This window comes from Erpetoichthys calabaricus, chromosome 2, assembly GCF_900747795.2.
Source record: "Erpetoichthys calabaricus chromosome 2, fErpCal1.3, whole genome shotgun sequence".
NCBI classification, from domain to species: Eukaryota; Metazoa; Chordata; class Cladistia; order Polypteriformes; family Polypteridae; genus Erpetoichthys; species Erpetoichthys calabaricus.
In genome coordinates this window covers 87,587,884-87,648,831 of record NC_041395.2, presented here as the reverse complement: position 1 = coordinate 87,648,831, position 60,948 = coordinate 87,587,884, and the positions used below count along the sequence as shown (strand labels likewise).

At 38.9% G+C, this 60,948-nt stretch overlaps 2 protein-coding genes and 1 long non-coding RNA gene across 3 annotated transcripts in view; all 3 read left to right on the top strand.

The window, feature by feature from the left end:
- Positions 1-928: 928 nt before the first annotated feature.
- LOC114646071 (uncharacterized) lies at positions 929-5,199 on the top strand. The gene is made up of 2 exons (XR_003715259.2): positions 929-1,071; positions 4,604-5,199. It is a non-coding gene; the product is annotated as an uncharacterized LOC114646071 (long non-coding RNA).
- Positions 5,200-36,786: 31,587 nt separating this feature from the next.
- Positions 36,787-40,394, top strand: s100a11 (S100 calcium binding protein A11). Its single transcript, XM_028794052.2, has 3 exons — positions 36,787-36,891; positions 38,061-38,210; positions 40,185-40,394. The coding sequence occupies exons 2-3, from the start codon at positions 38,082-38,084 to the stop codon at positions 40,305-40,307; spliced, it is 252 nt and encodes an 83-aa protein (XP_028649885.1). The 5' UTR covers positions 36,787-36,891; positions 38,061-38,081; the 3' UTR covers positions 40,308-40,394.
- Positions 40,395-53,958: 13,564 nt separating this feature from the next.
- LOC114646069 (protein S100-A16-like) overlaps positions 53,959-60,948 on the top strand; it is a 7,478-nt gene continuing 488 nt past the window's right edge. Inside the window, 2 exon segments of the mRNA XM_028794051.2 lie at positions 53,959-54,203; positions 60,303-60,429. Of these exon segments, the coding sequence (XP_028649884.2) occupies positions 60,352-60,429 (78 nt within the window). The 5' untranslated portion in view covers positions 53,959-54,203; positions 60,303-60,351.

Sequence of the window (60,948 nt, the reverse complement as noted above, 5' to 3'; positions counted from 1 at the left end):
CAGATGAGCAATTCTCTGTTGTTCCCATTTTTTCTTCAGATTCCTTCCAAATATTTTATTAAACCAGAGAGTCAAGATGAACACAAACAAGTGCAAATGTGACCATGACTTATGGAGAACTGTTAGTTCCTTTGCATCTTATTTCTAATAAGGGGCTGCTAAACACAGTGAAATCAGCTCTTTAAGACTAAAGTAAGCAAGTGAATCTTGGCATACTAAAATGAAGCCTAAAAATGTTGCTTAAGAAATAAGTATTTTAACAACAATAATTGACTTCTCATTAAGAAAGTAGAACAAAAACCTACAGCCATTACAGCCCTCCAGGACTACCATTGCAGACCCCTGGTCTGAAGCCTTGTGCATTTTCAGTAACTCAATGAGCCTCACTGCTGGAGCTCTTTCCAAGAACATGAGACACTGGCTGTGTCAACTCACCAGCCACCCATTCATTCATTTCTTCTAAACCTGCATGTGTTTCATTGTTTAAATTTCATATCATTAACACTACGTATGTTATTGCAAAGAACTGGAATTAATGAAGTTTATCTAATCTAATACAGCCTAAAAATGTTGTCGGTTAGTCCAGAAGCGAACTAATAAGTTACCTTATTGTATCATCCAGAAAATAACTCTTTTACAAACAAGAGAATACACTTGAACTCGTCTAGACAACTTAAAATTTGAATCTTGACTTCCACATTGTAGGTTGCAAACCCCTACATTCTGATTTTGTGGAAAGAAAAATTAGAAAAAGAAAATAAAATTTAAGTCAGCAGATTTCTAAATGAACCGTGTCTCTTTGGCTTCAATTCAGTATATAAATCTTTCAATCCACTAGAAAACTTCACTTCCTTGAGATATTTGAACTATGGAAAATAAAATTGTGATCCTGTCCTTTTAAGCCCTTGTTTTTTTTTCGTGTAGCAGAGCTCACAACCAGTCAGAATGGAAGATGCCATTGACACTCTGGTGAAAATGTTCAAGAAATATGCCAAATCCGATTCAAATACTGACACACTAAACAGAGACGAGCTCGAGGAGATGGTGAATAAAGAACTTCCTTTTATCAAGGTACCACTGTTGTTTTGTCTTTTATTTAGGAGAGGTGTTGTCCAAAAAGGGCATCAGGCCCTGCTCCCTTTTGTGACACCAACATGATTTTTATGTTGAATTGTCTTATTGTCATTATAATACATTATAAAGCATCGCAGCCCTGAATGGCATATACTGGCCGTTCCACCTTGGAATTATCTACCAAGTATTTTGACGTTTGGAGAAAGTCCTTTCATTTGTGTGGTGGCACCAAGTTTAGGTGAGGCCTCACATCCTGAACACTGACGCCACTAGGCCTTTCTTTATTTTGTCTCATCCCAAGATGCTCTACAAGGACACAGCCATACTACAACAGTTGATGTCACTTGTTTACATTCACTGCAAGGGCAGGCTAACTGAATCAGCATGTCACAGGCGTTAGACATGTTGTTCTGAGTCCAGTGTCTTAGCCAGTAGACCACACATCATCTAAGAGCACCAAAATGCACACAACCATAACAGATAATGAAAAACTGACAATAAAGGAGCCTGCAGTAGCTGCATTCAGTTCTTGGATCCCTGGTAGATGCCACTCTTGTCTAATGTTAGAAGACATCTTCAAATGTCTGTGGCAACAACAAGGCATTAGGCCTTTATGTTTTACTGTGACAGCTCTCTTATCTTTAGCCAACTCAGAAGCTTTCATATTTTTCATAATTCTTGTGTAGATTTGAGGGGGGATCTTGTTGTTTGTTATATTTCTCGAGCTTCTGTTAAAGCAAGTAAAGTACCATCTACCTAACAAGGCAGTAACACCTTGTGATGGTCCTTGAAAACACTCTGAACCTCACATTCAGTAAGGGTCCATTCTGTATTTTAGGCCCCAGCTACTTATAATGGTTTTACTGCTTCCTAGAGGTCAAACATTATAATGGTACTGTTTCCTAATGTTTAAGTTCTCACCATCGTGTGCCCCTGACAGTACTCCCTTTTGGTGGACCTGATATTGGTGGGTTTCTGTTGTTCCTAAAACAGAGTCAAAGTTATTGTTCCAGGTCCATTATTCAACTTCTGACAATCAGTTTTAAAAGTATCCTCACACACCATTAAGGACGGACTTGATATTCGATGGAACATAATCTTATATTTTTAAGTGACACAGTAAAAAAAGACTTCTCACCTTAGGAATTTAGAAGATGACAGACTGTTTAATTTATTTTTATTTGTTCAGACTAACTATGCACATGTTTTTGAGTGAACTCCTGGGTTATAATAAACCCTGCTCTTCTAGGGTGTGGTCCAAGGCACTATAGTTTCAGTAAATGACACCTTACAGGTTTTTCTGCTTGTAACATGAAACATAAATTTTGCGGTTGCAAGTCGGTACCAAAGACCTCTCTCCTCAAGTGGCATTTTATACCAAGATCTGCTTATGACTGTGCAAGAAGGATTAATAAAATAAATCTGAATCCCTCAGGAGAGAATCAATGCAGATGGTCAGTGCTGAGTGACTGGACATTATTTTAGTGCGCCCATGCAGCAGTAACCTGGAATATTGCTGTGAGCTGAAGAGACATATAGGGGTATGACACTAAAAACGCACAGCAGGATGCTGTTGTTTGTGCTCTCTTAAACCCCGTCACTCTCTTCAAATGCATGAGTATTAATGTCAGTAATGAAATCACCCTTAGCAGACCTAATACTCATGGCTAACACATACCACAAGATCCAAAATTCCCAGTGAAAGGGTGAATTAACCTTATATTGCTTTTCTTATTCACATATTTTTTATAATTTCAAATTAGATTCTAAATTTAAGGCTGATGTAATGTTTAGTTATTTTCACTTCACTGCTGTCCTGCAGATTCTCTATGTTAAACTGAAATTGCCACATATTGTAAAGATTCTTAACCTCCTTGGCATTCACCCAGACACTAAATGTTATGTTAAAAATGGCTAACCCAGAGTTTACCTCGAGGAAAGCTGTTATGATCCTCTTTACTGCGTTATGCCTGAATAACGCTCAGGACAGTATTTTGGTGTCATGCAGTGAATAAAATAAAAACATGCTGTAAAAAAAAAATCTTGAATATTACCATGCATTCTGCTGCTCTAGGCTAACTCATCAATACTTATGAGTGGGGCAGAGCATTCTAACAAAAAACACAATGGTATGCAAATGAAAAGTTGTAAAGCCAGTTTTAGAACAAACTGAAAAGGAAACATTAGTTGAATCAAGTGATAGTAACGTCAAGGTGAATTGTACAACCAAACCGCTATGATATGCCAGGTAAATTTCACTGCATAAAGCTTCACTGTGGTGGAAGTAGCTGTGTGGCAAAAAGATAAAATGACTGTGTATCCAGCAGGGGGCACTAGTTCCCTTGTTGGAATAAGTTCTTTTATAATTGTGACGTGTTACATAACCCAAAACTATATACATATAATATAAAAAGGCGATACCCCTCCCTTAGTGATACGGCAGTAAGAAATTACATAGGGATAATAACTTGGCTTTCTTTAATGACGGTTTACGCTGCATAACAGACAAAGGAAGCCATGACAAGAACCTAGTTCGGGAGTGGGGGCCTGATGTGTTTTCGTCATTGCGTTGGAACGATTTTCCGGATCGGATGACAGTATCTCCCATCTGTCCGTCGGCTTCAAAGGTGTGCCGGGCAATGTTCCAAAGCTTTATACTCTTTCTCCATGTGCAGACCCCCACTTAGGTGAATAATACAATTCCAAACAAGGCAAAGAGGATACAATGTCATGCTGACTCTGACACATAGAAATAGTGCACGTTGCCCATTTCGCAGTTGTCCTTAACTTGTCTTGTCTTAAAATGCTTGCCTAGCAGTTCTTATATGGTGAACTCCTGTGTGCTAAATCTGGCTTTGTGTTAGCTGTACATGCAAGTAGACAGAAAAATAGATTTACAAAATATTTTTGTACAGAGCACAGTGACATATTAAACATATAAACTTATTACAGATTGTGATCAAGTACACAGGAAGTTAGCCCCCTAAGCGCAGTCATTCGTGTCAGAGAAAATGTGGAAGTCACTAAGCCACGCGTTGTGGTAGCTACAATAACACAAGGGGCACGTCAGTTGTGCAGATCAGGCACCCTCTCTTGCTCAAAGAACAGAATAAAATATAAGAATAGTTCATAAAGAAACACACTTCTTCTGTCCCTCTTGCAATGTCAAGGCTACGTGTTCATGACATGTCTCAAAACATATTACACTAAGCATTTATACAGAGTCTGCGTCAGTTTAGGAGTAGACACTAGACATACTGCTGACATTTTAGTATTTACATGTTTCTGTTACAGATAATAACATTCTTTCTGACTGAACAAAATTCAGTGTTTTTGGCTCATTGCTTCAGTGGTAACCATAATGCTAAGGAGGTTAAAAAGTGTCATCAGAAACATAATATGCTCATTAGTTTTAATTCATTGTTTATCTAAGAATGTGAATTGCATCATGCCCTCTACTTTGTTTTCTGTTTTGGTACAGTGACAAATCATTGAATAGAAAGAAACTCTGTTTCATTTGATTTCACAGAAAGAACTAGGCCATGGAGGAATAGATGCACTGCTCAGGTCAGCTGATGAGAATGACGATGAGGAGCTGAATTTTGAAGAGTTCTGGATCATGGTTGGCAAGCAAATCATCATGCACAAATTGTAAGGGAAATAGGCAACTTTATTAAAAATCTACAGGAAGATGTATCTTTGTTTTATTATATGTGTCTCTTCTGCATATTTCTGTGGTATACAATGAGATAGGACCCATCTTGTAATCTAGAGCTCATTTAGAGATGATCAAGAAATGGCCGGGTTTGGGCATGCCCTCTGATGACGGTACTCTTCTGGGGCTTCTATTTACTTCTACTATTAGACTTGTTTTTTGTATTTCTGGGGTTCAAATCAGACTTCAGTCAAACTTTGAGAAACTCTGTACTATGTTTTATTTGACATTACTTAGGTGATGTAATTGCTTTCATAGCCTTATAAAGGTTTTTCGGGTTTATTTTATGTCAGTGTTGTTTAAAACAAAATGTGCTGGATAAATATGGAGCTTGCAAAGGATCTTATGCGTTAAACATTGATGACAGTGTGCTAGAGGAATACAATAAATCACATTTTATTACAAAATAAGTTGTCTTCTACCTATTTAGACTTAGTCACCACAGTTCAATTGAATTTACATTTACATGAGAGTGGCACAGTGGCCACTCATACTGCCTCACAGATCACGAGTCCCGATTTTAAATCAAGAGTTCTCTATGAATATTTCCACATTCTCTCTCTCTCTGTGTTTTCCTCTGGGTAATCCTTTTTTTTTTTTTTTTACTCTCCCAGTAACATGATGAATGGACATAAAAATCTAACACAGGACAAATAAATGTTTAAAACTCACAATACTGAGCTTTGAATCAAACAATACAGTATGTAAAATAAGAATTTGGGCTGCAAGAAAGCCAAATCGGAACTGCATGACCTCAAGACTCACTCGAGACCACCTAAACTTTAACCTCTTGGCATTACAACAGTCTTGGTGAAATGCTTGGCATTTATTTTAACTCTTGAATCTCAAAAAAGCCATTATTCCTTCTGTTGAAATCTTTGATATTTTGTATCTTTTAACTAATATTAGTGTAGACTGCTAGATGTTAACCTAAACTTTGAATCTTTTATTGATGTGAATCTTTATTGTTTACTTAATTTCTTTGGAATGTTCAAAGCTAACTTTATTTATTAGCCAGGATAATTAGGATCAGAAAAGACAAACAGCCTGAGAAAGACAAACACGTATTGATTATTCTTGAAATCATTATTAATTTGGACGTGAAGTGAGGCCTATAAGTTTGGGATGTGTGCTGAGCACAGTAGGAAAGCTCAGCGCATGGAGAGCAGAGAAGGGAACAGCAAAAGAAAGAAAAAGCCCAACGAAATTGGCAAGACCTCTGAGGACTGAACAACAATCTGAAGCAGCTCTGTACCTAGAACTGAAAAGACTCATCATCCATCACCTCTATTTTCTACATGAGCATTTTAATAAAACTCTTTTCCTATTTTTGATACCATTGGTTTTACTGTGCTTTTGATAATTTTGCTTTATAGTAAAATTGATTTTAAACTGTTTGATTGGGTCAAGGGATTTTGCTAAAAGCACCCGAGGTAAGGGATTTTCATAATCCCACAGGGGTCAGCAGATGAGAAGAGATGTTTTCAGTAGAAAGTAACGCCGTGAACGGGCACCCGCTTTGGTAGTTGGCACAGGTGTAACTATGTCTGAAGACACCTGCTTGGTCTGCTTGTGCAGAGCTAGTAAGTCTCTTTGCTTGAGGCAGCAGTTCCCCACATGCAGGTAAGGCTGTACACATGGGGTGCTATAAAGTAGAAACATATCACTCATATAAACAATATATATATAGTTAACAGTATATATATATATACAGTATAGTTATATAATATATATAGTTAACAGTAACTATAGCATAGGCAAACCAAAATAACGAACATAGGAATCTCCAGGGTAATCTATTCAAGATATATTGTTAAGAGCACCTGGTTAGGGGGATTGCCATATTCCCACAGGAGGTAGTAGCTGAGGGGTAATGTCTTCAAAAGAAAAGCAGAGCGGAGAGCAGACACCGGTTTTGATAAATGACTCAGATGAAGCTCTGGTCTGCTTATGAAACTGTCCATGTGCAGGTAAGGTTGCATAGGGGTGGTACGAGGGGGACGGCTGTAATAAAAAGTGGGCACCTGTTTTGTTGATTGGCACAGATGTAGCCTAACCTTTTGGTCTGCTTGTCTTAGCTGTCCATGTGGGGCGCTGTAAAGCAGCTACTGTACAGGATATTAAGGGAAATTTCCACAATACACATGCTGGTGGCGATTTAAAATGTCAAAGTAAACACAGATTTGTGCAAAGTGGTCTAAATTAATCACAAATATAAAACACATAACAGTTGATCACATGAGTACCCCCCCACCCCCTTTATATGACACACCTAAAGTGTCACTGGTTCATCCAGTTGGCTTTAGAAATCCCTAGCTGAGGTTTCAGACTTGCATATTAAAGGTATGGATCTGGAAGGTCCAACTTGTCCCATAATTTACACAATGCCGACAAAAGAACACTCCAAGCAGCTCAATGAAAAGGTGATTAAAATGGACAAGCATCAGAAAAGCTAAATTAAATCAACTGTAATTCAATGTTGTACAACCAAAATTCCAAAAAAAAAGGTGAGACAGCTGGAGAATAGTAATAAAAACAAAAGGGAGTGATTTGTAAATTCTATTTATGCTGTACTATGTTGGAAACTCTGCACCACATTATTTGATGTTTTACCTTGTAAATGTAACTGTGTTTTTGAAAATATACTCTAATGTCAAGTCTGATGACTACAACGTACTCCAAAGAAGTTGGGACAATTGAATTTTTACTACTGTGTAACCTCACAAGTTCTTTTAATAACATATTAAGCATTTGGGCACTAAAGACAAAAGTGGGTTATATTTAGCAAGCAGAATTTACCTCCGTTCATCCATTGTGCAGGTCTTTGGCTGCGCAATTGTATTGGGCCTTCATTGCCGTATTTTGTGTTTCATAATCCACCACACATTCCCATTTGGAGACACATGAGGACTGCAGGCAGGCTAGTCTAGTGCACACACTCTCTGCTTATGCAGCCATTTACCAGTAATCCAGTAAGAATGTGGTTTGGCATTGTCCTGCTGGAAAATGCACAGATGACCCTGGAAAAGAACTGACACATCCCATCCCACTGACACAGATACTGGCTTTTGGACCAGACGTTTGCCCAGAGAATATGATGGCTGTTTTATTTTTTTTTTCAAAAAACTATTTGTAATGTTGACTCGTTGGACCACAAAACCCGATTCCACTGTGCTACTTTTCTTCTTAGATGAGATGGATCCAAGAGAGGTTGGTAGTGTTTCTGGACAGTGTTGATGTAAAGCTTTTGCTTTACATAGTACATAGCAACATATTCATTACAGATGCATGTCAGCTTTAAAGATTGTTAATTTGGTGGAATGGGTGGAGAAGAGTGTCAGGAGTAATTTGCCACAGACAGGTACCAGCAAGAGTGAAAGGGAAGATCTACAGGATGGTAGTGAGACCGGCTATGTTATATGTGTTGGAGACAGTAACACTGACCAGAAAGAAGGAGACAGAGCTAAAGGTAGCAGAGTTAAAGATGCTAAGATTTGCACTGGGTGTGACAAGGATGGACAGGATTAGGAACGAGTACATTAGAAGGTCAGCACAGGTTGGACAGTTTGGAGACAAAGTCAGAGAGGCAAGATTGCGTTGGTTTGGACATGTGCAGAGGAGAGATGCTGGGTAAACTGGGAGAATGATGGTAAGGATAGAGCTGCCAGGTAAGAGGAAAAGAGAAAGGCCTAAGAGAAGGTTTATGGATGTGGTGAGAGAGGATATGCAGGTGGTGAGTGTAACAGAACAAGATGCAGAGGACAGAAAGATATGGAAATGGATGATCCACTGTAGAGTCCCCTAAAGGGAGCAGCTGAAAGGAGAAGACAAAGACTTTTGAAGGATTGGAGATCACACATATGCAGAAGTGGGTTTTGACCTTGCTCTTTACTCACTAAGTTTTGACCAGATTCCTTGAATCTTTTAATTATATTGTGCACTGTAGAAGCTGAGTTCCTAAAATCTTACTGATTTGTCTTTATTATTCTCAAAGTCTGGCTGCATCTTTGCTCTTGAAGGACTAGACATTTTGTGAAGGTTCTTTAAATACTATCACATGATTGCCTGACCAGTTTCACATCACCTTGTTATTTCAAACTTATTAGTCTTAAATGTTCTTGGAACCTGTTGCAGGCATTCATTTTAGAATAAATGTCTATCTTCAAAACACAATGCAGTTGATTAGGTAAAACATGAAGTACCTTGTTTTTATACTGCTTTGTTTGAAGACAAGTCCAAGTAAATTTACAAATAAGTCCTTTTTGTTTTATTAGCACTTTCCATACTGTCCCAACTTTTTTGGAATTAATTAAATAGAATAGAATATTTTTAGGCACTGTACATTCGTAAAAAAGTTTAGAAATATTTGCATTTTTGACATAGCTTTAAGTGATTTACTCCCATTTGTCATTTTCCTATTAATCCACATCTTTCTGTGAATTGTGTTCCCTTAATTGTACTGTATTCTAATAATGACAATTAATGAAAGTGGAGTAGACATTTTGGCAAAAGACACAAAATGATCAAATCCTGACACTTATGTTTCAGGCCCACTACGTTAATTATTAGGAAATAATGGCTTAAATAATGGAAACATCTACAAAAGCAAAAAAAATGTAAACTATAATGTTGATGATGAACTTCTTAAGATAAAAAAACACAAAATGATCTCCATATTACCCAAGTAAATGCTTGGTACTGTCCAATAAAATTAAACAAACACAGTTTTGAAATTTGTGCTGTCAAGACTTTTATTATTTTGTGTTGTTTTCACTGTCTACTTTTTAATTGCTATTGTTAGGATAGTCAAGGGAGCAAACTCCAGGAAAAAAAACCTGACTCAATAGGGAAAAGAGTTGAATTAGAGGTAAAATGACAAAATCCAGCAACCGCAGGAATCTCTAAGACTGAGATTGGACACTACTGCCCTAGTCTCATGGTGATCCCAAGTTGGATTAAGCAGGTTTGACCATGTTAAATTATCTTTATATAGCATGCTGGAAAAGTGCAATGAAGCACAGCAAAAACTGAAGAAAATTTGAAAGAAAACATAATATAGCATACAAAACTACAGTACATGCTCCAGTCTCTGTCCTTCTCGCTCCATTTTACGAGTTCACCCGGTTTGGCTGGTTGCCTCCCTTAAAGTAGGTATTCAGCAGACATTTTAACCTCCAGATGCCGCCCTCCTTCTGTCGGCTTTTATGACAAGCAAGAGTGACAGTGACCTTATTCAAACCCATGGTCACTGGAGTGTACTTCACTCATGCTTAAACTTTTAAATCAAATAAAAATATCTCCTAATAAAGAAGCCTAAAGAACCAGGAAAATGGGAAATATAAGAATTTGTAGGAAAGATGAGAGACCATTGGGCTCATGCCTAATGTATTTTTACTGGATTTTTTTACTGCTAGGATTTAAGAATACATGGATGGTAGGGACACTTTTAAAAATATAGGTTCTGTAACAGCACTTTGCTGGGTTATGTGGTTCCTTCCAGAACTTTTGCTTAACAGAGAACCACTTCATTCTGGGATGTGTTCCCAGCCTATGAAATTGTTCCTTGGTGTTTTGTCTTGGTAGAGTATTATATTACTCTACTTTCCCCTTTTGTATTATTAATAAGTAGTCTTTGTCAGTATGCCGCAAATCTCACAGACTTACCACTGTTTATAAGGTATTGTACTATATAACTTCTCCCCACCTTCCCTCCTACATCTATAACCTCAGGCAATTAGGTGTAGTAAAAGACAAGAAGGAGTTAAGTTACAATTTAAACAATGTATTATTGGTAATATTCATAAATAATAATAATATGCAAAGTACATTTGAATATTGGCAACCATACAACCTGATAAATGGTGATGTGTAGATCAGGCGGCACACAGACTTGTTAGTTACTTAAAATGTCTCTAAGGCATCATTTTGTGGTCAGCTTTCTTCAGAACAGGCCGCATGCCTGTCTCAATGTGGCTGTCATGTTGTGTTCTTCATTGTGTTGTCCTTTTCAGTTCATGCATCAGTTTGGCAAGAGAGAGAGAGTGAGAGAGTGAGCGAATTTATAGATTTTCTGTCCAACCCTTAGAGCCAATAGGGCGTCATAGTAATAATAATAATAATAATTCATTACATTTATATAGTACTTAAAGGCTTCTGATACAAGCCAGTTCCAAACAGCCATACTTCAGACCAATGGGGGGATAGAACATCTTCACACCTGCCATCCCCCAAACCATATGTTAAGGTAAAGCTTGGCAGTTAGGCAGCCTGGCTTTGTGGGGGGGTTGAGAGACTTCAGAGAAACAATTACCAAACTTGTTTGAGGCACTTCTCCCCCAACCCTATCATAAAATTCAAAGAGACCCATTCCTAAACATTAATGCTTCTCACTAATGTAACACTAATATTATATTGCTTTGCCTAACTTACAAATAAAGACATACAAAATATTTATCAACTTCTATGCAAAATCTCACATCACAACACTTGGATTCTGAAAAAGTTCCTAAGGTGTGGACAAAATGGAAATATTTAAATCAGAGGAGACTACCTAGCAGGATACTAACAGTTCAAGAAAACACATATTTCAATAATCTGTTATCATCTATTCATGGTTATTTATGGAGACAGTTCTAAATAAACAAGCACTGTTTCTGGAACATTCATGTGGATGAAATGGTTTCCTTATGGTATTGTTCTGAAGGACCACTTTGGCACTATTGAATTAAAATTGGACTGGTAATCTTGTAGATTACAATTCAGCACTTTAGGGCACTAGACCAAACCCTGCCCATAGTAAAGAAAGGTCAAAAATGACATCTCCTTAATACCTTTTTGGTTTCTCCTAGACAACAATAAAATCAGAAAGAAATAAAAATAATTTTCTTTTGACTCATGCTTCTTAGGTGTTTCTCCTGAGAAAAAAAATACATTGGTCATCTCACAAGTTTCTCCTGAGGTAGACCAGTTCTCAATGTATTCTAAGGATGCTCCATTAATCCGGGTGATTGACAGTTCCAAAAGAATTCTATTAAAAAAGTAAGATCGATAATGATCACAAGAAAGAAGCTTGGGAGATCTCCAAGAACAAGCAAGATGTAATTTAGCTGCTATGGTGCCAAGACAAAGCAGTTCACACTAATGAAAGGTGAGGAAAAATTTGAAAGGTGCAAAAGAAATGGAGTTTGAGGAAAACTGGTTTAACTGTAACCAGAATGAGAAAACTAGTGTAATGCCAGAACATATGAATGAAGATGCCAGGTAAACCAAGAGATCATAAACAACAATGTGAATGAAGAGAAAGACCCATGAGAAAATGTTTATGGGGAGTAGGATAAAGTGTATGGATTATTTTGAGTTGGGTGAATTAGCACTAGAACAAAATCTTACATTCCTAAAAATATTTTGACAAGAGAAAGGAGAAGCCAGTGGAGCAAGAACAAAAGACCATTGTATGATTAAAGGAACAGATTTGTGGGTTGATTTACAGTGTAAAGAATAAAGAGTTGAGGCAGGCTTCTTTAAGAGAGAACAAAGAAAAAAGTTTGAAGGAATCAGGTCAGATAAAGAGATGCTACATGCCTTGAACACTGTTGCAAGATACAAATAAATGAAAAACGATGAGCATGGAAGATAAAAACAAGACTAAAGAGACTAGAATGTCATGAAGGATAAACTGGTATAGCCAGAGAAGAACACTGCACACTTTTGTGTGCACTTCTTCATTTTGAACTCTCGTTTGAGCTGTGCCTTCTACTGCCTAGTGGGGCCTTTCTTCAAGCATTGACATGTCTTCTTACATTTGCTCTGCCAATCCAGGTTTTCCTTTCACTCCCTTTTATGGCTCTATGGGGCCCTGTGCACATCATGTAAGACACTGTCCTTCCTACAATACTATATTCACTGAGAAACATATTTCAGGTTAAAAACAAACAAATATGTGGTCTGGAGAACATAGAAACTAATCCGAGTCTTAGTAAGGTCAATAAATGCCAGTTTAATTTTTGTTGTCTATAACATAGTGTTCAATAACCTTCTTCTTCTTCCTTTTCTTTCGGCTGCTCCCGTTAGGAGTTGCCACAGCAGATCATCTTCTTCCATATCTTTCTGTCTTCAGCATCTTGTTCTGTTACACCCATCACCTGCATGTCCTCTCTCACCACATCCATAATAAACCTTCACTTAGGCTTTCCTCTTTTCCTCTTGCCTGGCAGCTCTAACCTTAACATTCTGCTCCCAATGTAGTCAGCATCTCTCCTCTGCACATGTCCAAACCAACGCAATCTCGCCTCTCTGACTTTGTCTCCCAACTGTCCAACTTGAGCTCACCCTCTAATGTACTCACTTCTAATCCTTTCCATCCTCGTCACACCCAGTGCAAATCTTAGCATCTTTAACTCATAGTGTTCAATGACCTGTTATGTTTTAAATCAGTAGAAAGCACAGCTGTCTCAGAAAAAAACAGTACAAATCTGCAATAGTAACCCACTTTTTTTGGTGGGACTAGATTTGTGTAGCAAAATTCTGTGACTTGACTCGCCAGTGCCCAACAACATATATTAAGTATTTAGACTTATTGAAATCAAAGCAACATGTTTGGAATTAATGTGAAGGCCAGTTTCTTTTAAAGTCTGTAAAACTGCCAGCAGGTGGAGTAAGTATTCCTCCCAGATGCTGGAATAGGCAATAATATTGTTGAGGCAGGCACTAAAGGCATTGTGATGCCGTACCAGTCTGTTCACCAAAGGCTGAAAGGTTGTTGGAGCCCTGTGTAGTCCAAAGGGAAGGACACAGTATTTCCAAAACTAACTGGGTTTGCTAAAGTCATTTTATTTTCTTTGAAGATGGTGTCAAAGGGATCTGCCACTAACCCTTTGTCATGCCAATGTTTAAGAATCTAGCTTTACTAGATTATCACTAGATTATAGGGTAGGCATCAAATTGAGAAAACTAATTAAGTCATCTGATGTTATAACAAAAATGCCACAATACATCTGGTTTTGGACCAAGCACAATTGGACTAGTACTTTCTGCAACTCCCCCTAATTTAGCATTTTTCTAATTTCCAGTTTGACTTCAGCTCCTTAATAAGGATGTTCTTACACTATTACCCCAGTTAGTAAGAGCTTTACAAGATTGCATTTTACATTTCCTCATTTTATTGGCCACAGCAAAGGAATGATTACATATTGGGCCATACATAATGGGCATGCCACTTGTCCAAGTTGTAAAAGTCTCTCCTGTAAAGTCATGCTTGCACTTAAACAAAACTAGGCAGGCTTCCAATTTTTCCTGAGCTAGATCCAATTTACAATTTACTGGCTCCTCCATAGCCACATGAGTTTCAACAATCATTGTGTTTTGGTTACCAACCTAGAGCTTTAGCTGATGCATCTGTTCCCATTGTTATTTTAGCATCTCCGTCATTAGTTTTAGATTTTGATGGTCACTCCTTTTTGCCAGGAATTCTGCCTACTATGCCACTGTAAGATAAGTGGAAGGGCAGCATAGAAGTTACCTTTTGTAAAGAAAGAAAATGAAAATAGGATACATTTTCAAAAGGTGTAGATCACTTTGTATAGGCATAGTTGCATCTTTAAGTGTTGATCTAATAAATAACAGAGATGTAATTTTTAATGACAATTTAATGTCAATTTTTAAGGTTGCTTAAAGGGGTGGAGCCAGAGTTGGTCCAGAAGTGATTTATTGAGTCTCCTTCCTAGTTTTCCTTCTTCACTCTAAGGGAAGCAATGGCAATTGAGTCAAAGATTGTGCAACACTCTCCATCTTCTCTGTGTGCTCTTAAAACAGTACCGTAAGATACTCTCTAATGTGCCTGACATTATAAAAATATATATTGTCACAAATGGAAGCATGATGTGTTGATGTTGAACAGTTGGTTACTCAGCCTCTATTTCCCTTCTCTCTAGACTGGTAGAACACCATCCTGTACTGCCAGTGAAACTAAACAGTGAGAAAGAGGAAGAATACAAGGGATCAAGAAATAAAAAATATTCATAGGAAAGAAATGAGTCAAAACTGAAAGACAATCCTAAGCTGGAATGCCAGAACCAGAATGCAAACTGAAAATCATAGTCAAAAGGAGCAGTGAAAATTCAAGATCAGGGATAAATACAAGAGAGAGAATTGCAATGAGCATTTTAGTTTGTAATAGACAGTAATGAGACAAGCTGATATTTAACCAGCCTCAGAGATGATGTTCATAATTGTGATGAACATAACCATGTCCTCTGGCAGTCTTGAACGGCATCTAGGCAACAGAGCTCACAAGATGAAGAGTATGGAGTATAACGATAAATAAAAACAAATTACTCTAACTCACTAGTGCGTTGAAAAAAATAGTAAACTAAGCAGGAAACATTCTATAAACCCTAAACCCAATATTTGAAACTCAAAACCTGGGTAAGATTATTTAATATTGCACAACAAATTTATCTCACTTGACACTTATAACCCATTCAGATGAGAAATGGCATCACTTCCGCTCTGATCCTGACCAGGAAGGACAAAATCTCTTTTACTCCTTAGTCCAATGAATTTCTAGTTGGGATGATGTTTGTGGTGCTACAGCATTATCAATAACATTTTCCTACATTATTTGCACATTTAAATATCAAATTAAATTAAATTAAATTAGTCATCTTATGACTCAGGTGCCGCCGTGAGTGGCAGCCTTTTCAGCAGCTCCGTGTACGACTTCATTTTTCTACCTTTTATTTTTCTCTTTTTTATTATTTTTTTATTGATCACTCCTATCACTTTCTTTTATGTGGATTCATTCCCTGGACACTCTTACTTTTACAATGTGGACATAAATTTTTACACGCCGAGACTCGCCTATTCAAGTACTCAACTTCGAGCGCTGAGAGCAAATGCCAGTGCCGGTGTGGTTCCCTATTTACCCGACGAGGTAAGAAGTCGATATCATGGCAGCAGAGCCGGCACTGAGCTAAAAATGAAGCGGCTTGTGAGAAAGTGGCGTTTTAAGCCTTCAGTGTTTCTGTGATCCTGGGAAATGTGAACTCAATATCAAATAAGATCGATGAACTGGCTGCGCTGGTGAAAAATGTCAGAACCTACAGAGAATGCAGTTTGTTGTGTTTCTGCGAAACGTGGCTAACTAACACCATCCCAGATGCTAACGTGGAGCTACCCGGGTTTAGCACAGTTAGAGCGGACAGAGATGCAAGTACCTGTGGGAAGCACAAAGGAGGAGGACTCACTCTCTATGTTAATACACGGTGGTGTAACTCTGGACATGTTAACGTCAAAGTCTCCACTTGCTGCAGAGACATCGAACTTTTGGCCGTAAGTTTGTGTCCCTATTACTTGCCCAGAGAGTTTGGACACGTCATTGTTGTTATTGTTTACATCCCTCCTCGGGCGGACGTGGAGTCAGCGAGTAACATCATCCATTCTGCTGTTGCTAAGTTACAAATGCAGCACCCTGAGGCACTTGTGCTAATCGCTGGAGATTTTAACCATGTGACGCTGGACAAAACATTACCTGCCTTCTCCCAGTATGTGGACTGTAACACCCGGGGAAATAAGACTGTTGACTTACTGTAAGCAAACATTAAAGACGCATACAGCGCCACCCCGCTGCCTGTGCTTGGGAAAGCAGATCATAACCTGGTTCTGCTTCAGCCTCACTACAAACCAAAAGTGAGGGTCCTACCTACAACCACACGCTCATTCAGGAAGTGGTCCCCTGAGGCAGAGCAGGCACTGAGAGAATGCTTTGGAACTACAGACTGGGATATCCTGCAGGGATCACATAGTGAGAACATTGAGGAGGTTGTTGGATGCACCACTGACTACATCAACTTCTGTATGGACATTGTAGTTCCAGTAAGAAATGTATGCTGCTATGCTAACAACAAGCCATGGATTACAAGTGACATCAAGGGCCTTTTGAACCAGAAGAAAAGGGCTTTTAAAGGCGGTGATCAGCATGAGCTCAAGCGCGTGCAGAAGGAACTCAGAGTCCAGCTCAGGGTGGTGAAGGAGCAGTACAGGAGAAAGCTGGAGCAGAAGTTGCAGAATAACAGCATGAAGGAAGTGTGGGATGGGATGAAGATCATCACTGGCTGCAGCTCAAAGCGGGGTGCCACCTTCGAGAGAGACATGAAGAGAGCAAACCAAATGAACAAATTCTTTAACAAGTTTGACCACCCTAACCCACTCTCACTCTCACCTCGGAGTACAGCACCCTCCACACATCCTTCTGCTGATACCAGCATAGGAGAGACATCCCCACCCATAATTACAGCAGTGCAGGTGAGCAGATAGCTGAAGAGACTTCGTGCCATCAAAGCAGCGGGTCCTGATGGAGTATCGCCACGACTGCTGTGTCGTAGCTGGGAAGTCCTCTACAGCGCATCTTCCACCTGAGCCTGGGACAGGGGAGAGTCCCGAGGCTTTGGAAAACATCTTGCATCACCCCAGTCCCAAAGGTATCACATCCTAGTGAGCTGAACGACTTCCGGCCTGTCGATCTGACGTCACATGTGATGAAGACCATGGAGAGGCTGCTGCTTCACCACCTGTTGCCACAGGTCCAACATGCCCTCAACCCTCTGCATTTCGCATACCAGAAGAAGGTGGGAGCGGAGGATGCCATCATCTATATGCTACACCGATCACTCTCCCACTTGGACAGAGGCAGTGGTGCTGTAAGAATTATGTTTCTAGACTTCTCTAGCACCTTCAACACCAATCAACCTCTGCTCCTTAGGGACAAGCTGACAGAGATGGGAGTAGATTCATACCTAGTGGCATGGATCGTGGACTATCTTACAAACAGACCTCAGTATGTGCGTCTCGGGAACTGCAGGTCTGACATTGTGGTCAGCAACACAGGAGCGCTGCAGGGGACTGTACTTTCTCCAGTCCTGTTCAGCCTATATACATCGGTCTTCCAATACAACTTGGAGTCCTGCCACGTGCAAAAGTTCGCTGACGACACTACTATCGTGGGCTGCATCAGGAGTGGGCAGGAGGAGGAGTATAGGAACCTCATCAAGGACTTTGTTAAATGGTGCGACTCAAACCACCTACACCTGAACACCAGCAAAACCAAGGAGCTGGTGGTGGATTTTAGGAGGCCCAGGCCCCTCATGGACCCCGTGATCGTCAGAGGTGACTGTGTGCAGAGGGTGCAAACCTATAAATACCTGGGAGTGCAGCTGGATGATAAATTGGACTGGACTACCAATACTGATTCTCTGTGCAAGAGAGGACAGAGCCGGCTATACTTCCTTAGAAGACTGGCGTCCTTCAACATCTGCAATAAGATGCTGCAGATGTTCTATCAGACGGTTGTGGCGAGCGCCCTCTTCTACGCAGTGGTGTGCTGGGGAGGCAGCATTAAGAAGGACGCCTCACGCCTGGACAAACTGGTGAGGAAGGCAGGCTCTATTGTAGGCATGGAGCTGGACAGTTTGACATCCGTGGCAGAGCGACAGGCGCTCAGCAGGCTCCTATCAATTATGGAGAATCCACTGCATCCACTGAACAGTATCATCTCCAGACAGAGGAGCAGCTTCAGCGACAGACTGCTGTCACTGTCCTGCTCCACTGACAGACTGAGGAGATCGTTCCTCCCCCACACTATGCGACTCTGCAATTCCACCCGGGGGGGAGGGGAGGGAGTAAACGTTAACTAACATTATTCAAAGTTATTGTCTGCTTTTACCTGCATTTTTATAATATTGTTTTTTTGTATCAGTATGCTGCTGCTGGATTATGTGAATTTCCCCTTCGGATTAATAAAGTATCTATCTATCTATCTATCTAAATGGTGTCTCCTGGTTGAAGCCAAACTCCAAATGGCTCTAAAGGTGATTATTATTATTAACAAAAATAATAAATACAGCAGTGAGATGACTACCTGGAGAAGAAATAAACAAGAGAACAACAAATCTATTGGATCTCTTAGGTCTTAATAATTCTCAGAGCAATAAGTGATTATTTGCTTGTGAAAACACTATATAACACTAAACACACATGACACAAACTGTATTAAGGAGGATTGATAATTAGTGGACAGATGTTATGCTAACACAATATAATATTCATTTATTCATCCATGAGTTTTTAAAAAAATCACTTTATAGAAGAGGGCCACAAAGTCAGTTCACATTCATACGGACTGAAAAAAGAGAAGTAAAATACTGAAAAATGGAAACAAAACTGTATTAAGTTTTAAAATGGATATACTGTATCCCCCTGGTGATTGATGCTTTCAATCCACTTGTGACAAGTCTTCTTTAAAGGCACAGCCAGGTTGTGCAAAAGTGCCATTGTCTGCTCTTCCAAACAACATAGTAACACATCCACCAATTTATGAGTAAATTCAGAGGTAGTCGGTGCCAATACATTACTTTAAAAAAATAATAAAATTCTGCTAGGCTGCTGATAAAGATTTTTTTAAATTCTGACCCCATGTGGCTCACAGACACATTTAAGAAAGCCAGGTAACAGGCTTGCTTTGGAAAGTGAGGGGACAATTCAGGTATTTAGGAGCCTGTAATTTTAAATAAATTTGTATTAACCGTAACTTACACAGATGATTATGCTTACTGATTGTAAAGCTTTCTAAAGCTCATGTTTTCTGTATCATGACTTGCCATACAGAATGTCTGCAGTTTTTCACATATGCATCTTTTAGATTTGGTCAGAGTTCTGCTATGAGATCATTAAATTATTATTCCCAAATTATACAATGCAGTATTAGAAATTGTTTCAGACGGGAGTTTTATTAAAAGAAACAATGAAATGAAAAGTCCTTCAGGGATCAGCTGAAAAGAGGTAGCTGATATTATGAATTTCAAAGAACACTCCTAGTCCAAAGTAATTAGAAATAGAAATATGAGTGTGGGTGTGCCTATTGACATTGTTTCATTTATTTATGGAAACACAGTCATCAATCAAAAAATAATCATCTTATGTACACAGAAAAGAAAAAAAATTCAGGATGACTGTCGTATAGAAGATAAATTAATAGTCTGCCTTCTGCTTATAAAATCAGGAAGAGTGGAACCTGGTGACACTGGAGTATACAATGCTAAAAATGACTTAGGCCACTCAAAGAAATATATAAGCTAGTTATCATGTGGAAATACTAACATCAGAAAAAATAAAAAGAAATAGTAATTCTATAAAAATTATGACCCTTTTCTTCCAGACAAAATGAGGAAGAAGGAATCTGAGCTTAGACCAGTATTTGCTAGGGCAGAAGATGGCAGGAACCTGGCAATGACAAAATGAAAACTAGTCAGTAAGGAATGGAAAGGATGGCTAAAAGAAGTAGGAGCTGGAGGCAGCAATGCCCTGTACTAATGCCAAGGTATCTGAATGAACTTGCCACTAGGATAGATGACAAAAAGGTCAGGTCAAGTTGGGGAGTGTTGCCGCACCCCCCACACGAAGAAACAGCTTGAGATCCTGGTTGGCAACCCCCAGGCAGACAAGAGGTCCTGTCCCATCTTCCATAAAAGACCCTCAATCTGCCGCAGCCAGGTGTTACGTGGGTGTCCCCTTGGCCTTGTCCAGCCACTCAGTCCTCAACAAAGAGGATCCTGCGAGCCAGATCACCCTTGGGGGAATTGTGCCCCATGGCCGTAGTGCCGTAACTGATGCTCCCTCACAATGCAGGTAATGTGCCTCATTCGGTACTCCATGAGCAACGGCTCATTTGACACAAAGTCAAACCAGCGGTACCCAAGGAATCGCCAAAGAGACACAGTACCAAAGGAGTCCAGTCTTTATCTCAGGTCACTGGATAGCATCCATGTCTCTCAACCATATAGCAAGACTGGAAGCACCAGGTCTCTAAAGACTTGGACCTTCATGTTTTTGTATAGATATCGGGAGCACCACACACACCCCTTTCCAGCTACCTCATGACCTCCCATGCTCTCCCAATGCGTCTACTGACTTCATAGGAAGAGTCACCAGAGACATGAATGTAAGTAAATCTCTCGACAAGGTCGACACTCTCTCCGCAGACAGACACACTGCTGACAGCTGTGCCTAAGAGGTCATTAAAGGCCTGGATCTTGGATTTTACCCAGGACAATCACAAGCCCATACCCTCAGACTCATTGTTCAGTCTCTCGAGAGCCCCGATCAGAGCCTCCATTGACTCCGCGAAGATCACAGCATCATTGGCAAAGTCAAGATCAGTGACTCTTTCTTTGCCAAAAGATGCTCCACAGCCACTGGACCCCAAAACCTTGCCCAACACCAAGTCCATGAAAGCATTGAATAGAGTAGGAGCAGCAAATGCAGAGGTTCTACCTCCACTCAGCACAGCACTCACACTACTAATGTACAGGCCAACCATGATATCCAGCAACCTTGAGGGGATAGCACAAAGTCTCAGGATGTCCCACAGGGCAGCTTGATCAATTGAGTCGAATGCTTTACGAAAATCAACAAAGGATGCGAAGAGACTCTGCTGGTTTTCACATTTGAGCTCCATGAGAACCCACAGTGGCAGGACTGCTCCGTTTGCTGGTAGGTGAGCAAGTGATCACGGATCTTATTGCAGATGACCCTAGCAAGGACCTTACTGGCACCGTGAGCAGTGTTATCCCCCTGTAGTTGCCACAATAAAGGCGATCACCCTTCCCTTTCCAGATAGAGACAAGTCCCGTTTTCCAGTCATTTGGGATACCGACCATATTCCAAATGCAAGCAAAGATTGTTTGCAATGCCATGAAGACAGCCTTACCACCAGTCTGGAGATTGGGTGGTTCACAGCTAATTGGAGGATCAGCCTCAGGAACCATGAAACCACAGTTCATGACAAAAAGAATTTTTATATTACAGTAATCCCTCGCTATATCGCGCTTCGCCTTTCGCGGCTTCACTTCACATGTTCTGGTGTTATATTTGTACTCAAAGGTGTACAGAGTGAAGAGAAGAGGAGAGAGGACTGTTCCTTGTGGTGCTCCAGTGTTGCTCACATCCATATCAAAAATACAGTCCTTGTGTCCGCATATCCCTGAGTTTACCCCTTAACTGGGTCAGCTGGATGGTAATGAAGGCCCTGGATAAATCAAAAAACATAATCCTCACTGTGCTGCCAGTTTTGTCCAGGTGAGAATAAGCCTTGAGAGCAGATAATTGCATCCTCCTCCTCCAGTCTTTGTTTGATGGGCAAACTGCAGTGGGTCCAGGTGTTCCACCACAAGATGACCCATTTAATCAAGGACCAGTATTTCAAAGGTCTTCATGATGTGACACGTAAGTGCCACTGGTCTGTAGTCATTAGGTGAAGACTTACCTGCCTTCTTTGGAACAGGAACAATGCAGGATGTTTTCCACAGCAGTGGCACTTTCTGAAGCCTTAGGGATAGACTGTACAAGTGACAGAAGACACCACAAAGTTGGTCAGCGCAGGCCTTAAGAATTCAAGGACTGATCCCATCTTGTCTCGCAGCTTTTACTGTGTATGTATAATATCCTTATTTTTCTCCTTACTTGGTCTTCAGTTATGGACAGGCCACACTGATGGTTAGAGGTGGACTTGTCACTGGCTATTCCAGTTGATGTGGTAGGAGTTGTTGATGTAGTAGGAATGGTGTGGAGAGCCCTGGATTGCTTCAGTCCAGTTGTTATACCCAGTCCTTTTCAGACATCCTTCATGTTATTCTTAGTGAGTTTGTTTTCTATTATAGCTTTGTAAGTTTCCTTTCCTTTATTCATTTTTTTCTTTACCACATGCCATACATCCTTCAGAGCCTCTTTGCCATCAGATTTGAATGCCATCTCATTCAGGTGACCTTTTAAATCCTTAGTAATCCAGGGCTTGTTGTTTGGAAAGCAATGCACAGTCTTTGTGGGTATTGTGTCTGTGATGCAGTGACAGAATCCCTCAATATTGTTAGGAACGTGTGTTGCACAACTTCAGGGAGGATTCATTCTGAAGTGTAAAATATTTCAGTTTTATCCCACACCATTTTGTGCAGTGCTTCATACTGTACTGCAGGATACCTAGTAGACTTTCAAAAAATAATAGGAATGCAAAATCTACTATGATTGGCTAGTGTCGCAGATTAAGGTCGCTGTCGTCCTCTGGAACCCTTCGACCACTCCAGACACCAGGTAAAAGTCCAATAGTAATATTTATTTGGACAATGTACAGTGCACAAAGCACCCTCCACTCCACAATACTCATATAACTAACCAATAAACAATACAATAATCAATCCTCCACACTCCCAGACACTTAGCCACCCTTCCTCCCAGCTCAGCTCAGCGTACTGGTTTCCCAGAGTCCTTTATATAGTCCCTGACCCGGAAGTGTTTCTCCCTTCTGTCCATGTGATCATGAACACTTCCGGGTCGGATAAAAAGCTCCTTTCTTCAACCCGGAAGCACATCGTTGCCTCTTGTCATGTGATCATGACGCACCTCCGGGTTATAGGGCAAGTAAGAGTCCGGCAGCCTCCCCACAGCGACTCCTGGTGGTCCCCAAGGTATCCAGCAGGGCTGTGCATATAAACTACATAGTCCATGAGGCCCTGCTGGAATTCGGGGAACGTCCACACTGTTGAGAGAGCTCCACCTAGCGGCCTGGGGGTGAGGGCCGGAATATTTAGCCGGCCACACACCACACTAGCTGATACCCTATGCATTTTATTTTGTCTTGTTTGCTATGAGTTATAAGGAGACATATTCCTGTCAGTTAACAAAAAATGCATTGCATTATTTTGCAAAAGGTACTGTGTTATTCTACAAAGATACTACCTGGTCCTGTTGGTAACATTGTGCATGCACGTGCTTCGAATACTTCTCTATTAACAAAATACGTTTAGTCCTTCATATGTTGTCAAGTAAATAAAATCCATCCTTTTTTCCTTCCCCAACCCATGCCCCTGAAGATTCAAAATATCTATAGCAATTAAAAGAGTTAAATCTGAACAGAAGCTGTACGAGTTTAAACGTTTCTGTTACTGGATTGCATGCAGCATAATCTTTTCTGGTTGACTACGCTATTGAGCTCTGCAAAGGACTGGCTTACATCCACCATGAAGGCTTCTTGCTTTACACCAGTCCGGCTGCAATAATCACTGGCTCACTGTGACCCTAAACTGGTCAGAATAAATTTCCCCTAAGCACATTCAGTATTAAATGTATACCTAAAATATCTGTTCAGTTCTTGTCACTTGATTACCTGCTTCACAAGCACTTAACCTTTCCTTCTTCACTAGTTGTCATTGTATGGCTGGAACGCATGCATGCACAGTGTTACTGACTGCTAAAGACAATATCTTTGCAAAATGACACAATACTTTTGCAAAATAAGCACAATATTTTTTTGGAATTTACACAAATATGCTTCTGCATGGTTGTAGATCTTTTAAGAAAGAGTAAACCTCAAACAATGAAGCATTAGTAAATTCACTCCATATTTTTGTAGTTTCCTCTCCTCCTGTTGCTACTAACTATTCGTGGGCCTGTGTGTAAGAATATATTTTGGGCTCCTCACCAAGCTCCTGTGACAGTTTCACAGCATATTTTACAAGGAAAACTATCACTTCTCATTTTACTTTAAAAAAAAAAAAGTCAAAGTGTTGGGAGTTGCCACCATCACTTGCCAGCAAATGGAGTGATTTTGTGCAGTGATCACAGTGACTTTCCATAAGTTGACTTGCAGTCTTCTGGATTCAATACGGATCCCCATATGGAAAAGTTCTATAGAAACAGTTGCAGTGTGTATCTGATTTTGGGTACAATTGAGGGTATAGAGGTTTGATTCTCTGCTCTAACTGACAGAACGCAGCTCACATTATTTCATCATTTTTATTTATAAAATCATCATATCTGTCTTTTCTGCATCACACCATGAGAACTGTGCAGTTCAGTTTGATCATAGAGCCAGGAACACAACCAAACTCAGAGACGGTCTAGTCTAGGTCAAGTAATTAGCAAAAGGTCTCTGACTTTGCTTTCACACCCCCTGCAATTCCAAGACAGACATGCACAAAAAATAGGCAAATGCAAAATCTTGTGTAAAACATGTTCCTCTAGCCTTCAGATAGTTATGACAATTTATTTGAATTTCATAGTTCTTTTTTTTAGAAATGCCATTCATATCTACATTTTTTCCATGTAACTGGATCTGGTTCTCGGAAAAACTATTATTCTTCATCTAATCAGCAGAAAAGAGAAACAAGTATTTCCATGAGAGTTTTGTATCGTCAGCATAATAACTGCAGTCACTGCTTTTAATTACTTGTGTGAGAAACAGGCGATAGGTGTGCCGCTTTCATGTCAGTAAAAGACACTGACTTAGTCGTTATTTAAATAATTTGACCTTCAGATCATATTGTGAACACCTAATCCAAAAATTCAAAGGATTTATTGTAAATGAATTACCTTAAAAATCATATACAGTGGCATGCAAAAGTATTCAGTTCCCTTGAAAGTCATCATAATTTTCTACATGACAAGAGACTTGTACATACTGTATGTTTATCCATTCAGTATTTTAAATGTGAACTCTTAACTATAAAAATACATTTCCAAAGTCAAAATAAAACATTTTCTGTAGATATTTAATTGAAGAAGGCAGCCTTCATTCTTTTGGGTATGTAAGTATGTGCCAGTTTTGTTCAGGAGGGATTCTTCCCCATTCTTCTTGGCAGAATTTGTGGTACCCCAGCCCTTATATTTGTGCTTTTTAATTCAGATGTCATTAAAGTGCACATTGCAGGCTTTAAGTTATGGGTATTTATATACATTTCGGTCACTCCATGTTGAAATGACAACACTGTTTCCTACATGGCCCCCTCATTTTATGGCATAGGGCATGCCCCATAATGTTTGGGACACAGCAATAGCAGGTCTATTAAAGCAGTCTTATTTAGTACTTCATCACATATCCCTTGTATGCAATGACTGCTTGATATCTGCGAGACATAGATATGACCAAGTACTGATTACCTTCTTTGGTGATGCTCTGCCAAGCCTCTAATGAAGCCATCTTCAGCTCCTGCTTGTTTCCGGGGCTTGTCCCCTTAAGTTTTCTCTTCAGCATATGGAAGGCATGCTCAATTGGATTTACAACGAATGACTACCTTGGTCATTCAAGAATTTTCAATTTTTTAGCTTAAAAAAACTCCTGTGTTGCCTTAGCAGTATGTCTGGTATCATTATTTTGTTATAGGATGAAGCGCTGCTCAATGAGTTTGGAGGCATTTATTGGAAAAGGAGCAGATAAGCCATTTCTATACACCTTAGAATTCATTGTGCCACTGACGCCAGCAGTTCCATCATCAATGTAGATAAGTGTGTCAGTACTGAAGTGAAGAAGACTGTTTCTGATCTGTCAGACAGGAGTTTAGGTATTTTTCTTGCCCATAGTGAGAATTCTTCTGTCATAAGCAGTGGAGTTCTTCCATGGCCTACCAGTCCCTTTGTGATTACTGAACTCACCAGTGTGCTTTTTCTTGTTACTGATATTTTGGACAGTTGATTTAAGTAATCATAAGGTTTTAACAATGTCTCTAATGGATTTATTCTTGTTTTCAGCCTCATAATGGCTTAATTGGCTCAGCTCTTTTCCTCATGTTGAAGAATGACAACTATAGACTCCAAAGGGTAGAATCAAACTTAGGTATCTTGTGCCTGCACTAATGAAGCAATCAAACACCTGAGTAATTACAAACACTGGTGATGCCAACTATCACAAACATTATGGTTCCCTGAAATGCGGGGATCATGTAAAAACAGTGTTGTCATTTCTACATGGTGTGACATAAATGTATTGTAAAACCCTTTAATGAATGTCTGCAATGTGCACTTTAATCACATCTGAATTGCGCTATTTGTAATTTTGTAATATATACACACAGTATAGTTGAATATGCACTATACTACAGGCAGAGTGTTCTCATAAAGTTGCATTTTGTAGCTTAAAGACAACCTACCATAACTTTTCTGGAAAATGATTTAACACATCTGGAGTGAGTGAAAACATTAGAATAACCTAGACGAGAACAGACCATCTAGCCCAACAAAGCTCATCAGTCCTTTCCACTTAATTCTTCCAAAATAACACTAAGTCCAGTTTTGAAGGTTCCTAGAGTTCTACTGTCTACCATACTACTTAGTAACTTATTCAAAGTGTCTATGGTGCTCGGTGTGAAGAAAATCTTCCTAATATTCGTGCAAAATTTTTCCTTAACAAGTTTCCAACTGTGTCCACGTGTTCTTGATGAACTCATTTTAAAATAACAATCTCGGTCCACTGTACTCAATTCCTTCATAATTTTAAACACTTCAATCATGTCTCCTCTTAATTTCCTTTTGCTTAAACTGACAAGGCACAGCTCTTTTAACCTTTCCTCATACCTTTTCACCTGTAGTCCTGTAATCAGCCTAGTCGCTCTTCTCTGGAACAGATTGGCTTCATTGGTGTGTTATAAAACTAGAATATAACCTCCTTTGACTTGGGTTCATTGTATAAATTGTCAGGTGGAAGCATCTTAATCCATTTTAAACACTCCACAATCATCTGATTTTATCAGAGCTAGAAAATCAGATTGTGCCGCTTGTTGCCTGAATTTTTAGTTTTCATATTAATCAAATAATCCCTTGCTTTCTGCATTTTAAATGTCTATATGCTTGGTTTATTTTCCTTGAAAATAAAATGCCACTAGAATGGGCTAGAAGAGAAGACTTTGCCATGCTGAAGGACTGACATTTACACTAAGTGGTTACTATGCGCTGACATCAGATCAAGACCTTTGATTGTTGTTGAGGGATGTTTGTGACTTTGTTTGCAAGTTTTTTTTTTTAATTCACCATTAATGCACCATTACCACCTAAAACTTTATTTCTGGTTACTACTGAGCTGCTGTGCCATGCTTTTTACATTTTCCTTTGTAATAATTTGTGCAGAATTGTACATTTCTGAAACAATGGCTGTAGGTGCTTGAAAGACTAAACAGGAGTTAAGGGAGGCTGGTGAGAATGCTGATCATATTGTAAGTTAATTATTTCATGTTTGTTTATCTTTGTATAGATTAAAGAACTATGAACATGTGAATGTATAGCACTAGGACAAGTACAGCAAATTACACAGGAGCTCTACGTAAATACTAATACTCAAAGAATTTGGGATGGTAGAGGTGTCTGTCTTAATTGTAAGTTGTGGTATTAAGTGAGAAAGTCAGAGGGAATTGAGCAAGCAATATTGAGATTTGAAAACAACAAGAGATCCTAACACAAGTAATCTTGGAAGTGCCTTGTCTTCCTGTAAGCTAATGAAAAGAGGCAGATGGCAAATCAGAGCAGGCAAAGGGTCTGAATACAAAAAGAGAGTAGTGAATGTCAAGGCTCAACACACAGAAACAAAATCTGCAGTCAAAAGAGAGCTAGAAAAAGGTCCTTGAACTATCTTGAATTATTTGCTCCCAATTAAACTAATATATTCACATAACATGAATTCTGCATCATATGACTGGCAGCAGACATAACAACTGCAAAAAATACTTACCCAGCCGCGAGGTGGGCAAAAAATAGGAGCTGCATGAAAAACGAAGAGATGGTACTGAGGTGAAGACACTGTCACTAATGAAAGAAATATTTTAAGATGCTTAAATATAACATGTAAAAATGCAAAAAGTAACAGAATGAAAAAACAGTAAAAAGAAACCCTGATTCCAACATCTACGTTATAAACAGAGGCACAGAGCAATTCATAGTAGTATTTGAGTAAAAGTGGATGAAAGCCAGGCTGATGCACTTGAAACTGCAGTTATAGGTAGATAAAGGCATTCAGACAGGAACAGCATGTGTAAAACATCCTCATTCAAACATGTTTTAACCTATACTTAAAATTCTTATAGGTTTAAACAACTCCACACAAACAACAACATACAGTATAGCCAATATTCATACAAAATGTAGCTCAAAGTGCCTTGCAAGAAAAAAAAGAGAAAAGTTACAATTACAGAAAAAAGAGAAAAGAGCAAATTATTGCATTGCCAGACCTGCTTTAAGCCTGGACTCACTGACCTTTCATCTATAAAGAAAGCAAGCTAATTCAACTACTTGAGATCAGAGTGCTGACTTTGAGGAGGCAGTAACTGGCCGTCTTTGCAACAGCAAATTAGAAGAGCCCATCCAGAGTCTTTTAAAGGAAAACGGGCTACCTTTCTGTGCCACTCATTAGCTAAAATGGTTTCAGAGAGGTGGAGGCAAAAGATATGTCTCTGGACATAAGAGGTGCACAATATCAGGGAAATCACACCTATTATTTCAGGTGACCAAATGAGAAAAGGGAAAAATGCATGGATAATAAGGAGCTATAGTAGATCCTGGTGCCATTGACCAAAATGTGACAATGTAATAGACAGGGCCAGGTTACCAGTTCTACGAGGCATATTTAAAGAACTTGGGTGAATCTCAGGAAAACCTGGAGTGGTGGTCATTTTAGATGTTCTGTGTGTGCCAGGGAATACTTCACACAAGACTGAAAAGATTAGAAGGATAAACTGCTGGCTCTGATTTTGTTGTATAATAAAGAAGTGCAAAATCACAATGCACTCATTTTACTTTGACAGCATGAACATGACAGCAGTCACTTCGGGGTTACAGGTTTTTCTTAGATGTAAAAAGCTACTAATTACAAAGGTGTATCATGGAATATTTTCTATTTAGAGTTGATCATTGCCCAATGAATGAAAAAAATCAACAATCATAAGTGCAGCACTCATCCATCTCTCTCTATATATATATATATAAAATCCAATGTCTGTCTGTCAGTTTTTCATGAGAGAACTACTTAACGGATTTAAATTGGGTTTTTTTTCTATAATTTGCTTAAACATTCCGGTTGATTTTACAACCTCTCTCATTGTACTAGGTATCATAGTTCGCTTGCAATACCGATTTATTTGTGCGAATCTGAGAGAGATGCAGTGGGCCCTCTCCTCCCCTCTCATGCGCCAGCCTCGTGGCGTATCTTACTTCTCTCATCGCATTAAGAATCATAGTTCAATTGCAGGAGCGATATATCTGCGCTAATCCGAGACAGAGGCTGTGGGCCGAGGGGAAGGGGAAGGGGAAGCAAGACATCAGGAGTAGGGAGCCAGACAGGGCCCTCCTCGCTGTCCTGTTTCACTTCTACGTGGTCAAAGACGGCTAGTAAAATTATAAATAGATCTTTACTGATAGACAACATTCAAATCTTGAGCTAAAGATACCTATTAATTATCTACAAATATCAAACATTTCTTAAAATCTTTTAAAATAAAGTAGTATTGGAAAAATAATCTAAAACATCACAAACTATATGAATTGTTTAGGTCCCACTCAGTATAGAAAATGTTTAAACATGTATTACAAATGACATTCTAAAATTTTCCAGTACTAGAAGTTCTACAGTTATGATGCTGCTAAATGTGAGTGCAGCTTTTGGCATAATCATTTATATTATTGCACTATGCAGGCTCTGTTGAGTACTGTCCTTAAGTTGTGTAGTTCATACCAGTGAAATAATGTTCAATGTGAACAGAAATGGTATAGATGGCATTCTATCATTCTAAAGTTATATGTTGGGCTCCTACATATGTTCCCTGATATGACCATTATTTTTGTCTCTCTACAGGTATATGCTCCTTTTAGGATTTATAAAAACATAATACTGTTTTTCAGTCCTACACTAATAACACTCAACTGTATTAATCATGCATCAATCCTCTCATCTATTTTCTACACAGTTCAAGGTTGCAAGGGGCTGCTGCCTATCCCAACAGCACTGGTGTAAGAAAGAAACCAAATCACAGTACAGCCAGGCATGCACTGGGGCAAATTAATGTTGCTAATTTAACTGAACCAGCAAGTCTTCGGGATGTGCAAGAAAAACAGGAACACCTTGAAGAAAACCCACAAAGACACACAGAGTACTTTAAAACTCCATACGGACAGTAACTAGGCTAGAATTTAATCCCAGCATTCTGGAGCTGTAAGTAAACAGTACTAACCATTGCAGTCCAGTGCTACCCCTGTGTTTATCAATCAAACTTAATGATATTTCTTTACTTACATTTTGAATGAATTATAATACAAATTACTTGTTTTTAAGCACAAAAAATGAGAAATGTGGAGTTACTGCAGGCAACACCAAGACATTTAACTAGAAGGGCAAGAATACTGGTTTATTCAAATCAGTCTGAAACATGGTCGTTATCTTTGACAATAATCAAAAAGCAAGTACTCACGTTACTGTATTGTCCAAGACCTTCTTTTGCCAGCAAAAAAAATCTAGGAAAATTAAGGCATTTTCTGACTATGCAGTACAAAAAACAGTGAACTCATGAATTTGCCTTGAATAGGATCGACTAATTCAATGCTTTATTTGAAGGTTGTTCAAATCCTTTTATTTGTAGCCTAGATGAAATTTGAACTGCCACCACAAGAATCACTACTTGGAACACAATCATATTAGGCCTGTTCTTAAGTCTCTAACACCTTTCCATTAAGTTTAAGGACAGTTATAAACTTCTACTTCTAAACATTTAAAAAGCTTTGGCCTTCTTTGCTCTAAAGGACATACTGTAATGCACACTGCAGAATGGAAACTGATACAGGTCTTCTAAATGTTCCAAAGAGAAATAACATTACTAAAGGAGAGTGAGCAAGAGACCTATGCACTTGTGAGAAAATCTTGCAGTCCACAGGACTCTTCAGTCTTTAAACTGAGGGTTTAAAGGGACTACCTTTAAGAGTTGTGAGCAGATGCAGTCAGTTAAACTTTGTTCATCTGGTTTATAGCAAGTGGCCAAAACACAGATGTTCCTCTGAAAAAACTGTACCTTAAAAAGCAAATAATCAAATTATATAGTTAACTTAGTATTATAATTTATCCTCAGTACTGTATTCAATTCACTACTGTGTCACAGTACTGAATAAAACAATAGTGTGCATGCATTTGTGATTCAGTGGTCTCTTGCTTTTTGTAAACTGAGATTTCAAATGTATTTTTTTTAAAGACATTGTAGTGCATTTGTGTAGCTGCTTGTAACGGCAGATAAGTCATAGTGATTACTGACTAAAGTATCATTTTTGTCTTCCATTGTAAACTTTGCTGTTTTAATAATCCTTTAAGGCTAGGTTTCTAATAAGTGTGCTGAGAATTCAGATGGGAGCAGGATGAAAGTTTGCTGGGAATAGCCAGGAGTGGGATCAAAAAATCAGTACCCCAAAAACATCTAGGCAAAGCTTTTAGCCAAAAGATCTCAAATTGGTAATGCTTTCTGCCACTGTAATGGATGCATCACTGGTCATTCATATTTAAATCAATTCTGAAGACTCAAAACTTTATTTCAGTGTATCATCATTAAAGTGGATAATTAGTCTATTGATTTTGCAATATAAATAATAAAAGTTACTTTAAGATAGCTACTATAATAGCTTTTCAAAAATGCATCCGCTGAGTGCATTAGGGTCTCAGTATGTTTTTTTTATGTTTACCATTATCCTACTGTTAATCATTAGAAACTTGTTATAGAATGTCATGATTCATTTTAGTTCTTCTTCTTCTTTCGGCTGCTCCCGTTAGGGGTCGCCACAGCGGATCATCTTCTTCCATATCTTTCTGTTCTCTGCATCTTGTTCTGTTATACCCATCACCTGCATGTCCTCTCTCACCACATCCATAAACCTTCACTTAGGCCTTCCTCTTTTCATCTTCCCTGGCAGCTCTATCCTTAGCATCCTTCTCCCAATATACTCAGCATCTCTCCTCTGCACATGTCCAAACCAACGCAATCTCGCCTCTCTGACTTTGTCTCCCAACCATCCAACTTGAGCTGACCCTCTAATGTACTCATTTCTAATTCTATCCATCCTCATCACACCCAGTGCAAATTTTAGCATCTTTAACTCTGCCACCTCCAGCTCTGTCTCCTGCTTTCTGGTCAGTGCCACCGTCTCCAACCCATATAACATAGCTGGTCTCACTACCGTCCTGTAAACCTTCCCTTTCACTCTTGCTGACACCCGTCTGTCACAAATTACTCCTGTCACTCTTCTCCACCCATTCTACCCTGCCTGCACTCTCTTCTTCACCTCTCTTCCACAATCCCCATTACTCTGTACTGTTGATCCCAAGTATTTAAACTCATCCAACTTCGCCAACTCTACTCCCTGCATCCTCACCATTCCACTGACCTCCCTCTCATTTACACACATGTATTCTGTCTTGTTCCTACTGACCTTCATTCCTCTCCTCTCTAGAGCATATCTCCATCTCTCCAGGGTCTCCTCAACCTGCTCCCTACTATCGCTACAGATCACTTTGTCATCAGCAAACATCATAGTCCACGGGGACTTCTGTCTAATCTCGTCTGTCGACCTGACCATCACCATTGCAAATAAGAAAGGGTTCAGAGCAGATCCCCGATGCAATCCCACCTCCACCTTGAATGCATCCATCACTCCTACTGCAGACTTCACCACAGTCACATTTCTCTCGTACATATCCTGTACAACTCTTACGTACTTCTCTGCCACTCCCGACTTCCTCATACAATACCACGTTAATTTTTGTAATTTTTACTGCTGTTTTTAAGTTTTCACAAAATTTTTGTGTTCATTTTTTTGGGTGCTAGTTTTTTAACAGCAGCTACAAAATCTAGCAGCTGCAGGAAGGTGTAATGTCAGCCAAACACCACTGCACATACTATCATCCATACTTCAGATCAACAAAGGAACAACGCTCAATAGTTAAGCACTACAGCAAACTAACATGAAAAAAAAGAAACCACTGGTTTAGATACTAACTTCATTTGACTTTTTACTAAGAATACCACATAATGTTTTGGTTTTGTGAAAGGCTCAGTGGAGGATACAGTGTCTTTGGGGTCTCATGGTGTTTCCAGGATCTAAAATAATAATAAAAGGACAAGTGTCTGTGTATCTGTGTGTCCCTCAGGTTGCTATTTTTCTGTTATATGCCATTTTGTATGGGATTCATGAAAGAAGTGCTTATGTTGGTGATGCATCAACTGTTGAAATTAGATTAGATAAACTTTATTAACTTCAAGGAGAAATTTATATTTACAATCCCGAGGGGAAATTTGCATTAAAAAATACATTCAAATAGATGGTGCATTGTTAACATTTAAATAATGAGGTCTACACTGATTACTTAGATTTCAACCCATATCTTAGACAGGTAGCACAGCATCCTGTATATGTTGATTCTATAAAAACGGGCTTACTTTTACATCTTTAGTTTTTTCTTTTTCTTTTCTGGTTTCATTTTATCAAAGTTCTGTGCAGCCGCCTGTGATGTTAGAATGAAAGTGGACACCCCAACTTGTCACAAAATTCACTGCTTCATACCGTCTAAAATGAAGCCTAAACAAGAAGCAATAAAGAACTACATAGTTAGATTCATGTTAGGCAGAATGCCCAGTGGGTCTGCACTGTCTTTTGGCCTGGAACCCCTGAAGATTTTGTTTTTTGTTCTCCAACTTAACTAGATTCTACTTTTCTTAATTATATACCTTATGTAAGTGTGCATTACTTGTTTATCTTTTGCATACTATTTATTAATTATTATTCTTCTCTAAATTCAATTAGTTTCTCTTTGCATGGAGCTACTTCTTTGACATGTTGTAAAGTACTTTGAGCTACATCCTTTGTATGAAAATCCATCCATCCATCCATTTTCCAACCCGCTGAATCCGAACACAGGGTCACGGGGGTCTGCTGGAGCCAATCCCAGCCAACACAGGGCACAAGGCAGGAACCAATCCTGGGCAGGGTGCCAACCCACCGCAGGACACACACAAACACACCCACACACCAAGCACACACTAGGGCCAATTTAGAATCGCCAATCCACCTAACCTGCATGTCTTTGGACTGTGGGAGAAACCGGAGCGCCCGGAGAAAACCCACGCAGACACGGGGAGAACATGCAAACTCCACGCAGGGAGGACCCGGGAAGCAAACCCAGGTCCCCAGGTCTCCCAACTGTGAGGCAGCAGCGCTACCCACTGCGCCACCGTGCCGCCCGTGCTATAGAAATAAATGTTGCTGTTTACTGATGACACTGTATTTTCCAGTGGGAACCTGCTCTCTGAAAAAATAACTATTTTATCTTGTAGTTTTGGCTACATTCTTAATTCAAATTATCTTAAAATAGGTGAAATCACTGCAGCAACTGGATTATTGATTATATTTAATGCACAATACAAACACTACTTTTGCACTGCTTGTGATGAGTCTACCTAAAGAAATAATGTAGCTGAACTGGTCAAATGATGTAGGCTTCTAATTGGTCCGTCTATAAGACTAAAACACTGCTGATGGACTTTAAATGAAGGAAAAAAAACACTCTTTATGCATCAATGGCTTCAAGTGTCTGATATTTGCAGTACTCCGATATGGAAAGTCAACACATCTACAGTGGTCAAGTAACAGCATGAAGTCACAGTTATGCTGTGTTAGCATTGCTACCTCTCAGTGAGGAGACCCAGGCATGATCCTGTGTGGAGTTTGCATGTTGTTTCTGTGTCCCTTCAGGTTTCCTCTGGGTGCTCCAGATTTCTCTCACAGTCTAAAGACATGCAGGTTAGATGAATTGGCATTGCTAAATTGGTCCTGGTGAGTGTTTTCTGCGTTTGCCCTGTGATGGTCTGGTGCCTTTTCCAGGTGTTATTCCTTCATTGTGCCCTAGGCTAGCTGGGATAGGTAAGTGATACTAGCAACCAAAATTAAAACAACAAAACAATTTGTGACTAAAAAATTTTGTTTTCATTAAAGCAACAACCTGCCACAAGAATTCTTCAAAGTTCCAACACTAAACTATAATCAATTGTTTTATTGTTCTGGAGTATTAATGTACATCTTGGCATTGTAAACATGCTAAAACATTTTGCTTTTAACAGAATTGGATAATTTGTTTAGGTTTGTCAAAATAAGTAAAATTTTACGCTATTTTTTGTTGTTGTTGTTCAATGGCAGATATGATTTTGAAAGTTATGGCACTTTCTAACCCTTTTAATCCAGACCAGGGTTGTGGGGGGATGCTGGAGCCTATCTCAGCTATGTAGCATAGGGCACAAGGCAGGAACAAAACCTGGGCAGTGCCCCAATCCATTGTAGGGTGAACACACACACACACATACCAAACATGCAATTGGCAGTATTCTGCATTCCCAATTAACCCAATCTGCATGTCTCTGGACAGTGGGATGAAACCAGAGCACTTCGAGGAATCCCACAGAGACACTAGGAGAACATACAAATTCCATACAAGGACGACTCCGGACACAAACCATGGTCTCCTTACTGAATGGCAGCCATGATTCTGAAAGAAGATTTTTTTTTTCACCTAATTAATAGATGGAGCAGTTTATAATGCATGTATAGGGATCATATGAGCACTGGAACAAATCATATTTAAAGCAAAGCATTTTTTAGGCTAAAATAATATCCAGTCATGCACCTCTTTGGTAACCCACTTCACTGTTGCTGGAACCTGGGACACAGACATCAATGAGGGAACCAAGTACGGACATGACCCCAGTCCATCTCAGAGCACAAATGCTAACAAACAAAGCCACTTCAGAGTAGCCAATACGCCTCACTTGCATATTCATCAAAAGACCTTAAAAAAACTCTAATAGAGAAAGTAAACAACCCAGGACTCCAGAGATGTCAGACAGTGATGCCAACCACTTTGCTCTGGTTCCACCCAGCTGAAATGAAATTAATAACTGTTTTTTCCTATTGTTACCTTGTGACCTTATATATTGCAACTATACTCAAATATTGCTGCTTTCTTGAGTTATGCTTCATGGTCTCATGCAAGTATCTGTTAAACTGGTGAAAATCATCTGGTCCATTTTGAGCAATGGTAATTAAAAATTTTCAGTCACCTGAGTTAACAATGACTGTTGAATTTCCTCTTTATACCAGCAAAACTGTCAACTTTCCGCTTAGCTAGTACATTCCTAGGCAATTTCTCACCATTTCAGAGTATATAAAGCTAGCGGAACAAAACACAGGAGATACTCATTTGGACTTAGAGCTTTTGCAGTTAGGTAAGTATACTTTCTTTGACAATTAAATGAGAGTTGTGGTAATATATTTGACAGGGGAAAAATGATTGCAATACAAACAAAAAATATTAGCTAAAGGGAGCTGTAGTTAAAAAATACATTTTATAGGCTAGCAAATTAAATGTGTATGAAACAAAAGCAAAAAACTTAAAAATTATTTTATTTGTTAGGGTCATATGCTGCATGTGTATTGCTAGAAATCATAAGGTCAACATATAGGGGTAACAAATTTGTTTTTTGCTGTTGAAAACCACTGTCCCTTACTTGTGAATTTCCCATTGGGATTAATAAAGTATCTATCTATCTATCTATCTATCTATCTATCTATCTATCTATCTATCTATCTATCTATCTATCTATCTATCTATCTATCTATCTATCTATAAAAGGCTAATGTAAAAAAAAAAGTAAGTATGAGTGAGTAATTAAAAATTTCAGCATATACAGGACAAGGACAGACTGAAGTACAAGAGTTTATTATAGAAAGAAAAGGGTAGTATAGGTCTGGGATCACCAAAATGATTTAAATAATAGAAATGTGTTACCTGAGCACAGCAAGAAACAAAATGTCACTTATGAAACTGTTCCCTAGGATTTCACACATGGTGCATCTATGCAAGGCAAAATAGGAAGCTGCAGTTCTTCTAAGGAGAGTGGAACAGTTTGAATGTACGCAAATGTGTGTTTAGGATTTTTTTTATATTCACATTGGTTTCAACAAAGTCTTCTCATTCTTGGAAAATTCCTTCTCCATGACAGACTGACGAATAACAACAGGAAACACATGTTTGTAGTAAATCCTACAAAAGGAGCTGTATCCAATTACTGACTCCAAGGGTCTAGAAGTGCATAGCTCTCTTTAAAAATAAGTCAAGAAGTTGCAAACTGTTGTGTTTTTGGTCTCTTTTCTCTAATATTAGTCTTTGGTAAATAATTTGATAACATTCACTTAAAATAGGCAACAATACAACAACAAAAAAAATCAGACAAAGAGCAAATACTTTTTCACTATAATGTACTTGATATTCTTACCTATTCTATATGTGCTTTGTGCTGATTGCATTTTACATTCCTTCTTTTTTCTTGATTGTTTTTTTAACATGATTAATTGATTTAAAGCTTGTACTCTTATTGTGTTGTGTTACGTGCAGACTGGCAATCAACTTCACAGAATGCAGGCGGCTATCAAAACTTTGGTGCAACAATTCAAACATTTTGCAGGAAGTGATGGGAATGCAGCCACACTCAGTAAAGAGGAGTTCAGAAAACTGGTGATCAGTCAGCTTCCTGATTTTGTCAAGGTAGTGTTTTAAGAATATCTTACAACGTAGTAAACAATTTTTGCTTTAGGGTATCAAATCCTATCCTGACAGCAATGGGTGCAAGACAGAAACCAAACAGAGGATACTTATTAGAACTTGTCATTTGGTGGACACCTGTATCTAGGGTGACTTACAAGACAATATTTAAGATACAATTGGAAACATTTGTTTTGTTTTTCCAGTTGCAACACAGGAAGGTGAAGTGACTTGCTCATGATCACACCATGTCAGTACCAGGATTTGAGCCCACAAAGTCTTAACCAGTACGCCACAGAGTTTGCTCACAGAGGACCAATTTACTCCTCTGCCCCCCTAACCTGCACCAGCTTAGGATAAGAGAAGAATAAAATATCTGAGGAAACCGATGAAGACATGCAGAAAACATTCAAACTCCACAGAGATAGATCCATTACCCTGGACTTATATACCTCCACAGACACATTAATCAAGCCATTGGCATTTTAAGCCATAACAAAGTTGTAACAAGTCCAATGTGTATCAAAAATAAAATGGTTTCATAATTCTAACACTGAAGCTATACTATATACCCCCACACGCATTAATCAAACAATTGGTACTGCAAGCCTTTGCAAGCCAAAGCAAATATAATAAGTATCAACAACAAAATTGTTTCATAATTAAAACACAATGATAAGTAATAATTGTAGACTACACACAATCTTGTACTGCCATTAGTAACTTACTTGCCAACACACAAAATAAATCATTTTTTATCTTTCTACCTTCCCACCTGGGAACATATGCCACAAAACCTATCTGAACTGTAGTTTCACTTTGTCTCTGGCAAGTATATTGCTCTAACTGTATATAATACACTGCTTGCAAATTTTTGTGAAGTGTGTTCTATTATAAGGTTAGCATTGTTATAATTTTTTATTGTTTGACTCCTGCAATATGATTAACACTTCCACATGGTCTACAGAGAAGGTTTCTATATATACAGTAGTATAGTTTAAGATTTAATCTGCTATTCTAATTGCCAAGGAGAATGTGACAAGAATTGAACAGTAGAGGGCACAGGAGCCACAATATTTGAAGAACAAGCCTGCACAGCATCACTGCAGCCTCTTCAGTAAACTGTGTTATTTAGCTGACAGATTAAGACATTGTACGCCTAACATTTTAATCAGTACTGTTTCCATGTGGTGAATTCGTAATGCTCCACTGAGTGCCTAACATCCTTAAACAGTACTGTTTCCATTTGTTTTCTTCACAATCTGGGTCAGACTCAAAGCCTAGTCTACAAGTGTTTTTTTTCTAGGCACAGCTAAAGCGCAGAAAGTAACAACATTTATTTATATAGCACATTTTCATACAAATGATGTAGCTCAAAGTGCTTTACAGGATGAAAAATGACAAAAAAGACAGAATATATAAAATAAAATTAGGCCATATTAATTAACATAGAATAAAAGTAAGGTAATAATAAAGTTTTCTCAAAAAAATAAAAACAAATAAAGATGGAAAATGCCTTTAATTTTGCAGTAGTACCTTGGGACATGTTAAAATGAAATTTGCCAAATTTGATGTTGTGGTTAATACTGATACCTCTCAGATATCATACATGGACTCTGCAGTAAAAGTGGTGCCCAGACTTGATCAGTGAAGTAGGCATATTCAAACACTTGAACCTAAGTGTTACTTTACTGCATTAGGTACTTATTCTTTTGATATGCTATGGATTTATTTAAATTATATCAATAATGTTGACAGTTTAGGGGAAAAGGTACATACTTAAAATTATTCTTAGAACTTTTTTTAATTAAATTATAATTAAATCAGGGTAGATTCATCGACGACTGCAATAAGAAATTATCAATATAGATTTTGTTCTTTTTTAATGTTGTTTTGCTAATGAACTGCCTTATATCATGACAATGTCTAAATGCACACCATAGACAAAGATTTAATTTATTTTGTATTATGTTACAGGATGGCAGTGACCCTGCTGTGACTGACCAGCTGTTCAAGTCAATTGATGTGAATGATGATGGGGAGTTGAACTTCATGGAGTTTTGGAAGCTGATTGGGCAACTAGCAACAAATTCTCTATAAAAGCTCTAAAGGAAAAATATTTTCCCTAATTATTTGTGATTCTCTTTTGAACAAACATTTAATAAACAATGCCATTTTATCAGGTAATATTAATGTGCTTTTTTAAGTCATTTTGATTTTATAGTAGAATTACCATGTGTGTATGTAGTCGACTTTGTTGAGTATAATTAAAAAATGTTTACAGCTAGTCTCACTTGTGCAAAAACATCAAAAAACAAGCAATAGCAATATGAAGTACAAAAACACACTACAGCAGAAAATGAAAACTAAAAAAAGTAATGATAATAAATATGCAACAGTATCAAGTGTAAACAGCAGATGTAAATATACAGTGCATCCGGAAAGTATTCACAGCGCATCACTTTTTCCACATTTTGTTATGTTACAGCCTTATTCCAAAATGGATTAAATTCATTTTTTTCCTCAGAATTCTACACACAACACCCCATAATGACAACATGAAAAAGGTTTACTTGAGATTTTTGCAAATTTATTAAAAATAAAAAAACTGAGAAATCACATGTATATAAGTATTCACAGCCTTTGCTCAATACTTTGTTGATGCACCTTTGGCAGCAATTACAGCCTCAAGTCTTTTTGAATATGATGCCACAAGCTTGCCACACCTATACTTGGCCAGTTTCGCCCATTCCTCTTTGCAGCACCTCTCAAGCTCCATCAGGTTGGATGGGAAGCGTCGGTGCACAGCCATTTTAAGATCTCTCCAGAGATGTTCAATCGGAGTCAAGTCTGGGCTCTGGCTGGGCCACTCAAGGACATTCACAGAGTTGTCCTGAGGCCACTCCTTTGATATCTTGGCTGTGTGCTTAGGGTCGTTGTCCTGCTGAAAGATGAACCGTCGCCCCAGTCTGAGGTCAAGAGCGCTCTGGAGCAGGTTTTCATCCAGGATGTCTCTGTACATTGCTGCAGTCATCTTTCCCTTTATCCTGACTAGTCTCCCAGTCCCTGCCGCTGAAAAACATCCCCACAGCATGATGCTGCCACCACCATGCTTCAGTGTACGGATGGTGCCAGGTTTTCCTCCAAACGTGACGCTTGGCATTCACACCAAAGAGTTCAATCTTTGTCTCATCAGACCAGAGAATTTTCTTTCTCATGGTCTGAGAATCCTTCAGGTCCCTTTTGGCAAACTCCAGGCGGGCTGCCATGTGCCTTTTACTAAGGAGTGGCTTCCGTCTGGCCACTCTACCATACAGGCCTGATTGGTGGATTGCTGCAGAGATGGTTGTCCTTCTGGAAGGTTCTCCTCTCCCTACAGAGGACGTCTGGAGCTCTGACAGAGTGACCATTGGGTTCTTGGTCACCTCCCTGACTAAGGCCCTTCTCCCCCGATCGCTCAGTTTAGATGGCCGGCCAGCTCTAGGAAGAGTCCTGGTGGTTTCGAACTTCTTCCACTTACAGATGATGGAGGCCACTGTGCTCATTGGGACCTTCAAAGCAGCAGAAATGTTTCTGTAACCTTCCCCAGATTTGTGCCTCGAGACAATCCTGTCTCGGAGGTCTACAGACAATTCCTTTGACTTCATGGTTGGTTTGTGCTCTGACATGAACTGTCAACTGTGGGACCTTATATAGACAGGTGTGTGCCTTTCCAAATCATGTCCAATCAACTGAATTTTCCACAGATGGACTCCAATTAAGCTGCAGAAACATCTCAAGGATGATCAGGGGAAACAGGATGCACCTGAGCTCAATTTTGAGCTTCATGGCAAAGGTTGTGAATACTTATGTACATGTGCTTTCTCAATTTTTTTATTTTTAATAAATTTGCAAAAATCTCAAGTAAACGTTTTTCACGTTGTCATTATGGGGTGTTGTGTGTAGAATTCTGAGGAAAAAAATGAATTTAATCCATTTTGGAATAAGGCTGTAACATAACAAAAGGTGGAAAAAGTGATGCGCTGTGAATACTTTCCAGATGCACTGTACATGTACCTGCCACTGAATTGATACTGAGCTGACACTAAATCTTTAACATAAACAGATTTGCAGTCTGGACTCTTGGTCACAGGTCAAGAAGATGACTGCATATGAGTTAACAGTTTAAGTGCCAGGTCTAAAAACAATTTGTAAGTATGCTGGTTTGCCATTGAATGCAGTAATATTACTTGTGGTATTTTAGGATGCAAATAATTTGCTTGCAGGTAATGTAGTATCCGAGATAATGTTGTAGTGTTTTCTTTGGACATCTCGTCAGAAAGGTCCTACATGAATGGTAGCATGGCTCAAGTAACAAACTAGGTGGTTCTGACTACCTGTTGAATGGAGGTGGTGTGCCACAGGGCAGGATGGATTCATCTTTGATAATTGCATCTAGAACTGTGATTCGGCCAGTCAGTATGGTCTCTTCTGTGCATCTGTAAAATGTGGTGAGGATCTTGAACAGACAGACTTTTCACAGCCTTCTAAAAAAGGGAAAGGTGCTGTTGAGCCTTCTTAAGAGAAAGGTGGTGATAAAAGACCATGAAAGAAAGAGTTCAAAATTACTCAGTCTTTCCAAAGCAACAGCCATCATTAAGGTAATATGCATGTGATCCCCTCCAATACCTCTGAAGTCAATAATAGCCTCCTTTCTTTTTCTATCACTTTTCCTTGAATGACACATTGGTGTAATTGCACAATTGAGCAATTAGTTTAACCTAATCCCTATAGGTTGTATCACTGTTTTTTGTAATTGTCCTACTACAGCAATGTAGATGATGAAGTTTGTGCCATGTTTGGCATGATTACAGTCTAAGGACCCAGACATTTGCCTGAAATTAAAGAGGAAAGATAATGCTGAATGATGAGCTGACATCAATACATAACAGCATTCTCACACAAAAGTTTCTCTTCTCAAGGTGTGTTGGTGCTGCATGGTTCTCCATGAGAATTGTGTCCTGTGTGGCCACAGAGTCAAAGTTATATGAGTCAAGTATGTCTGGTACCCTTGATTTGATTGGTGCCAAGACCAACCATGAAAATGATGATGGGGTGAGTGCCACAGGCAGGCAGTTGTCTTAAAGCAAGTGGGAAATGAACCCTGAGCCAAGAACATACTGAAGATGTCACAGAAATAACTTGCCAGCTGATCAGCACAGGCACAAATAGTTTGAGACCCTTTGTGCATGGCACAAAACCACCTCTTTTCACATCTTTAGTTAATCAAGTCTCTAACATTTGAACCAGATGGAACCTAATAATAAAGAACTAAAAACATCTTATTACATAGTGTACTCACCAGTTTGCTGTGACATTTCAGTTACGTGCAAGTCCAGTATTTCATTTTCAGACGTATCATACTAAGATGGACATAGTCCACATGTATGTGTATATAGAACCCAGTCAAATACTAAACCATAGACCAAGTGGTGTAAATTAGAAATGCTAATATTAATAAATAAATTTTGCATTGACAACATAACTGAAGAATTGCTGATTCAGAATAGAAAAAAAACATATCCTGATAATATAAATGCTTGACATTTTAAATGGCTAGTCAGCTCCCAGAGTACATTAGTGCTTACAGTTCATGAATGTACAAATAAATACAAGTAAACCTGCTTATTCCTAGTCTCAGACGGATCAAGAAGATTTACATTTTCAAGCTTAATTATCGGATGTTTTAATACATTGTGAGGAAAGGCTTCACAGTGTGATACTCTAAAATAATTTTTTACCATTTGTACATAATTCTTTGACGGCATCCTCATTATAATAAAAGAAAATATGCACTTGTTCACTTACCGCTTTATGCCCCGGGCGCACACGGCAATTAGCCACGTGTTTACGAGCTTGGAGTGGATGGGGTGGCGCGTGTTTCCATTCGACGGCCCGTGTGCGGAGACGGTTGCTGGCTGCCCGATGCTCTTCTGGTGCGACCGTGGTATTTGTTAATTACGGTGTTGCATTGGAAATTACTGACGTATGACGTCCGACTGCCGCGGGTACAGACATAGACATAGACATATATAGATAGACGCCGCATTCACTGTGTTGCCCAGTCGACACGGTACATCAGCGCGTACGCCATATTGCGAGTGGCAAAAGTGCCATTTAAACTAATACAGGTAAACGTGGAAACCGGGTTTTCTGATGAAAAAACAATAACGTTCAAAACAGTATCGTTTACATACAACAGATCTTGGCGAATCGTTTAAATGCAATTATTTATATCCATTTATACACTAATAATGGCAATTATTAAATAATAATAATTATTATTATTATTATTAAATAATTCCTCCCATATAAGTAACATTTCTCGAACTGCCTTCACCATCTCCGAAACATTTCTAGACTTTGTCCTGTTCTTATGCAACACAGTACTGAAGTATTGGTTAGTGCCCTAGTCACCTCACGTATAGATTACTGTAATTCTATTCTATCTGGCATCCCACAAAAACTTATCCATCGCTTACAACTTCTTCAAAAGTCTGCTGCCAGGATAATATCCTGCTGTTGTAAATCCACTGAACATATTACACCTATTCTCTCTCAGCTTCACTGGCTCCCTGTTAACTACAGAATACAATACTAAATACCGCTCTTAACATTTAAAATTCTCCACAACCTCACTGATCTCCTACAGACTTTACACTCCCTCTCGCTCACTCAGATCCTCATCTGCAGTTCTACTTTCTGTACCTCACATCAAACTCGGTTCTATGGGAGCTCGAGCGTCTCTCATAGTGCTCCTCAACTCTGGAATTCTCTTCCCTCTCATATACGTCAGCTCGATTCAATAACACATTTTGAAACTACCCTCAAAACTTATCTTTTCATACTGGCATACCAATTGTGAATTTTGCACTGTTAGTGTCAGTTATCTTTGTTTGTTTGCTAATTATTGCGTTTTGATTTATCATTCTCTTGTTTTAATTTTACTAATATTTAATTATATTGTAAAGTGTCCTTGAGTGCTAAGAAAGGTGCTTTCTCAAAATCCTGTCTAAGGGCTACCTCCCACTGCTTCCTGAGGAGGATTTCTTTGGGAAACTTTCAAAGTTTGAGAAATGTTAACAGCTAACAACAATCTACATAGTCAGTGACTAAATGCGTTTAGCCAAAACGTTGTTTGGAGGCTCACTTAAGCACATCAACGCATAGCTTTGCTAGTTTAGCATGGCGTAGCTAAAGTTAAGATTATAAAACGGGATTTTCTAATGGCCAAATATAACCAAAACAATTGTTCAGCTTTACCCATGAAATGTAATCCGTGTGATCTGGTTTGGAGCGTACAGCGGTTTGTACAATCCCAAGCAGCACATGCGTGAGGCATCTTTATCCATTACTTCACTCCACAGCAATGCCACTCGCAATATGGCGGCGACGTTGACGTACGATGCTGCTGGTCATGAGGCGTCTAGTAATTCTATGTCTATGGGTACAGAGGCCAGTCGTGATGCGAGGTGCAATCGGATGGGCGTAATGGGTGTTAGAGTCTGGTCACGTGATTGTTGACCCAAGACAAAAAACTGTGCGGTTCAGACCGGCAGAAGGTGCGTCGCATATGGTAAATGCATTTTTTTGGTTCATTTTAATAAACATTCTTTTTGGTTTGTTTTTCATCTTAATTAATTATTGCAGTGTTTGTGTGCAGTTTTACAATTTGTCTTACGGAACTTTTTTTTTTGCAATAATTACAGCTTTTTACTTTTTAGACTGCCTCCGTCATCATTCCACTGACTCTCGGTCTCATTATTTTATGTCCACGAGTTCCTGCTAGAACCTAAGTTAGGAACACTGGGGTATGACACATATATTACTTGAACGAGACCTTAAAGTTATACTAGATCCAACTGACTCCGTCTCACATTCCATTCATATATTCATGCAGCTCATATCAATGCAGTGTTTTAATTACAGTATTGATACAGACAGTGTCCTTAGCTGACAGTTTTATCCAATGACATTTATAAATCAGGCTGATGCAATTCTTTTCATATTTTTTGCAATTCAAGCTCTGGTAAATACAATGTCTTGCTCAGGCTCAAAGAGTTAATAGAATGGACTAAACCAGTAACTCTGCCACCTATACACAATGAATTCATAAAGTATTTAGACCACATTACTTCCTCCACATTTTAGTGTGTCGTAGATTTAATTTTAAATGGATAAATTTGCCATTTTTGTCCATCACTCAAGACTCAATATGTCAAAACATATTTTCAGAAGAGTCATAAGTATTCAGACAGTTAATTCCATACATTGTAGAAGTCCCTTTGGCAGCAATTTCACCTTGAAGTCTTTTTACTTAAATCTCTACAAGCTTTGCACACCTGGATTTGGGAAATTTATTCAGGCATATCCCCTTAAGTTCTATTACACTGGATGGTAGGCACCTGTAAATAGCTATCTTCACATTTCTCCACAGATGTTCTATGGGGTTTATGTCTGGACTTTGCTGGGCTACTCAAGGACAGTCAGAGACTTGTCCCAAAGTCATTCCAGTGCTGTCTTTGCTGCATGCCTCAGGTCTTCGTCATGCTTAAAGGTAAATCGTCTCACCAGTCTGAGGTCAAATGCACTCCAGAGCCAGTTTTCTTTAAAGACCTTTCTGTATTTGGCTGCATTATTCCAACCCTTAATTTTAACTACTCACCCTGTCCCTTCCACTGAGATACCATGATACTGCCATCACTAAGTTTCACTGCAGCTATGGTATTAGGCAGGTGATGAACAGTGTCTGATCTTTGACAGACATATTGTTGGAATCTCTGCAAAAAAAATTAAATTTTTGTCTCATCAGAACAGAGAATTTTTTCCTCATGCTCTCAGAGTCCTTAAAGTGCCCTTTAGCAATCTCCAAGATGAAGTTAGCCACTGTACCATAAATGCCTGATTGTCAGTGTGCTGCTGAGACGGACATCCTTCCAACAGGTTCTCCCATCTCAGCAGAGGACTCAGAAGCTCTATTAGGGTAACCATTGGGATTTTTGTCAATTCCCTGACCAAGACTCTTCTTACCCAGTTACTCAGTTTGGCTGCACGACCAACTCTGGGAAGAGTTCTGGTGGTTCCATACTTCTTCAGTTTCACAATTAGTGTCACCAAAATACTCATTGGACCACTCAAAACTTTAGAAATGGTTTTACACTATTGCCTGGATCTATGCCTCACCATGATTTGACCATAGAGGTATAATGAGAGTTCCTTGGGCTTTAGGGTTTGGTTTTTGTCCTGACGTGCAGTGTGAATTGTATAGACAGGTGTGTGTCTTTCTAGACTGCCCAATCAATTCAGTTCACCACAGGTGGTCTCCACTCATGTTTTAGACACATCTCAAGGATAATTAAAGCAAACAGAATGCATTTGGCCACAATTTGGAAAGCCACAGCAAAGGGTTTGAATACTTAAATGAATGGGAGATTTCTGTTTCTGATTTTTAATAAATTTGAAAACTTTTTTGAAAATACGTTTTCACTTCGTCATTATGGGTTATTGACTGTAGATTGATAAGCAAAAATGGCAGAATTATCCATTTAAAATTAAATCTACAACACATTAAAGTGTGCAGAAAAGTAAGGGGTCTGAATATTTTCTGAATCCACTGTACATACTAAAAAAAAAAAAGTTTCTTGTTCAGTTCATGTCTAACAGTCTGCTAATTTCTTCTTGATCTTTGTGACTGCGACACATGATGACAACAGAATCTTCAACTTTTCAGGCATCCATCTCATTGCCTACATTAATAAAACTGGTGACAACAAAAAAATCATTAGCTTTACATCAATAAAGAACTACTGTTACTTGAACCTTGGATACTTGAAATTACTTCTGTCCACTTCTCTGAGAAGACTATGATTTATAGTTGACAGCTACAGGGCCTTGATTTTCAGACTTGGGTCACAGTCAGAGGATTATTTAATCATTTCATAACATCTCATGCTTCACCACCTCTCAATTGTAGCTTGTTCCTCAATGGTCTTCCTTGAAAATGTATAAACAGACATACAAATTCTGCTAACAGACAGGAGGGCAACAGAAAAGACAATTACCAAAAAGAAGATTCAGGCAGGCAAAGTTCATTAACAGCACTAGTTCCAGAGGCAATAGACAGACCCAAAGTCACAAAATGAGAAATCAGGTGAAAACAGCAAAAAAATACAAATGTTCTAATACAAATACATACATACAAATAAATCCTCAAACCCACATAAGCAAATCAAGAATGAGGCAGGCCAGAGTCCACTCTGGTAGTACTGGACCCTAGATCAGAACCAATAGTGGACTGGGTGCTAGTCCATTGCTGGGGCAACACAAGTAGAAATAAGAAAAAATATGTAGGAAATCCATAATTAAGTCCACTCTGTGATTTTAAAAAGCTTGACATCACAAGCAGAAGCTACATGAAGACAATTTTAGTTAAGAGCCAATACCTGGAATGAGGCAACGTTTAACAGAACACGGGATGTAGAAAGAAGCCAAACCATCTTTCATTCCAGCTGATATTTTAACAGATGAGTATTTTTCACTTACAGTATGGTACAATGTATGACTGGCAAATATTGTCCACTCTTATGAAATACATAAAATAGGAGCTTTTGTAAATGAATATCATAAAGAACTAAACTAACCACACTTAGCAACTAAAATCATTATCTAAAGAGTGACTATTTAATTAGAATGACCAGCAATCTCCTAATTAGATGACTTCCTGTTCAATCAAAACAATACTAGTGCATCCACTCTGTTCTGGTTCATTGAATTATGGAGAAAACAATAATTCTCAGTGTAAGTAAATTCCTGTGCAACTCCACTGTTTAAAACTGTCCCACCATAGGCTACCCAGTTTTCCGAAAAGTTTTCTTACATAAAATTTTCTATTAACAAGTGTTTAAATAATAATATTTTCTAATCTCTTTATTACCTTTTGTCTTTCCCAGTATGCAAAATAAATTTGATTTGAAATTTTAAAAATTTGTATTATTTATTTCTTCTACATAGCTATTAAATGCCTAAACCCTTGAATTTTGGGTATACTAAACTAACTTCATGACTGAGGGACACTCCTTTCCTCCATGGCTTGCCTTCTTTGGCAGTGTTTAATTTTAATTGAGTTAACAAAGATTATCATCACTACCTAAAATAGTCTGTCCACTTTTATATTTTTCAGTTCAAGGGCTATGTAACATCAGTAAATTTCAAGGAATTCTTGAGAATATACCGTATAAACTGTTTCCAAAGTTTAGCATACATATAGAAGATTATGTGTCCCACCTACCCCCATCACAAGTAATTTTATATGAATCAGACAATGCAACAAAACATTGTACTCTGGTGCAATTACTGGTATTTAAAGAGTGAGTCATACAGCAATACTAGCCTTCCTCAGACTACTTATTTATTTATATGTTAAAAATATATATGTACCACAAATATGCATTACAAAATAAGTGTTACAATATGACAATCAAACAGGTTTCAGTGAAACAAAATGAAGAGATTTAAAGAGATTTAAAAGTCTGTTTGGTCAGAAATACGATCAACCCACTATATCCTAGAAATAATCAAGACTTATAATCATAAAACACTAAAACCACTTTCGTCACCCAAAACAGAGTGCTAATTAGTAATAAAAGAAGTTCCAACTTTTTTAAACAGAGACTAGTCTAATTTCACATGCTCATTGACTATGTTCATTTTCCTCCCTATACAGTAACTATGTAATCTTCTTTAGCTGGCCTCTTCACTATTCAAAAGTACAGGGCATTATGCTTATATTAGTCTCATGAGGCCCACTCTCTGAAACACTTTAATCATAGTCTGTCCATAAATCACTTTCAGGTCCATTGATGATTTTGAATTATTCAAGATTATATGCCAGTAATTTACTTCTGGAATGTGAGCTGGATGTAAAATATTGGAATATTAAGTAAACCCTACAGTATGTCTCTCATATGTTCATCCACTGCTACTAAAGACCTCCCATTGTTTGGTACATTGCCTGGGGAGAACACACATTTCTTGTATGATGCCCAATTATGCGCTAATGCTGTTTGCCTGGCAGATGGGATCATATATGTATGGGAGATGATTCTATGCCACTGACAACACTTCTGGTTTGCCTTTCTTCATCTACTGTCTGCACCCTAAATCACAGGGATGGCCTGGGAGGGCTGACCCCTCCAACAGATGCACTATGTTACCAAAATGAATCTCAATAAAGTATACCTTTTCTTCAAATTTTGTTAAGGCCATAACTAATGTAAATATGTTAATAATCAATAATATTAAACATGGTGGGTCAGTTGTAACACTGTCGTGTCTCAGTAAGGACTCTATGGTTCATTCTTGGGTACTCCCTGCAGAGTTTTCATGTGCATCCGTAATAGTTGGCTCTGGTTTCCTACCACTGTTCCAAAGACATGACATGCAGGTCAGTTGAATTGGCGATGCTAATTGTCCCCTGATGTGTGCGAGTTCACCCTGCGATGGACTGGTGCTCTTGTCCTGGGATTATTTCTGCTTGCACTTGTTGGTTGCTGCGATAGGCTCCAGCTGCCCCTCAGCCCTGGATGAGTGGGCGTAGAGGATGGTTGGATGGATGGATCAATGAATACTATAATTCATCCTTCCCAAAGCAACTCTGCCTTGCAAACTGTCTATTTTTAAAATGGACAGAGAAATATTCTGTAAAATTTCAATTACAGATTTCAGATTTAGATTGAGAAATGTTATTTCAACTTGTATATATCTTGTTGAACACGGGAGCAACTCAATTACTCCGGAGGACTCACCCTCAAGACCGGCGAGAGAAGTGGGAGTCAAGGGAGTGGATGATTGGCTACGCCCCTTGAATCACCATGGGATGGGCGATGGGGAAACAAGCAGGACTGAAGATTGTCTGCACCTGTTAGAAGGCGTTTCTCCATGATGTGAGAAATGAATATCATAAACTGCATAGACATCAGTTTTAACAGAAAGCACCAGGGGCTGTGATTTTGATGAGAAGATTCGTGCCATGTTTTAATCTCGTTTTTAGGGATTTGTTTATTGGATTTTAACCTCCACTGAACACTTTTTTATGTATTTTTTATAGAAGAGTTGACACACTGCACTAGATATTTGGACACTATGATTAGTTTTTGGATTTTAATAAAAGCACTTTATCACTTTTACACCTACCCCTTCTCTGGATGTATGTGTCCTCATCTGCCCGTCTCATCTTGGTAACGTTTTTAACAGTGGTTCAATAGGATCCTGGAAGGAACTGGCCAACCCACACAGTCACATTCTAGTGACAAGATCACCAACTACAGTCGGCAAATCTGACATACTCTCTGCCTAGAGGTCACATTATGTGATTTCACTTTAAGTGCCAGAATACATTTCATTTTCTAAGTGCTTACTTTTGCCATTATTACACTAAGTGGACAAACAAACATATAAAAGAAGTTTTCTATCATTTACAAGATACAAGAAGTTTATTGTCATATACACAGTAAAAACACATGTTAAAACCATGTCATGAAATTCTTACTTTGCTTGCTCAGCCTTCATAGACAAAGACAGAAGGACAAAAGAAGTATAAAAACAAATAGCAATTACAATTCTAAGATTACAAAATAAGGTGCACAGTGCCTGATGACGTACAGCAGCAGTCAGTACCATTGATGAGGCTATGAGTTGTGGTTTGGATTGACTTTAACTTTTAGCATTGTTGAGGAGTCTGATTGCTTGTGGAAAAAAAACTATGTGTCAGTCTTGTGGTGCGTGATTTCACACTCCTGTAGTGTCTCACTGAGGGTAACAGCGTGAAAAGCGTGTGTTGTGGATGAGTATTGTCTTTGATTATGTTGCGCGCCCCTCCAGATGACCCTACTAGTGTAGATGTCCTGTAGGGAGGAGAAGGTTGCTCCAGAGATGTGCTATGCAGTTTTAAGTACACGCTGGAGTGCCTTCTTTTCCTGCAAGGAGCAGTTACCGTGCCATACAATAATAGAGCAGGTGATAACACTCTCTATTGTACCCCTGTAGAAATTGGTGAGAATTTTGGTTGGCATGCCAAATTTCTTCACCTTCCTCAGAAAGAACCGTCTTTTGTGAGCTTGGTTAATGAGGTGTTGTGTATTGTAAGACCAAGTCAGGTCCTCGCTGATGTGAGTTCCAAGGAATTTGAAGATTTTTACTCTCTCCACCTCAGCCTCACTGATGTAAATGGGAGTGTGCTTCAGCTTCCTCTTCCTTGGGTTGATAATCATCTCCTTGGTTTATCTGTATTCAGGCAGAGGTTGTTTTCCTGACACCAGGCCACAAGTCCTGCCACCTCTGTCCTATGTTCTGCCTCCACCCTGCCTGTAATAAACCCTATGACTGTAGTGTCATCAGCAAATTTAATGATGCTGGTGTTGTTCTGAGAGGCCACACAGTCATAAGTAAACAGGGTGTGGAGCAGCAGACTTAGCACACAGCCTTGGGGGCAGCCAGTGGCAATTGTTCTTGTGCCTGATGTCTGGTTTCCCACTCTGACTGACTGGGGTCTGTCTGTAAGGAAATTCAGCACCCAGCTGCAGAGGGATGATGTCAGTCCAAGGGAGACAAGTTTATTGCACAGTTTCCATGGGACAACTGTACTGAACGCTGAGCTATAGTCAATAAAACAGCATTCTTACATACAGTATGTGTCCCTTTTCTCCAGGTGTGTGAGGATTGTGTGGATAGCAGCATTGACTGCATCATCAGTGGACCGATTTTGGCGGTATGCATACTGTAGGGGATCGAGGGTTGCTCTCATTTAAGAATCATTATCGATATTTGTGTGCTTTTTCATAATGTCAAAGTTTTACATGTGTTAATGTAGGTTAGATTTACTTCATATTGTAATTTATATTACAATTTATGACATTTGACATGGGATGTCATGTTATTATTTTTATGGTTAGTCTGGCACCCCCCAAGCCTATATGTTAAACTCTGCCTATGCCGTCAGTATGGATGACAATAAAGGGTTTTTCTCCAGTGTATTCTAAAATTGTCTATCTTATCCTTGTTTTCTGACAATTAATATATTTATCATTTAACACTATTTTTTCATAATGTACATTCAACATAAATACAGTTTGAGTTGTAATGTTGTTACGGTAATTGCATTTCAAAAAATCAGATTAAAGTTGGTCACTGTTCAAAGCTTTACTTAAAAAAAATAACCGATTGACCATCTGTCGTTTTGCTTAAGTTTCAGGATTTAAATGGTAGAGCCCGTCAGGCGCAACACTGGAACCCACCCTGGACAGAATGCCAGGTCACTGTAGGGGGCACGAATGTACTCTCATATTGCTCTCATTTATTGATGCCAATTGACGTGGGCGGAAAAAAACAATGAAATGGAGTTTAGTGTGAATGTGCAAACTCCGCAGTCCGCATAGAATGTGTGCAGGTTGGGATTTAGATCCACTCTTCGCCGTCAAAGCTGTCCAACTTTTAAGTGTTGGATTTCTACGAAACGTATTGTACTGTACAGTACGAGTTCCTGTTTATCAATGGCTGTTCGTGTCGCTATATGCCAGTTTACAAAGTCCAGGCGATGACTTTGTAAAAGCCCAGTTTAAAGTTCTTGTTAAACGGTTTTCGGACCCGCCCTGGTGCGTTCCTGAGCCGACATGTCACCGCGCCGTACTGAGCATGTCTGGCATGTGGGCGCGGGGCCTTTCAGTTCACGATGGGCTGTCGTATGCCATTGCCAAACTCTGCCTCTTCCTGCTTTTTTTCCCCAAAGGAACCGTTTCCTCACAGTGAAAAATATCAGCCATTTCAGCCAGCACATTCACAAAAAAAGTAACGAAAAATTTCGCGTGGGGGCGACTTCACTTCAGTCGTTATTGCTCCGGCCGCGTCCTAAGTCAAGCTTAAGGCTGAGACGCCCACCTCGGCGGAAAGGTTCGAACTCGAAAGGTAAGAAGGAGTTGGAGCGCGGGGGGCCTTGTGAGGAAAAAGTAAATCCATCTAAACATACACATACTTACAGACAAACATTCGTTTTCAAACTCGTTTAGTCCGCATCACGTTCACGTTAGCGCTTGGCGCAAGGCAGGAGCAACCTGGGCAGGGCGCTATAGTGCAGAAAGGGCGCACACCCGGGCGGGCACACCCACACACCGATTTATTGGGTGGCCAATCCAGCTACCTGGCACGCCTATGGCACAATATATAGAAGACTAAAACATGAAAAAGTGCGAAAAGGATGACAGTAGACTGACATGGTGAACGAGTGTGCCCAGCAGCACATTGTTCCGATGGATTACATTCTTCGTTAAACGATCTTTCATTAACCTGCCTTTTCTAGGACAATCACGGTGAACCGGGAGAAATGGCAATATTCACCCGTGAATGATTTACCGTTCTACTGTTTGGCACCCCCAGACAACCGCAGCTACTCATTCCCACCCAAACAGTTCAACGTCAATGAAATGCCTTTGAACAGTTGAAGAGCGGACAACAAAACAAACTCCATATAGAGAGCTATAAACCTGTACCACTCATCTCTGACTGTTAAAATGGAAGTCGTGGTCTGTTGTTAAAATGCAGAATCAGAGTTTACGTTCAACATTTCAAGGAATACACTGTTGGGACAAATAATGCTGTAGTATATTTAAGTATATATGACAATTGCACACTAGGACAATTTGTTTTGGGGGCCCCCAAGAAGGCGGGGGCCCTAAGCTATAGCTTGTGTAGCTTATACGTAAATCCTGCACTGAATACACACTTGGAATACTATACAGAAACACACAAAAAACAAAGCTGAACACAAGGTCCATCCATCCCTCTTCTAGACCGGCTTATGCTGAATGGGGTAGCTGGAGCCCATCTCGGCAACCACCAGGTGCAAGGCAGGAACAATCCATGGACAGGAAGCCAGTCCATCACTGGGTGAAAACATTCTGTATATACATGGGGGGTTCGTGTTGTGCACATGATAGACACAATAATAATAATAATAATTCATTACATTTATATAGCGCTTTTCTCAGTATGAACAGTGGCCACTTTATCAGATTTTTCAAATGCAATTAACAGCATTACGGCTTAAGCTGTATTGATGTATTAAGTGTAGATTATGACAAATGAGTATTAAATGACACTGTATCAGGCAAGCAGAATTGAGGCAAAGGAAGTATATTAATTGTAAAAGGACTAACCATAAAAAATCAGATGTCGAGTGTCATAAATTGTAAGCAATTTAAAGTTACTATATGAAGTAAGTCTCACTAACATTAACACATTTAAAACTTTGAAATTACAAAAAAGTTCACAAATATCATTAACAATATTTAAGTGACAGAAAACTTTTCTTACGTAAGTTTGGTTGACTACTTTAGTGCAGTGGTTCCCAAACTCGATCCTGGGGACCCACTGTGGCTGCAGGTTTTTGTTCCAACCAATTCCTGTTTTTCTGAGCCTAATTAAGTGAGTCATTATTTCCCAGTTTCTGTGTTTTGGAGTCAACGTTGAAATTACAAACTAAGTTTGGTTGATTTTTATTAAAATGTAATAAGCAGTTATATGGTGACTATGTAGGTTTAAGTCGTTAACAGTATTTTCAACCTAATTTTCATTCTGCTTTTCCGGGTGTTCTGATTATTTCATTGATTATTTACTAATTGGTGAGTCTGACACTGAAGTTGCTACTGCTTTCATCATCCCAGGTGCTGGTTGTTAATTGTCACTATTAATAGGGGAAAATAATAGGAAAACAACAAAAGAAAGTTAAGCATTTGTAGGTTTAGAAAAAAAACAGAAATATTTCTAAATGTCTTATGAATGTAAAAAACATACTATTGTGTTTTTCTGAATGCAGAATAAGAGAAGAGTAAAAAAGACCAGCTAATTAAATGAGATGTTAACAATTATTATCACCGATTGTGAATCTGGTTGGAACAAAAACCTGCAGCTACAGGGGGTCTCCAGGACCGAGTTTCAGAACCACTGCTTTAGTGTATTTATTGCAAAATCTGTACTTTCTTATTTTTAACAAATTAGAAAGTGTAGGCATGGAGCAACATTCCACTGCATTCTGGGACTTAAGTTAATTGTAAATGCATCATTTGTACTGATGGATCTTGGTATTCATTTTTATCCTCTACACAAACTTTTCCAGGTTAAATGGCAGCTGGAGGCTATTCCAGTAATCAGCAGGATCAACCCCTGGACATAGCACCTGCCCATCATAGAGTGAACCTGCACACATGTGAGGACAATTTAGCATTGCCAGTCCATTTAACCTGCATGTCATTGAACTATGTGAGGAAACCAGTGCACTCAAAGGAAACCCACGTAGACACAGGGAGAATATGTAAACTCGCATGCATAGAGCATCCTGGATGTAAATGCATGAACTATTAACAAACAGGGAAGAAACTTCCAGTGTTCTAAGTACAAGTCTCATTTGCTGGTGCAGATTGGCAGTTAAATAATTAATATTCTCAGATTGTTTAAACCAGTGATGCCCAACCTACGGCCCCCAGGCCATATCCGGCCCGTGAAGGTGGTTACATATGGCCCGCTCTTTTATTCCTATATTTACATAGTTATTTAGTGATTTATGACTGTATGCTAATATTAGAATAACTTTCAGTCGGAGACGATCCCTGATAGCGCCGGGAGGGTCGCTCTTTACTTAACTCTAACTGTTTTCAGAAGCCAGACGAACAAATTTTGTTAATTCTTTCTTATCTGTGGTGCTAATGGGGTCTGGTATGTCTTCCCCCACCCCACGCCCCTCCTACCTTCGAATAATGACCAACCCACGTTGACTCAACATCATTTAGGAACGTTGAGGAATGGAGCAGAAACTCGCATCGTAACATGTGTGGCGTCCCCCTGTGCCTTACAAGAAATACTACGGGTCATCGTAATTGTGATATTTTCCCGTGTCAGACAGTTCGCCTTCAGCATTTGATTTGAGCGGATGGTGCTATCGGTTTAGCCGTGGAAAATGCCGGAACGGAAGAAACGAAAGGTTGACTTGGAGTGCAGAAATTTTCAGGAGAAGTGGACAAATTTGTATTTTTTTGTACAACAAGATGAGAAACCACTGTGTCTCATCTGCAAGGAGACGGGTTGCAGTATTCAAGGAGCACAATATTAAAAGACACTGTAGAAGAAGAATGTTCTCCTCAGCACCATGTATTTTGTGTGTTTAGTAAATTAGAATTTTTATAATAACTATTTTTCCAACTTGCCAGTGAGAGACGCTTTGGCTTATGAACTAACAAAAATATGTTATTCCAGGGTTCAGGAGAAATAGTGTCCACATGAATAAAATCTAAGCTGTTTCTTGTTTTCCCTTTCTCAGAGTGAATGTTTCAGGGACAAGGTCACAAGGCTGCAGAAAGTACATGTAGTTTATGCAAAGGCATCTCTCCTGTGCTTAGCTTCCAAAACACAGAAAATGCTTAGCTCAACAGACATATTGTTTAACTTTACTGTTTTGATAAGGATGTTCTTTATGTCTTATTAATCATGAGATGCTGAAGTATAAAAAACCCCTCCTGGCTTTTGATCAGGGTTCAATTGAGCTTTGCGGCAACAAGTTATGCTCTTTTGAATCTCTACTTACTGCGACTCCGAATGAATAAATAAAGAGAATTGAGAAAATATTATCTGTCTGCTTTTCAGTGTGCCTTTTTCGTCCACAACACTATGAAACTAAACACAAAACAAAGTATGTTCAATGTGTTGGTTGCCGCGTGAAGAGAAGATTGCCAGTTGCGTGAAGAGGTTGGTGGATTAACAAAACTGTTTAATAAAAGAAGAAAAGAAAACGAAGCAGCAGTTCGAGTGAGTTTTTGGGTTGCTCACATATTGAGTAAGGAAGCCAAACCATTTTCCAAAGGTGAATGTGTGAAAAAGTGCATTCTTGCAGTGGTAGAAGAACTGTGCCCAGAGAAAAAGTGCAATTGAGACTGTTAGTTTGTTTCGAATGACAATCACAAGACGAGTTGAAGATTTGGGAAGAGATCTTCTGCTGCAACTGAAGACGAAGGCGGGTCAATTTGAAATGTTTTCAATTGCTGCTGATGAATCTACAGATGTGACAGACACTGCTCAATTGTTGGTGTTTATTCGTGGTATAAACACTACTTTTCAAATTACTGAGGAGTTGGCGGCAATGAAAAGTATGAGTGGAACAACTACTGGGGAAGACTTGTTCAGAGAAGTATCACAAGTGATCGACGACCTTGGGCTCGACTGGAGTAAACTTGTAGGAGTGACTACGGATGGTGCAAAAAGCATGGTTGGACAGCACAATGGGTTGGCTTCCAGAATAAGTCAAAAAGTGCTCGCATCAAATGGTTCTCGACCATTACAGCTCCACTGCATAATTCACCAGCAGAATCCTGTGGAAAGCAATTGAACTTAAAACATGTCATGAAGGTCGTTGTTAAAACTGTGAACTTCATAAGATCGCATGCGCTTAATCACAGGACTTTCAGAGAATTTCTCAACGAAATTGAATCTGAGTATAATGACATCGTATATCACAGTGAAGTTCGTTGGTTGAGTTGAGGCAAAGTGTTAAAACGTTTTTTTCACCTGCGGCACGAAATAGATATCTTCATGACTGAAAAATCAAAGCAACTTCCTGAGCTAAGCGATCCTAGTGGCTATGGGATTTAGCAATTTTGTGCGATTTAACGCAATATTTGAACGAACTCAATATAAAACTGCAAGGAAAAAACAAGCTTATCTGCCATGTGTATGCGGATATAAGTGCATTTCAAGCTAATTGAGACTTTTCATGCAACATGCTGAAAGGGAGCAATTGGTGCATTTTCTGACGTGTACTGCACTACGACAGGCACAGATGAACGTTCACTTCCCAAAAGAAGAATGGTCCAACTTCTGAAGCTGCTGAGTGAAAATTTTGAGGAGAGGTGTGCAGATTTCCATGACCTCGGGAGAGTGAAATCCGTTTGTTTGAAAATCCGTTTTCAGTTGACTTTTCCACTGCGCCAACTGATTTACAACTGGAACTGATCGAGTTACAATGTAATACGTCTCTGAAGGATAAATTTAGAGAAAAATCTCTACCAGAGTTTTATGCTGAACTGTTACCAGTGATCTTTCCAATTTTGCGAAAGGAAGGACTGAAAATGACCACAGCGTTTGCGAGCACATACGTCTTGAACAAACTTTCTCCGTGATGAAGAGAGCAAAAACCGGGTCACGTTCTCGCATTACAGACGATCATCTTCATTCTGTGCTAAAGATCAATGTGACAAATCTTGACCCAAACATTCCGAAAACTGGTTTCTGAAAAACTACTGCAGACATCGCACTAATAAAATAAGCATTGGATGGTGAGTCCACCAATTATTGATTTTTTCATTTCTTTTCTCATGTTTCGGTAACTAGAATAATTTTAAATATCCATATTTAATTTCGCATACGTTGTGGCCCGCAAAATTCACAGCAAAGTCAAGTTTGGCCCCCATATTATGAAAGGTTGGGCACCACTGGTTTAAGCAAAGAGTTCTGAAGAAACCACTCTTTCAGTCAGTTAGTGTTTCTTTTGTCTACCATGTAAAGCATGCATGTTCAGTAAATGTAGTTTAATACTAGTCCACTCTGGAAACAAACTCAAATTCCATAAACCTCAAAGGCATTAGCACTGTATTTGTTTAATATAAAATCTACTTATTCTTCACCCAAAACATCCCCTATTTCACTTTTTAAAACTGTCTCAGTCTTTCCTCACTTTTTATTTTTAACTTTATCATTTTCTATACTCCATATTCCTTTGCAAAAGAAACTAGCATTAGGATTTCTCCTTAATGTCTGAGGAAGATCTAACTCTTTCATAAACACATATGGTTTAAAGGTGGCACTATTTTGACTATTCAGCCAAAAAACCATAGTACCCAGTATGTGGAATTAACATGATTCTGTCATCATGAATACTTCAATTTTATAAATGTACTCAGTTTGAGCTGTAGTGTTTGTGCTGCTTTAAAACTCATTCAAATTAATTATGGATTTCTGTTGTAGTCAAAATGGACACTGCAATCCATACCATGGTTCAGAATCTATAAGAAAAATGCCCGGTGGACACGAGAATCTGGGAAGCCAAGAATTTCACAAGCTCGTCAGCGGTCATCTCCCTAATATTCTAACGGTGAGAATATGGCATCAAAGTTAATATAGTATTAACAATGAGGTATTCAGTCTGTGTCTGTAAGAAAATGTTTTCTTTTTTACTGATAAGATAGACAGTGGAACTTACTATGTACAGCAAACATGCAGTCATTCAAAGCCAGTTTCATTAGTAAAAAATACATCCTAAGTTTTAACAGTGAAGTCATTTTGGTTGTCTCTTCATCATCACCCATCTTTATAAAATCTGAAATTATTCTAATAATAGATTATTAGACTGAAGAATTTATAAGTGAAATGTTGCAGCAGGCTGTTCTGAACTGTATATTTTCATCCCAGAATTTCACTTGATGATGTTTAGTCTTAAAATCATCCAAGTTATGTTTCAGTTGAAACAGTCATTCTTTATGTTATAAATTATTATATTTTATTGACTTAATCTTGTTTTTAGATGTGATTATTTGGCATGTTTAATTAACATACAGTATCTCTGTTAACTATAATTTTTTCCTTCTCAAATTAACATTTTCTATTTTGTACC

What these genes read in the sequence shown, in the direction of transcription:
- s100a11 (XM_028794052.2), top strand. Translation starts at nt 38,082, where the DNA reads ATGCAGGCGGCTATCAAAACTTTGGTGCAACAATTCAAACATTTTGCA. An exon ending in AGCTTCCTGATTTTGTCAAG is followed by an intron (nt 38,211 to 40,184) that starts GTAGTGTTTTAA and finishes ATTATGTTACAG; the next exon opens with GATGGCAGTGACCCTGCTGT.